Here is a 67,861-nt window from a genome sequence, read left to right on the forward strand (position 1 = left end):
TACCCCCCCCCCGCCTCTCGAGAAAAATCCTGCGTACGCCCTTGATCAATGCCGCTCACCGTGGCGGGCTCGTGGCTTTTGAAATCGATTTCATGGCACAGCTCTCCCTCTGATACTTCGACTCGAGTCTCGGTTTTCGAAACCCAGTCCCGGAATTTTCCGGAGCGATTCCGGAAAACTGGGCCGCCCAGACTGAGTACCCCTATCGCTTCTCCGCTATCGCTGCCCTGGCTAATCGTGCCGACGCAGCCAGAAAATCTCCGGAGCTCCGCGCCCCCTCGATATCTGAACCCCGTACGGGAGACGGCATAGTTCGTCCCAATGACATCTGCGGAGCTTTACTGTATCATTGCTGAAGAATCCGTCGCGATATCAAAATCAAAAGAAGGCTCGCTGTCAGTCAAGCAGTCGGCTCCGGTTTTCGGAAATTCTGCCCATAGAGAATACTGCGAGTGTTCCCGCGCACACTGAGTTGGATATAGTCAGAAACTCGCGAGACGTGCAAACTGCAGCTGTGTGAAGCGGCGGGTCGTGAATCGCTTGCGGGAATCAGACCTCACCGAAAAGACTAGAGACAGAACGGCGTGGAGGATTCAAAGCAATCACCCTCAACCGGGGTGCGGAAGCACCCCTCCGCATGAACGGAAGGTTGCCGGGGCTAAGGGTGATCTCAGCTACAGGTTACGTGCATGGGGTTGAGAACTTATATTAGGAACTCGGAGAAGAAACCGAATCCTGGGATTGGCAGCCGGTTGAACAAATATATTGAGTTCTATTTGCTCAGGTAATTTGCTTCGCATTCGAGATCTCGACGATTAGCGAAGCTCGACACTGGGTAGGATCGCGTCGGCTTTCGAGTACGGATAGGATCTCAAGCTTGGGCTCAGTCGCCGAGTCAGGAGTTCCGGCGTGAGGCAAAATCCAGTTAGACACTATCGTAGGGAGTAATGGGACGTCAAGCGACGTTCTTTGAATCTCCTACCGTGATGTTCAGCATTCAGCATACCATGGCTCATGATCATATACATTTTATGATCCATGAGTTCGAATGAAATATGATCAACCTGTTTTCTCTTCGCATGTATCCGTTGGCTACTTTGTACGTGGTAGTGCCGAGAGCCCATCGACCCGCAGAAATCCGCGTCTTTCCAAAATGAGCATTCAACGCTCTCTGATTCCTTCTCCTTCCTGCTGATTTCTGAGCTCTTCGTTGGCAAGCGTCTGGACCGCTATCGCCTTCCATTGGATCTAGGAGATTTCGAATTTATCGAGCGCTCATAGCTTCACTTTGACGCGCCACTCCCGCTCTCTCGTCCAAGATATATTTTGTTTCGGGACATAATTCGGCTTGCCACACGGGAATCTCTCGGATTATCCATATTGATTGATGATTGATCTTGCTTCTCTGTCTCTGTTTCTAATAAAAACAAAGGAGTTGGCTGTCTCAGATTCCCATCATTGAGCACGGGTTCGCGGCCGGCGTCTACGCGACGACCACTCGGCGAGGTCCCATCGGCGTCTTCGGAACGCGCCGAGGCGTGAGTCCTAGATGATCTTCCAGCCACACACATACTGGGCGCAGGCAAACGCTGGTCAGAGGCATTGCGAACTGTATCTGCCGTTGGTCGCATCCTCAGATACTGGGAAAGACAGTTCTGTATCGTAGTCGGTGTGTGGTACATCAACCCAGTCGAGAGACACCAGACGCTGCTCGAGAGCAATCAGAACTGGTGAATCACCGGAAACTGCTTTTTTTATCAATCCTTATTGCGGACCATAGGTAACATTCTCTTATCAGAGAAGCTTCCATCGATTAAAGCGTGAATCCTCGTGAAATCACATTGGGGAATTATTCTGCCCTTTGGAATTCTCCCTTATTGCCATTGCGCGAAGTTTTTTCAATGACCATCAGGGGTAACTCCAATTCCATGTAAATTACCCTCTCTCAGGTCCAGATGTCTTAAGAAGGGGTATTAGCTGACCCTGCGGTCTGATTCTTCGAACTCGTTCCTGATTCCCCCTTCATCTTCATCATTTACTCCATATTCCTGGTGATACCTATCGTCTAGCCTCCCATGTTGATAAAAAATGTTGGAATCGTATCCCAGGCACTTCCATCCTGCGTCTTGCAGCATCCTCGGGACTAGGTGCTCGGGGGCATTGAGTTGTCTATCTCGCATACTTGCATATGGGGAAGGTAAAACGGAAATCGTATATTTCCTTATTCTATCGCGACCATCCCAAATACCCGTTATGCACCCGTGTATGATCGAACACCGCGCGGAACGTTATGACGAGTGCGACTAGGTCGGTTCCATAATTATTCACACTCTGAATGGGATTCGGAAAATGGCCAGGAATTCAACGGACAACACGCGCCGATATGATATGACCGGGGAAGGAAGTCGGAACCGAAAATTATCAAATTTCCCCCGAAATCATCCCTATTTGCGAAGAATGTCGACGATCTCTGAGGAAGGAAGCGGCGCTGATGGAGCACGGTTAATGAGGCTGGGTATTCGTCACGGGATTGACAGCCGTGAAAACACCGTGAAACGCCGAGACAAATCCGTGGTGTTTTCCATGGCCGACACAGGGGAACCCCGGAATCACCTAGCCCCAATGACGTAGATCGAATCTTCATGGAAGTTGGGGGATTTTTAGTTAAGAAGAAAGCATGCCAGACGAGCTTGTTAGCTTGTCGGGTTTTGAACATTGCTGAGAAGGGATCCCGACTGGAGCGCATGGAGGTCCTGAAATCCATGAGTGTCTCCGGCTCCATTCGAGTAAACCGAACTTCATGTCGCCATCGTATCACGATTGCTTGTGTACCGAAACTTGGTTCTCGTCAGCCTCCATGCTTTGTGTAGGGAAGTGGATGCGAATTTCCGGGTCTCTCATTCCAGGGATTCCCGGAGTATCCCCTCCCGAGGGCCCAAGGCTCTCTGTAGATAGAAGTCCGATACACCCGCTTATAAGAAAACCGCTTAAAATAGAAAACCGGATATAAGAGAGCGATCCCGATTCCCCGATTTTCTCTCCATAACGCTTCATGTTGAAAAACTCGTTTATAAGAATTTAGGATATTGGAGAAACCGGATATAAGAGACCATTTTCCATTCTCCAAGAGGTCTCTTATAAGCGGCTTCGACTGTAACTCTCGGGTTTCTCATCTCGAAGGCTCTCGGAGTCTCAAAGCCGCGCCGCGCTGACCGCGCCGCCGAGCTGGCGAGCTACGGTCAGTGCGGAGCTGACTTCAGCGCCATATGCCAAAATGGCCGCCTCTCTTGTTCGATCATCGCAGCTGCAGCCAGTCTATCCATGTACACAACAACCCTTCGTAGCAGACAGTGCAGTAGCAGAAGTCCCGCGATAGATCGTCGCTGAATAAGCGGCGCGTGCTAGCAGAACTTGAGAATGTTTCTTGCGTCTGCCGGGTGTAGTTGAGCATCGTTCATTCCTTGAATGATCGCAAACCCGGAATCTCCTCACGGCTCGAGACCGATTTTTTGTTGTGTTGTATTTTGATTTGGTGCTACTGTCGTCGGGGGACATTCATCTGGAAAAATGTAGGTTTCTCGTGCATGGTTTTCTCACGGACGCGTCGCTTCCCAGGCCTCTGGACGCACGGCGGAACCCCGGGATTATTAATCATCACTTCGTGCTTGACTCGCAGGCTCTGCCGATGCTTTATTTACGTTTATTTCCTCTTCGCTTTATCATCCTCGGGTGTGTTTTAGCGCAACTCCTGAGAGACCAGTTGATTTTCCCCGTCACGACACCGGCACAGTCGGAGTAACAATTCCATAATTTCGGTAGCATTTATGTCGCCTCTTTGCTTAAAAAGGACCTGCCACAAACGGCTAGACCATACGCTGCGGAAGTTTCTGAGCACCGTGGTGCGCCCCCAGACATTTTGGAGCGGACTTCTGATCCTGTATATACAAAGTGGAATCGGATTGAGTGTGTGCTAGATCTTCTCAGACTGGTGTCAGACACTTGCTGGCTCTACGAATATCCGTCTCCTACTCAGTGAAGGTTTTTTTAGCGGGACCTCGGTCGGGACCCGGCGACTCGAACGTTTCTTCCAGCGTGCTGTCCATTCCAGAGTGTGATGAAGCCGCCGAGCATTAATATAACCAACATTACAGTTTCGGTGACCGCGTGCATCTCCTCCAAACTTCGTCAACATGGGATCCGTGGATGAGAAGAATAACGAGGCTCGTGCCGAAGGTACGTCTTGAACATTCCATCATGGAAAAATGAGCTACAGAGGAGAATCGAGGACCCCCAAAATTCCCTTTCCGCTAGACCAGGCTCTTCGCATGATATTGTCTCCCGATGGGATGATCGGCAGCATCCGCTCGAGACCAGCGCAATTCTTCATTCTTATTACTTATTTTTCTAGGTGGTGCAGGCGACGAGAGAGAGAAGAAAGTCCGTGGTTTCGATCGAGGTCTCGAGCCAGAGAAAATTTTGGGGGCGACCGACGCTGGGGGAGAATTGATGTTTTTGATCAAGTGGAAGAACTCGAGTGATGCCGACGTAGTACCCGCCAAAATTGCCAATGTCAGATGTCCTCAGGTAAATGCTTCACCAAGGCAGATTAGTATTATCGATAGCTTCGGTCGGCTCCAATCGCTCCGGAGCTCGCCCACGGTCCTCCGATTCTGGTTGATCCGAGACAAAGATCTGATACAATCTCGATAGAGCAGCTAATTCTTGCCCTACTAAAGAAGCCCCCTCTCGAGTAGAAATTTACCAGCTGGAATCGTAACTGATGCGCGACTTTTTCAGATTGTTATCAAGTACTACGAAGAGCGTCTAGTGTGGGACTCATCAACCTGCGGAAAGGACAAGAAATAACTTACTTCGTTTGAACGGACGCTTTTTGTACACAAACAGTGTCATCCGGAATGCACTGAATCGATTGCAGTAATGAAGCACGACCATCGAGTAGCATAGCATTGCAAACATGTGTTTAAATATCCGCAGATCATTTCCCCGACATTGAACGAGAGTTCTGAGCTTTTCTCAAGTGACGAAATCCGACTTTCCATAAGATCTTATTCACCTCTGTTGGCATTCAGATAGGGATTTCTTCCCCCCTCTCGCCCGGAATACACCCTGAAGAAGGCGCTCAAAGGCCGATGTATCAGCGTCCAGTGCATTGAATAAAGACTCAGTTCTCAGATGTTGATAAAGCTCGCGCGATCTCTGGATGCAAACAAGAATGAGTCAACCAGAAAAGAACTATCTGTGTAGTGTAGAGTCAACATCATATTCGAGAACACAGTCAGGGACACAATACACCCCTTGGAACTCTGGAATGACATTGAGTGTTCTGATGTGAAGTTCCCTGCGTCGACCTCTGCGGAGCGATCTTCCCGTCAGTACCAGTCGGGATCCTCTGTATTGCTCTGGAAGGGTCCAAACGATTATACTTCACCAGGTATTCTGTGATAGAATGTCGGGCTCCATTAATTCATTAATCCTCCCACTGAACCCTCATTCGGTATCCTCCTTATAGGCGCGTGAGCTTCGGTCGCCGCGTGACGCAAACAGAACGCACAGGGAGAGAATTTCGGTAGGAGAACAATATTTTTTCGCGCAGAGCGCTTCCTGGAGCCCCCCCCCCTTTGGGTTCCCTGCCTCACACAGCTGCCGATCGGACTCCGATACCCAGTGACTGCAACACGGGCCCGAGAAGTCTTCCAGTCAGAGGGTGGTTAGGATGAAAACCGTTTCTGCGGCCGAATCTTTGAATCACAGTCACAACTTTTCGTAATTGGTGCACTGTGGGCTTGGATAAAGGAGTGCTCCGGACATGACCACAAATATGGCTCGCGGAAGCTTGGTCTCGCTCATAATCGTCATCCGCGGTCTCCCCCTGATCGATTTCGGTCCACATTTGAAGATGTCGTTCCCACTCATGTCATGACTCAATATGACCCATCTCGGAAGGAAGTATCTTTCTCTCCACAGAATTCGCGATGGGGCCATGTAAGATGAAATCATAGAGTTCCTGGTGTGCCTCAGATGAATAGGACGAATGGGTCAATAGGCCGAACTTATGGCAATGTCTTCGAAGATTGGAACTCCTCCGGGCCTCTTAGGCTTCGCGTCAAAGGAAGGAATCCCATGCGATGGTTTTCACTTCCTCTTCGAACTTTCTCGATCCTGCTGCCGGAGACGGATACGGACATAGACCCCACTCGGGATCTAGGGGATCGATGGCGAACTCTACCGAAAGATCTTCGGAGACCGGAAGACCTTCGGAAGTCCCCGGAATTCCACAGATACTTGACGAAAGATCATCGAACTTGACATCGATGTATGATGTATCCGATGTGTCGATGTTTTCTCTTCGTTGTTCGTTCGTGGTTCGTAGGAGGCTTCACAAAGTCGACGAGACCGGTAATTCGTTCGTCACCAACGAGCGAATCACTCTACTCATGAGCTCAATCGAGAATCATGCGAGAAGTGGACAGAATATCGAATCCGAGCTTCTTCACGGTGTAGAATCCCTCTGTCCCGAGCGCATCATCGTCGCTTTGTTCCGAAAACGATTCCAAGAGTCTCGACGACCACAACAGTTTTGCCGATTTGCGGAACGGGACGAGACACGCACTCAAGGAACCCAGAGCAAACAGTCGACTAAGGCACCGATCGATCACCAAATCGCTTCGTCCATCTAGGTTTTGTTTCTGGGAAGTACCCTGACCCGTGGTTCGCGGGGGGATTTCGCTTCGATCGAGGGACTCGATTATCATATTTTCTCGAGTCTTCCGTGAGCCGTGAGGATAGGGGTCTCTTTCGAGGAAAGGTATGAATTCCGAAATTAAGGAGGAAGGAGGGGGATCTGTATCCGATATCACGCTCCAGCCGTTCGTGTTCAATTGAGCACAACTGTTTTCTTAAGTCGTTGATCCATCTTCACGAGTGACTGAACGATCAAATGACGGCAGAGCTTGAACGCCGGAATCGGAAGCCGTCGGAATGAGCTGGAGTGAAGCTCGATCACAATCATGATTCACGATCAAGCCCGCAGCGAAGGATTCCGAGTCTTGCGTAGTTCCTACACGGCTGGCCTCGTGGAGCTCGAGCATGATCCCTTCATCCCGTTCTCCGTATGGTAGTGTGGAAACCTGCCGGGAGCGGAGCAGAAGATGCGAGTTTTCAGAAGATCTCCCACCTAAGGTGGATCGTCTCCGTCGTCTATGAATCGTCCGGATTACTCTTGGAAACTCTCGAGGGGCTCGTCTGGGAGATCTTGAAGCTCTCCCCATATATTGTCAGATTTACTCTCAGCATCTCTCGCAATATCGGAAACCGGGTCCGGATGAACGAACTCCTTCTCGAGATGAGCTGCCCCATCGTTGAACCTCCGATTCTTCCCGAGAGCTCCGGCTGGGATCAGCCTCCCTCAAATCACGACATCTAAGACTCGAACGAGCCGGGTCACTGCAGTGAAAACTCTCTCTGGTGCAATCGACACTAATTCAATTACATCCGAGCAATGAGCTCCATGACCACCGTCCGATTGGTCCAGCGGACTTTTAGGAACAGAAGCCAAGGCAGAGCCGCGCGGAGTTCTCGACAGCTTGTCAGACAACCGCAGCCTCCGCAGGCAACTGGTTGAGGATTATTCGCGTACGACCGCTTCTAATGAAGCTACGTTCGCACCGATGAATAGAAATTCGCCACAATTGATCCCTTCTGTGGAATGATCGGCGACCGGGAAGCATACATTCACAGATGACGATCTAAACTACGGACGTGAGCTCATCGCAGAGACTACGAGCAGTTGTGGGGCGAGAATATTAATGAGCTGTCATAGCATCGGAGCGGCTCAGATGACAGCGTTGTTGCTAACCACTGTGGCTCGCTGTCGGGATCGCGTTAAGCCGCCGGCAGGCAGGCGATGCCGAAAATACTGTATCGAATTTCTGTTGCGGTCGTCAGCTCTCTCGCGTTTGTCTCCGGAGCAAGAAGAGCGCCAAGGCTGCCACCGGCATTTATCGTGGAGCCGTCGCTGAACTTTGCGAGAAATGCCTTCAAACTCATTCCGTCGCGAGGGAATCGTGTGATTGTGGCGTCTTTATCTGTTTTTAGATTTATTGTCAAGGCGACGAAACCTTTTTGATACTTTTCGTCCATGGTTTCAGCACCTTAGACAGAGTTTTGCGTTTTCTCTTTGTTATCTTCTGAGAGATGAGCTGTTCTCTCACTACCGACGGCTCAAATCTAGAAAATCGCGATTGGCTCCTTCCCGTTTTCGCGGATCCCTGAATCTCAGGGTGCCTTCGCCCGCTGCGATCCAGTGGAGCAATAGGAAAACGATCAGGCCCAGTATCTTCGGCGAATTTCAGCCCAACTATCCGTTTCGTCATTCCATTAATCGGTTTCAGTGCGGGCGCAGCCGATCGGATTGCACGGGTCCGTCGCAATTCCTTCAGGAGGAGACATCGAGGAAATTTCAGAGCCAGAGAAAAGCCACAACTGAGTCGACATTTCTGGAGATCTGGAGACGGAGAAGGATTTTTCGCCGATTCCAGTCCGCAGTCGGTCAGGAGAATGTGGCGAGCTCGGCTACCCCCACTCAGTCTGCGACCAGCCAGGGACACTCAGCATTCAGCAGGACTAATGAAACAGAGAAGAAAAAACAATCCGACCCCGACAAGTGGACAAACATATACGGAGTCAGGGAGGCAAAGTCACTGAAGACAATTCGTGTAGGAACTAGGGCGGACTGCGTGTCACGTCCAACCACTCCTCAGTTTTCTATCGAAGCCCCCTAGGGTTCGCCAGAGCGCCACGCCTAAATTGTGCGCGATGGTCAACAAGTGTTCTAGGTTCTTTGTCAGCTCTCACCGAAGATCGAATAAGGTGGAAAAAAAATCTCACGCTGACTTTCTCCTCTCGTCATCGAGAGAACTTCCGAAGGGGAACACCATCATCTACAGTGTCTGACTGAAGCTTATCGCCTTCAATCAAATTCTTTGTGTCGCTTCGGGAAGCGGCAGCTGGTGCAGCTCCGGCAACGGCTGTCGTCGTAGACGTCGATAGATCCACATGGAACTCGTTCCAAGACGTCGACCCGCTGCCGCCGCATCTTTGGATCCTTTGGGATTCTCTCAGATTTGTTGACATCTGACGCGCGGTTTCTTCGCAGATTTCAAGTGTAGGTAGGAGCCGGATGGACTTCGGGTGAACGAACGCGCGAAACCGGCATGAATTTGCTTCTATTTCATAAGAGCGCTTCGCCCAGCAAATGAATCTGCCTCAATGCTGCTCTCGGCCGCGAGTGTCCCCGCGGTCGGTGGGAACAGCGGCAGTCTGCTTAGAATTATGGAAATCCTAGACTTCCAGATATGACTCCCGAAAATGTTCGCTCCGGAATACGTGAACGTTCCAGAATGGAAATCTTGACCTCTGACGGGGTATCCATCTCGAGCGGAAAATCTCCCGAGCCCAAGTTGCGGGACCGTAAATTCTGCAGATTATGCACGACCAGTAGGGATGAACCCGGTGTGTTGATTTTCCACGAGAGTCCATCTCGAGACTCGCCCTTCCAAGTCAAGCATCGATTTCGGGTTTCCCTCCCGAAAAGAGATCCTTCACGAATCGACAACTTCCGGACATCGACTCCGAGGTTTCGCTTCATCGATTTCCGAATTGGGTGAGGAACGATCAGAAGAACAATCAGCATCTAGATAAGTCTCACACAGAAGAGAAACGGAAATTCTCACGTATATAAAACGCGGCGTTCTCAACTTTCATCTATGTATACGGTAAGCTCACATCGAGCCGCCTCCGGACGGGGCGAATCAACCGGAAACCATCGCATGAGAAGAATGCTCGACAATCGTCGGATTCGGGAGAAGAAAAACGCGCATCGCTGAGCAGTGCGCCTTCAGCTTCCCGTGGGGGAGGCGAAGGAAGCTGAACAGCAATGCGCTACGGAGCCTGAATCTACAGCGACAGCTTCCGATGCCAGATCAGTGTGAACGGGCTCTGCAAGTGGCTCCGACGTCGTCGCAGCGGGTGGCTCCCTCCCAACGAGCAGCCGTGGTTTGGAAGGGTAGTTTCTTCTTTCCAGACAGTTTTGTTCACCGTAAGGTATAAATACAACCGGCTAAGCGATGGCTGACGGAAACTGATTGCAATGAGGTGTTTTGTGGTAGTTGCAGCCGTGGCGGTCGTCGCCGGTAAGTACATAGCCGGATTGGAGCCTTTTCTTTTCCTCGTCTCCCCGTAGCTCCTCCCGTCGTACACAGCCCGCCTATACCATCCACTCTCGTTTGTGTTGATGCCTTTCCCTATCGCAGCTGTTCGATTTCCCTCTTGGTGCCGAAGCTGGCTTCTATATTTTCATTTAACGTCCGACCGTTCGCTCGCACCGATCGTCGGATCGATCGGTGAAGCCAACTTCCTCCCAGTCATCGACTTCCGTCGTCTTGGAAAGCACAACGTGGAAGTTATCCCTTGATAATTACTACGATCGTTATAATCAGAGGCAAGACGGCACAAGCGTTTCCCGGCTCACGCTTCCGTTTCGAATAGCGGTTCACGGATAGGATACGGTTTCTGCCATTTTCGGCGTCGTAGGTGTCGGAAGACTCGGTCGTGGTCTTCCCCTTCGTTCAGCGTTCTAAGCCGCTCCGTCGGCTCGGCTACCATGTGACTCAATGTCCCCGGGTACCATTTGTCAATGGTCGGTTTCGGGAAGGCGCGCTCTCTCATTCGGACTCCGGGTTGACACCCGCTTATCTGGAAAATAATTTCACTGTGTTCTCCGGGACCGTCAAATTATCTGAAGTTTTCGTCAGGTTATGCCTAGGATCCCCGCCAGGGATGACCGAGACGAACATCCTGGCGAAGAACCCGATCATCTCCATCGTGTAATTTGAGATTTTGGGAGGAGCCTCCATCGGTGGAGTCGAGATCTTTTCGTGCATTCCATCGCGCGACTTTCTCGAAAACGAAGTCCTTGAGACTCGACATAGATTACGATATGGCAATGATCGCTCCTTGCCCTCGAGGCATGCATCCTCACGTTATCCCGATAAGGAGTCACGCTCGGATTTTAGTCGATACCATCGACATAAGCTCTGCGCTCCATCAACGGAAGAGCCGCCCTGGAGAAATGAGACACGAAACTTCATCAGTCATCAGCATGATACTGAAAGTGTCCAGCCTATTAGCCAACAATTGACATTGATCGTCAGCTAGATCGATGTCGCACGGCATGCTGGCAACAATCTTATCTTTCACTGACGTCGCAGCGGGAGGACTATGTCATAATATTGTAAATGATATTGTATTAAGGAGGCGTACGCCACGACCGCCCGTGCTGTCGCAGCGATCGTTGAGCCCTCGTTCCTCTCGTCCCCATGCCTGTCGATGATATTCAACCATGTCAAGGTCCTGAGAGTTTTTCTCTGCGTAATTAAAATATTTACCTCGAGGCGCGAACGGTCTGCCTGTGCGAGTGACCTTCGCTAATACCTCAAATATCATCGATGGACTGTTTATCGCAAGCGTTCAACGTCAGGAGGATTTCTCGCGGACATATCGGCGCTGCGATCAACTACCGATCGTGCTCCGGGTCAATTACTCGTGATTGAGCCGTGGGAATATTAGGGAACTCGATTTCGCTGCATTGAATGAACACGAAAACCATCGCGACGGTGATTTACTGGGAATCCGAGTCTTCCATTTGAGGAGCCGTTTCCCCACGAGGGGAATGTTGATAGACACTGTCTGCGAATCATCGGCGAGGCTGATAGATCGGTGCGGCCCGCCGGCCCCTTCCGCGAAGGTTTGCCTCTCCTACTTCACCCCGGGCTCTGCGGGAGTGCACAGTGCCGGTGCTCGTTTGGCAAACACGTGCCTGCAACATTCTACGTACGTAAATTTGCATGAAACAGGAGTCTCTCATTGATCACGTCAGCTGCCGCCGGATGACTGCCCTATACCTCCTGGAGCCAAATAGGGAACCGCGCAGCATGTAAAAACCCAGTCTCGATCTAGGTGTGTCCGAGCAGAGGGCTCGGAGAGCTCTTACATATCTGAACAAGCCGATGCTTTCATGTTGAGTCGCTTTTGACTGGCGATGAATAGGTCGAATGTCGAAACCTCGATTTCCAAAGCCTCGCTGTAAAACTCAAATCACTTTTAGACAATCAAAAATTTCAAAACACAGCGTCGGGGCCTTCGAAACAAGACCCTCCCAGCTTCCTGTGTCCCTTCTTTTTGTTGACGTCGTCCAAGTTTATTTTCCATTCTATGACAATAGATTTGAAGAAAGTCGTCGCGTCGACGGTAGCCGCCCGTTCAAAACTACACACGGAGCGCTCTAGAGCGGATTCATTCAGCACGTCGCTAGCGGATCTTTTTTCCCTGTCAAGTAGTCCTGGAATACTTTCCATGATGATAACTCGATTGAGAAATTGTCGAGTGTTACCAGCCGGGAATCTCCGAGAATCCGCTCCAGAATATCCCCGTCGCCGAGAGGCTGAAGCAAGAGAAAAGCCACAGCGGTACAAAGTTCTTGCTGAAAGGCATTGTTACGTCGCTGGGCCTCCTTGACAGATTTCTGGACGTTCTCCGATCACCGGGTCGGAACCGGGGCCCCAAGTTTTGAGGGCCTCCGATGTTGACCCCAGTCCGGGCCCCATGAAGTGGGTCACCGACACTTTCGCTGGGCTCTGGGCAGAGGCCTCCATGGGGCCTCAAGTGAAAGGGACCGTCGGCATCAGTTTAAGGGAGGGTGAACGGGTCCCCTGCCGACAACAAGCGCGATCCGCTTTAGAATGCATTGCAAAACTTCCCACCGGAAGCAACTGTCAGCCGCTAATATCAAAACCTTCCGATGCACCGGGCTGAATTCGAACATCTGTCCGAAGATTCGGACAGTCCCCCGTCAAGTCTCCCTATGAGCCGCTATGCATGTTTCGCCGGCCGTTACGCTAACTCGATATAGATCTCGGACCGCAGCCCAGACCGTAGCGTATGGGGTCCTCGGTTGGCATGGTGTGCCCGCTCCAGCTCAAGTTATCTGCTTCGTTGTAGCGTTTTCAAGTTAGGTAGTTACCTTGGATACACTTCGAGCGTGTGTCGGTTGTCAGCAAGCCGGCAAGCTCGGGTTTTCGCTCGCTCATTCTTCGAGGATAATTGAATTATCGTCGTCCGAGGAGCGGATATTGCTGCACAAAAGCATTGCGATAGCTTCAAAGGGTTTTTCTGCCCTATCTTCGAGATTGAGAGCTCCTCGATAACTTCCACGTCGGATCTTCTTCGGAAAGAGATGGATTGCTTCTCGCCAAGCTCTCCGCAAGCTCCTTATCGAAATCTCTGTTTCTAATTGATTTATTTTCCTCGTTCTGTTGCAGTGACGGCTCAGAGGGCGGCCGACAATAAGAACTGTAAGAAACCCGACGGTCTCTTCCCACACGACCAGTACTGCGATTACTACTTCGACTGTCAAAATGGAGAAGCTATTCTGCAGGCCTGCCCGAATGGTCTTGCATTCGCCGGAAAGAAGAAGGTTCGTACGGCGTTTCATACTCGAAAGCTCGTAAAACGCCTCGACGAGGCCCTATCGAAAATACAAATAAAATATATATTATGTTTCCTCCCTCCGCTCGACGTTAACAATCGTAAAACCATAGGGTCTGCTGGAAAATTGTGATTACCCTCACAAAGTGGGATGCCCTGACGAAGATAATCGGGTGATGGGCCAGAGTCCCGAAAGTTCCGACAACTGTCATTGGAAGTACGGAATTTTCGCTCACGCCACGTCTTGCACACGTTACTGGCAGTGCTGGAACGGCACCGCCACCAACCAACAGTGCCCATTCTCTCTTCTCTATAACGACGCCGCTCACGCTTGTGACTGGCCTGACAACGTTCCCGACTGCCAGAAGCATCGTGAGTATAGATTTGAAGTGTCTACGAATAAAAATTATCTACCTTGTTAGAAAAAAGAGGAAAATCCCAGAATAACGATCTCGCCTCGAATCGATATGAGTCCCGAAGCGTCGGCGAGTGCCGGATCAAGATAGTCAAACTGCAAAAAAAGTTTGCAAGGAAAATTCCGAAAAAAAAAACTCCCCGGTCGCGTGGATGACCCGCGAAAAATCCTGACGACCAGGATTCTCTCCATTTGTCCCAGAGCGCAACTATTCTCTCCGCTACTTTCAAGCTCCCATAAATGTCAGTGAGGGTAGACATTGACGGCCGATTCTCGTTGCTTTCCAGCCATCTGCAAGGACGTCGCGAACGGCCCAATCCCTATCGAGAAATCTTGCGCCCGTTATTGGCTTTGTGTCGGAGGATATCCTCGTCTCCAGCGTTGTTCCGCCGGTCTCGCTTTCAATGCTGAAACCCTTAAGTGCGAATTGGCCACAACAGTGGCTGGCTGCGAACCTCCTCCAGAGGCGCCCGAAGAGGATGAGGGAAAACCTCGTCCACCTCCCAGATCCGAGCCGGCTCAGCCTCGTCCCCAGCGTGGGCCTACCCGTCCTCAGCCGCAACCCCAGCCTCGACCCTCATCGCGTCCCCTTCAAGTAGCTTCCGTACAGCCCATCACGAGGCCACAAGCCCTCCCCCAGCCTCAGGCTCCTGTACAACAGGCGATTCCCGCTTTCCGACCCGTTGCCCAGACTGAGGCTCCTGAATACGAGTACGAAGATGAGGAAATCACTGAGACACCCACCACTCAGAGACCGCGTAGACGAAACCCTCAGTTCGGCTGAGCATGAGAAGTAGAGGAAGAGTCGGTGAGAAGAAGAAAAATAGGGGTTGAGCGAGAGCTCCGTGGAGAAAAACACACTCAGAAGGTCTTGCGGAACTTCGCCGTCCGCTCATGCCGGAGAGCTCTGAATTCAAAACTGTACATAGGAATGTTCGCCCTCGTTCTAAACGAAGCGAATTGCGAATCTCAAAGATATGCGCGAATCGCGATCGGGTATCAGATTTATATTATATAAAAACAAAATACAATAAATGGATTGAATTCTCGATTTTCCATACAAAATCGCATTTTCCCGAGAGGAATATTCCAACGCTCTGATGTCGTCGACAGGTATGCAGTCGGTCGCTCAATAGGGAGCGGACCCAGTGCGATCCTGAGCTGAACATAGTAGTTCGCTCCGAACGGATGAACACGCAGCCTGAAACATGGCGCAGAGCACTCGGGGCGGAGAGGGAATCGGGGATGAACTCCGTCGAGGGAACACGAGACTGGAATTTTCCGAGAAGGAAGTTTATTATCGGCTCAGATGATCCTGAACATGATAGAAATTTGATCAGTCGTCGTAGCGAAATCAGTCTAAAATCACTGAGATTTTAACTATAGAATATACTTGAGATCAGATTCCGGCTGAACGTCGGGGAGTTCCGCAGTGAACGCACGCAGCGAGCGACGCAGACCTCAACAAAAATCATGGCTGACAATCGTGAACTCGTACTTAGCATTTTCCTCACGCACGTATCAATTAGCATCGCACCGTGGAGCCTCAAGAGCAGATTATTATCCTCTTTCTCCGCAGCTCCGGATCAAAAGACCTTGGAGGGAAGCACTTCGGCCTTATACTCGAACTCTCGGCGCGGTCGCTCTCGCTCTCACTGAAACAACCTGTCAGCCAACCAACCAACACACGGATTGGGCGCGAAGACCCCTCTTAGCAAGGATTCGTCCTCTCGACAGTAGATTATAACAATATTTCTCATCATTATTACATTTAGACATAATACTTGATCCTTATTGGTATTATTGTCGTCAACATTTCCGCTTGTCGCCTCGAAACTTATCCGAGACAGACAGGTAAGCCCACAGGAACCATGCTCGTCGAGGTTCCTGGACTCTCTAACAATGGGCGATGCTACGTTAAAGATCACAGCCATGGCTTACGCCTCCATCGAGAACAAATCCCAGAGACCCAGAGAGGAGTAGGAGAATCGACAGTGCAGTCTTTAATCTCTCGCACGTCTTCCGATGTTGTCGAGTGGGGGATTCGACTGACGAGGAGAGCTCTCCTTTCTTAGGGAAATCTCGCGAACAAAGGGAAAAAATGACTCAAGGATATTCCACGCCAGTGATTAACATTCCCCGCCGATGCAGCTGCTGTGTAAGTCTTTGTTTCGCTGTGCAGTGTTTTTACCATGGAACGTAGCAGAAGAGCCGTCGCTGTGGCAAGTGTGTCCCCGCAACAGAGCGGCGCTCATATGTATGAGTCCAGCGAGCAGAACGCTATTCACCAGGCTTGATAAAAAACGACAGGCAGACAATGGAACTAGGAAAAATCCTTCTATACGTGATCGGATCCTCTGGACCTAATACCGGTCGATTACGTCCGAGAGATCCCCAAGCCGGGTTGTATCTACGTGATGCTGGGCTTATATTTCTGATGATGGACCGGGTTCCGCGATCCTTGTAGGCTTGTATTGAGCAAGTCACTCGGAGAATGAATACAGGGGGACATGCCGTAGCTTCATTACCGGAGTTCCCGGAATGAGGGTGACTTGAGGGCTCATTCGAGCATGCTCATCGTAAAGATACGGAGGATCGCTCAATGGATGGACGGATTGGATAGCCAGCATCGACGATACGGTGGGAGATTGTGGTTGAGTTGCATTTTCGCTTGAGTCGGTCCGTGGAAAAATCCCGGGGCAAACCTTGCAGCACCTATTGCTCGAGACCTTGGCGGAGTTGAACGGGAGCCCATCGATGCAATCATAGTAATGGCCCCGATTGCTGAGATACGAAAGGGGTACTTCGACTGACAGAGACCTTTTGCTCGAAGACTCGCGAACGATTCATTTCCTCAAAGAAGGTCTTCCCCAACAGCTCACAGGAGCTGCCCAGCCGAAGGAGAATGTGCTTGCGATGGGACTTTTCGATCTATGTACGTTGGGGTCTTCCATGGCTCACTGTCGTCGATTGAGACTCGCTCCGGAGCCCCAAACCTTAGGATGATTGCCCGAATTCCCATGGAGTATCGCGGAACGACCGAGGGAGAATGGCGGAATGCTGCAACGTTGGCCGAGCCCGCGCCAATCTATCGATGTCGAGCTCGCTCGATCGTTTTCGCGTCCGTGAGATCGGCTCTCGCATACTCCGTAGATTACTCTATTATCTTCGCTCAGCCAATTCACGCCTGGATGGTCTCGCGTGTTCTCAAGCAGCTCGTCTAGGTGGGCTCCCGATCAGTCGAAAGCATACATACTCATAGAAGCGCGATTGTCGGTCGAACTGCCGGCGAGATGTGTATTTGCAATAACGGCGATGGCCAGAGAAGCAGGAGAAAACACGAAATGAGAAAGAGTGACAGACACACTCTCGAACACAGCCAACGAAGCCTTGTCCTACTCGAGAGAAAGCATGTCAAGAACTGCGCGGTCAATAGATCAATACGATTCAGTGTGGGCGGCCAGATATTGGACCCCATCGACTGGAATTTCGCAGCGGACGCGCTGGGATTGACGTTACTACATCCGAATCGAAAGCGTGGGGCAGACGAGTGAAATTTGTTCGAAATCGACGTCGCGAGATTGGGAAGTTACGATTTCGTCAGAAGGGAGAACTTTTCTTTTTTTCCCTCTGCGCTCTCCTAATAAAAGCCATTCCCCCCTTTCCTTGTCTTTTGTCCCCCATCCTCCCGTCGACTTCTCGTGCTATCGTCGTTGCCGTTTCTCCCCTCTCTCGGTACGTATTCTCCGTGCTTTTCAGACACTCTCACTGGAACATCTTCTTCATGGCGGCTGCGACTTTGGCATCAAGTGAACCCATACGATTCTTCAGATCCTGTAGAGCTGACAATATTTGTGTGTTGCCGGGCTCGAGCTCCAGGGCGAGCTTCAAATCCTCGAGAGATCGCTCGTACTCCTGGAATATTCGTAGAAGGTAGATGAGTATGGAGGCCGGGGAGACTGACATTGCTCCACAGTCCTCGCTCTTAGCTAGTACGTTCCGGAGGACTTTGGAAGCAGGCGACTTCAGGATTTATTCTCCCAGAAGGGCGGGTCGGTAGCATTGTCAAAAACGCAACCCGACACCGAGCAATAGCAACGGACGGAGTCGAGAAGTCCGCCTCGAGTCTGAAGCTAGAGCCTTTCGGAGACTTATCCCCTGCGAACTTTTGACTCGCGTCGGAGACTTTCGGGCATGCGCTAAATAGACCGTTTTTTTTCCATACGTGGAAGGCGGACTGCTCATGCCAGCGCTCTGTATTTTTTCCCCTGCCGAGCTCAGCAGAGCTGGCGCAGCGCCAAGCCGCCAACAATGACGGAACAACGATAAGCAAGTTGAATTCTCCTCGGGGAAAGGATTCGTGACGCCAGACGTTGCCAGACTTCCCTCCTCTGGTCTTTCATTCGAATGCTATCGCGCCCCTGTCTCGGATTCTCTGTCGAGATCCGGAATTCCTCCAATCGGATTCGTTTCGAATCGTCCGTGATGGAGGAGAAATGAGGCGCGCGCGCACTCTCACGATCCCAAGAAAGACCCCGCTCTACCAGTGAACAGGAGGTCGGCTGTATAAAGGATCCTCAGAGGGAAGCGCCGTCGTCGGCAGAACACAAAAGGAGTTCATGAATATTTCATCTGAATCGACTACTTGCATTCGTGAAGCGGCCCGACGGCCGGACAGACCGGTCGACAGACAAACGAGCAAGCGAGCAGGCAAGCATGCGAGCGAACAAATGGGCATGTATCGAGTGAGCATCCTGTCATGTCGAACAAGAACGGTCGCTACTCACCTGTAGATGCATCAGACCAGTCCCGCGTCGAAAAAGAGCTTTAGCATTCTTCGAATCGATTTCCAGGGCTTTCGTAGCGTTCACAACGGCGAAATCGAAACTCTCCGCTTTAAGTTGACAGGCACACAGGTTCAAATAGACAAGCATCCGAAGCCGATTAATATTCATGTCCTGAAACGGTAAATTGCCAAGTTGCTGACTGATCTGCTTCGAGAAGGATTCAATCAACGACGTGTCCCCAAAACTTCTCACTCGATCGTTGCCCTACGACGCAATCGACGCATTTCGAATTCGGGAGGTCGCACGAAACTCCGGCGACATCTACCGACCGGCAACGATTGTTGGGAAACATCCTCGAACGGGAGAGCTTCGGGAAGTTCATCGACGATTCTATTTCCACGATGCTCGAACTCACCTCATCGTCGTGTTCGCTTGAAGGAACGTCGTGTGCGAGAGATATGATGTACTTAAGAGCCAATGAAAATCTTCTGAAGGCCCAATCCACCCTTCCATCTTTGAACAGAGTCACTCCATTGTCCTTGTGCCAATTCGCCAGTCGCCATTTTTCAGTCGTACTCATCTCGAAAACCTTCGGGGAGAGCGGGAAGAGTTTAGTTCCTGGACAGTGGACCTCGATGCATCCCGAGAGGAACTTTCAAACCGAGCGGATGAGTTCACAAATTAATCGGCTCACTGAGCAAGCGCGGAAGTCCAGCGCCCCAGAGGCCTGTTGTGGACAGTTTCGAACGGAATAATCATCAGGCGACGTAAACAAATCGAACATGAACTGACCTTGAGGCCACTGTTGAAAGCGACCAGTTTGAATGTTGTAGTCTTGTTTCCAATGCGGATTTCGTCAACCTCTCCGGGCCTCATCTTCATGATGGCTTGTTCCAGGGCAAGCCTTTCGTCTGTGCTGGCGTCTCCGAGGGTGAGAACCGTCTGTTGAGGGTAAGAACCCGATGACGAAGAATACATTAGAAGTTTTCCCGGAATAATTGCATTCCAAGATCTGCGGCGACCCCCCGTCTGTTGTCAATGACGATCGCGGCTCTCAGTATCAACGATAGCGGCCCATTCCCCACCAACACATAGCCGCTAGAGGAAACATTGGAATTGCGTTCAGTGAGCCTCGAGTGCGCGACCGTATGAAAGTGTTGATGAGTTTGCGTTGGCGTCTGTTCTATCCGAGTTCAAGTGTTTGTTCGCGTGGGCTCTAGTTGGTGTGTTCAGACGCTTGTCTGTATGTACGTAGTACGTAGGCAACGAAGGATAAGGTACGCATAAAAACAAACAGGTACCCTGCAAAAACTTGTCCTCCTACGCACGAGTACTGAGTAAAGCTCGACCACCGCACGGGTACAGCACAGAAGCGGCGGTCGTTTTGTAATATATTCATGGTCTTCAAACGCATCCGGTGAGTCCCCGAGGTCGTTGCAGCGGCTGTTGTGAGTACGTATAGCTCATTAGCTCACGTATAGCGGGGCCAGTTGGTAACGTAGTAGCCAACAAACAGCTTTCGAGTCCAGGCTCCCCGCGGACCCTTCTTTCTTCCGCTGAATTTATTCCCGGACTTTCCGATCAATACCCGCCGCCTGCTATTCTGTTCGCTCGGACTTCGGTGATTCCCAAGACGGTTCCCTCGGTGAGGGTGATACGGTGACGGAGTGTGTCCGCGCTATCCAACGTATCGATTCAGCGGCGTCTCTTTCCGATGTCATGCGTATCATCCAACGCATCGATTCCTCTACGACGGGTCGTCCTGCCAGTACGCCATTAACTTGTCGCGTTGGGATCGAGATCAATGTACGAGTCTTGCTAACATTCAATGGACGCATATCCGCTCGAGATGAATGGTTTTCTTCTCTCTTTTTCTGGCTATCCAAGAGAGCCCGCACAATATATATCTGTGCTCGTTGACGTATCATCTTTAAGGAGCGTTCATGGTGCGGAGTCGCCAGCACAGACACGATCCTTCGGGTCGTTGCACGTAAAGCGCGTGAGTTGACCGGATCTGGCGAACTCTGACTTCACGGCCTAATGCGCTAAAAAGTCATTTCCGCTCATTTCGATCGATGTTCGAGTCGCAAGGGAGCAGGAAGTCCCCAAATGAGGCCTCGCACAACATCAGAACGAGTGTGCCCTCACTGCATACTGATGGTATTGCTGACGAGGTGGTCGAGGCTTAGTTCCCTCCGCTCCTGGAATTTTACGAGCGCAGGAGTGCTCCGTACAATATTTTCTCTGTAGGGCTTGCTCCCGAGAGCCACCTACTCGGAGCGGATCCACTAGTAATGGAAAGCCATGACTCAGCAATCCGAACAGCCAGATACATCATTGATCAGGCAATCGATGGTTTGCTTCGATTTTTACGCGAGGATCGACTTCGATAGAGCGGCCGTTGTTTCCTTGCTTCGGACACTAATACGGTGTGATTGCTTTATCAAGTTTAGATGGACGTACAAAAATCCATTCTAGGATCAAGTTTGTACCCTCAGGAACGTCTGGCGGTGTCATTCCTCGTCAATTATTCAACGGCGGAGCCGACCCGAGGAGCGCGACCGAAGTTCCTAGGATTTTTTCCGCATGGCGCGCTCATCGGAGAAATCCGTCTCTTCATCTCATTCGAGATATAATAAGCCCCACTGATTGATGGAAAGAAATCTGACCACCCCAATGCTCCTCTAGAATCTTTGTTGCTCATCGACGAATTTCGCAAGAGATAGATAGCCGCCCCCGCTGCTGAGATTTCCATCAATACCAGGACCTCGCTACAAAATTCCTTTATCACTAATGGAGTTTATGAGAGCTCTCATTAGAGACCCATCTCGATTTTTTTCGCTTTGAGTTCCGTTCGCTCGTAAGCCTGAGATCGGTGCGGCCGTGAGATCGAAGTTGGCGGCGAGCGGTCTTGATCGATCGACACCGGTAAGCTCTGTCAATTTGACAAACTGACTCGTCGTCACGAACGAGGTCATCTATAAAACTATTATTCGAGAACTTTTCTGCCAGGACCACGGGCAGAGAGCGCGGACGGTGACCTCTGGTGAGAGCAGCGGTACGACCCGCGTTGAGGCCACGGGGGGTAAGCGTCGCCCCTCCTCCCGACCGCGAATTCCGAATATATATTTCCTAAACTTTTTTCACTGACCTCTTTCTCGGGGAACATGGAATCAGGATCCTCCATGACTTCAATGAGGCATTCGGCGCCATCCGTCGGCAGGTCGTATTCGTCGCCTTCCTGAAGAACTTTCCGAACGGCTTCCATCGGGGGTTTTGCCAACGACAGAGCGTTGTTTCTCCGTTTGTGACCTAGGTCAAAAATCGATCCTGAGCAATCGGAACAATCAGACACGATTCATTGAATTCCGGGGCCTAACTTCGGAAACGGAGCGTAAACACGACCCTTCGCTCTCACGACCAGTCACTGAATCATCCAATGTTGAGACTGGTTTGATTTCCACGACACCGGAATGCCGGAACAGCTGGGTTTTCTGAGTCCGGAATTCAGGCGCCACTCATCTGACAGAAAAGAAGGAACTCCGGGTTCTTTTGCGCGATTTTTTGAGGAAAGCCCTTCTATGGCGACGGATCTTGAACCTCGCAAACAATCACCTGTTTGTTAGTCGGGACGGCACCGCAATAATGCGACTCCAAACTTTCTATTCAGCTGGCACACATGTAGTCCAGCGGAGCGACCGAGGCTCTCGAGCTCCAACTCCGCTCTGAAAGTTCATCGGGTCTCCCCCAGCTGTTCGGCTCGAGATCCCAGCGGAGCGCCAAAATTGGGCTGTGTCGGTGCAGGCGCTGACGATGCGCGGAGAGGATCTCCGACAGCGGTATTCCTCGAGGTGAACTTCACCCAGACCGAATTCCATCGAAGGGTCGCCTCGCTTCGTGGGGAGGTGCTAAAGCCATTGTTCTTCAGCCTCGCTCGGACCTGGTGCGCAGTCATCTGATCATTGAAGCTGGCTGTCCTGTCAATTTCCATTCGTCGATTACCTAATTCCTGCGCGGCGGCTTGATCGGGGAAAAACGGAGCGTTCCTCTGCTGGAAAGCTGAAATCGGGGAAATGGATGCGTCCCGATCTGAAATTCCGTGAGCTTGAGGGTGGGAATATCTCGATGCACCGTTTCCGCTAACGTCGAAACTGCGTCAAGGTTCGCCGTTCGCTTGGTGACACACCCAAGGGAGCTTTTGAATGGGAGGATCGGAGCCATGGATATAAGAACCTGCATATGAATTGAAAAGGAATGAACAAAATAATTCAGGCACGTCATGCTAGGTTCTCTCGTGTCTAAGTTTCTCGTGATGATGAATCATGTCGGAAGATGATGCCCAACCGACATAATTGAAAACATAGTCGAGAGCGACTCTACAAGAGGCACCACTCCTCCTCACGCTACGACGATGTATCCGACTGACGGGTTCCGCGAAGCTTTTCACACATGTACATATTTGATTATCTTTTCGGATCTCGTTAGAGATGCAGCTTCCTGAAAGAGAAACAGCTGTTGTGCCGAAACTGAAAAGCGAGCCTCGAAGAAATCGGTCTCAGGCTTCACGCACAAGAACTCGCAGGCAAGGAAACTGAACTGATCCCACCAGCGGAACCGGAAGAGCGCTATCGAACCGGCATGCCGCGGAAAAATTTCTTTGTGATTTCCTTTTCAACTCCGCATCATTCCGTGATTCTGACGAATCTTCTCGACGAAACTACTCTTTGTACCCTTCCTTTGCTGTGAACAACTGATTCCCCTCCGACGCAATTTCCCACGGGAATCTTAGAGTGAAAAATGGGTCTAGCTGTATGACGTCTCGCGTCTCGCGGGACGGGAGATCATCTGAGGATACTAATGGCTCTTTGAGAAAGGGGAGCATGGATTCCTCCGGGCAGCAGGCCCACTTGTGGATTTCGTTTGACCTTCGGTTTCTGAAGCATCCGGATGAATTTGCTCTCGATGCGTGACTTTATTACGCTTCCACAATCCCCGGGATTCCACGAGGTCAGATCAAACATATTGGGGTACAGCTCCGAGTCAGATATTAGCAACACGTCACGCGTATATATATATATACATTTGAATCAGCTCCCTGATGTTCCAAGAGATCGGGGAGTAAACGCTCCGGGCAATAGCTCCAATATACCGAACTTCCTCGGTTTGCCGCGTCCGTCCACCGGACAGTCTGTGTAAACCTCAATATCCGTTCCGAACTCGACGATGAATTGTCGACACGCGCCGCATGGAGTTATTTCGGGCAAATTCCTGAAACGTGAGACTTTTCGACCGAATCGGTATTTGAACGGCTACTGGCAGGATATTCTCCGGAAGAATGTTTATGGGAACCTCAGGGATGCTCCCTCCGGAAACAACAAGGCCGTGTCTTGAATTCCCGGAGCGTGTCCATTAGCAGCTCCGGGAGCTCCTCGAAACTCGAAACTCACGACACGACGACTATCGTCTTGAAACTTCTGAAGCCCCTGGATGCTGCGTGTGTGAGGAGACCGCGTTCAGCACAGACACCCAGCCCGTAACTTGCGCATTCCACGTTCGCACCGGATAGGATTTTCCCGCACTGCGTCAGAACCGCCGCACCGACCTTGACCTTGAAAGCAAAATCTCTCCGTTATGGAAGAGCTCCTGAGAATGTCTCATCATCACGATACGGGAGTTGATCGGGCGTGTCGTTCCGCATGTGTTGCTTCCAGGAGCTTTCCCGTGAATCAGCGATTTCGGATGAGATAAAAAGAGGTAACGATGATGCGTCCGAGGGAACGTGGAAAGTTCCTAATGATCTTCAAGGGGAGGTCCGATCAACGTGCATCCAGGGTGCAGCCCTGCGGCACGGCAACGGTCTCCTGCTCGTCCGCGTTCACGCTATTCATTACTCCTTGTCTTCATTCTCAAGGTGTACAAGGATTCTCGCAGCAGGCGCCACGTATTCCGCTCACCGAGAAGAACTCGTACTGATACAGGTTTCCCCCGATCGGTAGGGAATTTTTATTCATCCAGGTCGTGCGACGCGACGTGCAGAAAAATGTCTGGCCTTTCTGATCGTCGTCGAGTACGGCAAAGAGTCTCAAAATCCGGCTGATACGACGGATGATCTTTCCCAGGCTGCCAAATCAAACTCACTTTCGAATAAGGACTATAGGAATTTTCCTTCGCTTCGTGAGCAGCCTTCAAGAGGAGTTCCAGCTCGTTTTCTGAAATCGAAGCATTCGATATATTAGCTTCATGACAGACGGTCGTTCCCCATGCCGATGGCTGCATCCATAAGAAATAGATCAAGCACCACTATAGGGCAGGGATCCTCGACCCGTCCGTTCTTTTCCGACACATGGCACATCAGAAGAGCGGAAGCAAGTGGAAAGCAATGATTGGGTTTTGAACCAAAACAAGCTCTCTCCGTGCTAGAGTCGAACCAGATGTTTTTATCGACCGACCTGTCGCCATCTTTGATCTTTGTGGCTCGAAGCCGAATGAGGACACCCTTCACACAAAGAGGTTGTCTCGTGCTGAAGATATCCTGGGAGCAGAAGAGGGTTTGCACCGCCTGTGTCCGTTTTAGTGCGAGGAAGAGTTGAGTGACACAGTACTCTGTTTTAGGTTCCCCTCCCTTACTCGTTTCCGCGCGTAAGAGAGAGGCTCCGGTTTTCCTCTCTCAAAACCCTAGTAAACAGTCTCGAATTCCTAAGCCTGTTACTCGGTCAAGCATAAAGATATCTCATTAGCACGAATGGGGAGAAACGAGAGCTTAGAGATAGGGTTTGATGCGCAGAGCCCTAATCAGGAGGCTCGACGCTTGCACTAGACTAGATCATCAGGGATCATATCGAAGGATTTTTATCTATCCCTAGGACGCGGTCTATTCTCGACCTTAGGACGAGGTTTCGATGTCATTCTCGAGTCGGCCATTCCCGGTGACCACGATTTCCGCTGTGCTAAGAGCTCTGGATGACATGCCATTACGCGCAAGAGGAAAGAGTCAATTTCAGTGGAGATAACAGTCGATTCTTATTGATCGATTCCAGCGTGGAAATCAGCGGGAAAATGGCAATTCAGAACCTTTCCAAAGGGGCGACATAGCATCGCTCTTAATTCGACTTCCAATACGGTCCCCGAACGAGAGGACTGAATATCTTTCATCACAAAAATTGTTCCAAAGCTCATGGATCTCAGCGATTCTCGTCCTGTGTTGATCGCAAAGATGAGCAGCCGCAGCACTTCAGTCGCCCGTAGGCTCCGCGGCACGCCCTTCAATCCCGTTACGAGCTCCGCTTCATCGACCGATAGTTCTCCTTGAAGTCCCTGTAGCCATAGGCTCCGTCTTCGAAGAGGGCGTCGTTCAGGTCGAGAAGCTCCTTGACTCGCGGAGAACAATCGAGAGGCTCCGGTCCGCCAAGAATATCCGGGAGGAACTTCCTGTCCACTTGCTGGTATAATCCTTCGAGATTCTCGCCATGGAGGTGCACTCTGCTAGCGATTTTGCTTGTCAGGAATTGGCTGGAAGGGAGAAATAGAGCGTCAATTTCCACCTTGAACATGTTGCATGGACAAGTCGACGCAATTTCTCCGTTCATTGCGAAGCGGGAGCCTCCAAAACTCCGAACGAAGACTTTCAATGATTCTCTCCACAAGACTCTCACCTAACAACGGCCCAGATGATGGAGAAAATGTTCGGCTGGTTCACAACGTGAATCGCCTTGATCCGACACGGGAAGCAGTCTTGGATCATGGTCACGATGCGCTTGAGATCCTTGGGCGTGAAATTCTTGATATGCGTCAAGGACAGCCCGGCCATATCTATGATGACCACAGTTCCTGGAATTTCAAGTCACTTTTCAAATAAATTCCTCGGAGGCACCAAGGATCTCATGGGAACATCGATCATTTTAACTCCAGTCACATGAGTGCACAAGTTGGAGAATTTTGTGTCCGTACCTTTGATGAGTGTTTGCACATCACGAATTGAGAGTTCCATCATAAGGAGGCTGGACATGAAGAAGTCTTTTTTGCTCAGCTGACTTGGATCCCAGGCCCCGGCTCGCACGATGAACAACGTACGACCCTGGGCGTCTTTGTGTGGGAGAACAGTGCAAAGATTGAAGCCGAAGGATCGTAATTGATCTCTGGGCGTATATCTGTTCTCGAAAATGTCGGGCGCTTCCTCTCGCATCTTGTAGTAGCGCGTGATCATCCTACAAGCTCTGTGCGGGTTGAACTTGGCGGGCCGGAGAAATCTAGAAGGGCGAGGCATAAGAGGATCGCTTGAATGAGCTCGATGATTGCTCCAATTTATTTGGCTCTCTGCTATCCGACGCGAGTTCACCCTCATCCTACAGACTCGGCCACTGAACGCGCTGATTCATGGGGTGCTGATTCTGGATAAACAGTGAACATACCGCATCAGAAAGGCATCATCGACCCTTGATTTGAGTCTCTTGTCTTCGCTTAGGAGCTGCAACACGGTTTCGATGCATCGGGATCGATTTTCGGGAGTCTCGTTGAGCTCGCACTCAGCGATCGGCTTGAGCTCTGGAGGAACAATGGGTTCTTCATCGATCACGTTCGCATCCATGATGTCTCGGAGTTCCAACCAATCTAGAAAAATGAATTTGTTTTAGTAAAGCATCACTTGGGGAAAGACCGCGCGTTCATGCGAACGTGGCTTGTCCAACGTGGAAACTCAGCTACACCCTTTCAAGAATCATGTTCGCGAGTCGGATCCTCGACCCAAGAAATCAAGCCGAAAGGGAACACTAATGCGTCAGTGGCAAGACTTGCGGGGGCCAGGTCTCGCAAGGTGGCAACCCTTTGCAGACTCTGAACTTCAGCGCACCCGGACGGCTGTCGCAGTTGAAGCAAGTGGATCCCCCCTTGCCCTCAGATCTGTTCCCGGCAGAACCATGGAAGCTTGAATCTCGCAAATTCAGAGCACTGTCCGAAGCTCCATTCTCGAGGATCCAACAGCATGAGCTTATCTCATCGCGCAGAGGGAATTGCAAACTCCCACGTGAACCAGGGCAGATTCCTTGCTAATTAAGTCATCTGCGCGGTCAAAGTTCTCAGACTCCAAGCTATCGAGTTGGTCAGCAAGAGGATCGAGAACATTCAACGGCCCGCCGAGGGCCATCCATGCGGCATTCTGGCCGGCAACCAGATCTTGGAATGATTGGAAACATTTCAAGCAGGGACTCTTGGCAAGTAAGATGGGCAAACTCGTCCACGTTCGTGGGTCGGGCGTCTGTCCGATACAATCCACTTACGGCACTGATAGAAAAATCATAATCCTCAACTTACTCTGTGATGAAATCCGGGGAGCCATGTTCAAGCATTTGGGGTTTACTGCAAAAGCCACCCGTAATGAAAGCGATTCGATTGTGGGACTCCGGTACCCGGGCACCATGCATTGAGACGACTTGAGAAACACCGGGTTCGAGGAGGTTGGGTGAGGGCATCGTGGGATGCGCTGCTCAACTCTGTCACTACAACAACAAATTACGGTAGCTGATGCCCCGAGCCCCGGACCCAGTCGGAGATCTCCTCCAAGTTAGGAAACATCCAGAGTTCAGCTGAAACAGTCCTTTCGGGTTATCGAACACCGCCCTGAAGCTCATGAGAGGGATCACGATCGAGAGTACCGAGAAATTCGTCGAGAATCTGGTCGGGACATGATCTTTCTTCTGATCCCTCCCAGATGAAGTTCAAATATGATCGCTACGTACGAACCCCTGATGTCGATGAATAGAAATGGTTCAACATTATCGGAAGCGAACGTTCGCTCCCGATCCGAAGATCCACCCGGAAAGCTTGAATTCATTGATGAACGAGCCCGAATGTCTGAGGAAAACCCGAATGGGAAGGGGTCTAATTGGAAGCATTGGACATCAGATTATCGAATGGAGCGAGACATTTCATTTATTCCGCTTCCTTGGATGGAGATCTTCGAAGATTTCTAACCCCAATGACGCAACTTATCCTCCATGGGACAAGGCTGAGGGATGAAGAGAACCAAACGCGCTTCAGCTCGTTCGGTCCCTCGATCAGGCTTCTCCGATTCGGCTCGAGAACGAAACTCTGACTCCAGAGCACCCCACTCTGTTCTCAGGGTGTCACGCCGAAAACTCGTCTCTGATGACTGAAAATATTGTAGAGCTCCGAGCAAACAAACAAAGCTCCCATCCCGGACGGCGTCGACGGATCCACTCCGCCGTCGAGGTCGATTCGGTCATATGTAGAGCGCCGCCTCCAACCACGAAACGCCTGGACCGGCTCCACGGACGCCGTCCTTCGAAGTTTCTCCGAATGCCGTCGACGACCCGCCGGAATGTCTCATCAATCTGATGTTTCGGTATCAGAGCGGTTCAGCCATCTGCACTACGCTGAAGTGTCTCATCAATCTGATGTTTCGCTATCAGAGCGATTCAGCCATCTGCACTGCGCTGAAGTGTCTCCCGGCATCCCACAATACGAACATGAGCCGCAACTAATTCATCAAAATCAGCGCCCGCCCACCCCGACTCTCCCGCAGTGGGAGAAGGGAGTCATTGTGATTTCGTTTCCGCGAACGGGCTCTGGTCTCTCGCTTGGTTTGGACTGACGATCGAACGTAGAATTGAATGCTTCCCGTTCTGGGGAAACATACTGAGCTCCCCGAGATTCAGCTCTCAGCCGTCGCGCGCCGCTCGCTGGCAGAGAGCGGTGGAACATATTGTGGCGAAATTTCCCGACTTCCGCTCGTTGTTTCCTCTAGCAGGGAGAGAGGGCACCATACGGCTCGGCTCCAACCTCTGAAGTTCCCCGCTTTGATCTAACACAGATTCATATTTAGATTGAAGAGTAGTTTCGCGGCTTCGCTATACATAGGTCGGCAGCGAACCGATTCTCAAGTGACACGGGGATGATTCTCAGCACCGAACTTCAAAGCCCCCGACGGAAAACTCATTCCTAAATTCCGTCCGGAAGATGAAGCCCGCGGGATTCGTTCAGTAGCGATGGGAGGCTAGGAGCTAAAATGGTACGCTGTGGCTTGATTTGACTCCATCGGGCAGCGACCCCGTTGAGCTCGGCATTTATGAGAGCGGACATTTTTGAGCAGGGCTCTCCGTCAATACGTAAGAGCTCGGTCGAGCTCCTCGAAGGACCCAATCACGGGGCTGCATTTCACTCGATCGCGTTTTACGGGATCACTGTACTATTTGCTTTCCGATCCTGGTAGATGATGTCTCGATTGATTACGTCTCTTTATGATCGATCAATTACATTGACGCGTGGAATTCGAGCTAATACAAGAATCAGGGTGACAAGGAAACGGGGGAATATAGAATACATACACCCAAGTAGCGTAATCTCTGAGCCTGGGGATCGAGCCGCAGAGGTATCATTCACCGTGATACTCCCTGCTCGTTCCAGAAGATATTTGAATTCGACGGGGGAGATTCGAAAGGGGGGAAACGAATACAGCTTGGCTTGACGTCAATGGGAGAGTCGTGAGGTCGATGCTCTGATTGAGACCTGCTTGTCTACCTTCCGAATATCAGGGATGATGTCGGGGAGTTACCGCTTCCTGACGACGATCCGTCAATTCTCACTCATCCTCAAGAGAGGGGAGCGAGCCAGATATCGATAACTCAGTCGTCATCCGCTCCGACTAAGTGGGGCTCCACGTCGCACTCTAGATGTGAGCAATCATCACATCATCAGTCAATCCCGCTCCTGGGAAAAATCCAAGGGAAGGTATCACCATAGATCGGAGCTGATGCGAGAGAATGATCCTGTCCCGTTTCAGGTTGCGATTCAGAACAAGGATCATCAATCATCGTCGGGCTTAGATTAATATTTATTGTCGGCTCGATTTTTCGAATTCACGAGCTGTTTGCGGTAGTCGTTTCTGCACTGACCCCTGGAGTTCTCGAACCGCGGTCTTTCCTGGCTCTGGGTCGCATCTCCAACATGCACTTCTCGAACGCAGCGAATTGCGTCGTGTCGCTGATCAAGGCTTTGACTTTCGCCTTGAGCTCCTGCATCGTGGCGTTGACTTGCTCCGGGGTCGGACGCTCGCGAGGACGACCAGTCGGTCTCGCGAACACGACTTTCAGTTGATCGATCGTCTCTTTGGACACACCGGCATCGTCGGCACACCTGATATGAGGCGGCGTTCTGCGATGGGACTCAGCAGCCACGACGAGCACGAGAACTACCGTAAGAAGACACTTCATCCTTCTCCGATACGAGCACGGGAGGATAGAGTTCCTGGAAATGATATACGAGCAATTTTCCCCGACGTGGTGGGCGAGCACCGCGCAGCTTGACAATGACGTGATTGAGATCAATGGCGTCGCTCCACCGGCAGAGAGCAATGCTTTTCGGAACGGACCATTCGAACAATCGCGCCCTAGTCAGGATCGGATTGTCTGTGGAACCATTCGCGACGAACAGATTCTCCGCGGATGGAAAAGCTGGTCGACATGTATACGTCCAAAACGCTATTCGGAGTCTCAGCTGCTTCATTCTGAGAGAATCTCTTCACTGAATTAGAGCACAAAAAAGACCGCGCTTCTGGCCAGAAGGACCTACACATCACGAGAAGCCGTGGTCGACGACGGATCATTCACGGGAAAAGCGTGAGCTCCCAAGTGCGGGACTCTGCTCCTGGCTCTCTCCGACCCGCTCTCGTTTCGCACAGAGGGGAATTCTCATTCATCCGGCTGCGTGGTAGGATGAATATTCCCGGGATAATTTCGAGATGATCTCGTCGGCGAGAAAGAAAGACCTTGACTCGAAACGATCAATGAGATCCTTGATGATTAAACACCAAAAGACTCTCGTCGGAATCTGATCCTCTCGATATTGAGACTCGCTCAAACGATTTCCGGAGGGGGCAATCGCCATGAGTGACTGACACTGAGAATCAATGACGGGGGCTTCTCCAGCAGCCGACCAAGTATCAGTGCCTTGGGCAGAGGGTGGCCCGGTCAGGATTCCCGTATCCTGACCGAGGTCTCCCTTCAGTAATTCTGACGTTCACAATAGGTGACGAGCCGGAACAAATACGTGTTCTCCCTATCCAAATAGAATCTCGCAACGGAGAGCTCCCACTGTTCGTCCATCAGATTGAGGTAGTCTCAAACAATGTGACGCTGATTCGACGTTTTTGGTATATTCTGCGTTAGATCTGAAACGAACCGCCATCCTCGACAATCACGAGAGTTAATAATTCCTTCCGATAGCTCCTTCCATGTCGAAGCCCCGGTGGGCCGGCTGGGACCCTCGCACAACTGTGAACTCTCAGAAGCTCAGGCTCATAATGTTGGCTCGTGACGCTCATACAAAATATAGGATACATATCATCATCATCGAGGTGTAACTTTACTATTATCTCATGGTAGGGGACAGAATGGGTGTGATCGTCACATATGAAAGAGTCCGTCGCGGAGGGCCTGTTGGATCATATGTGCGTTGCCCCTCTTGACTTCCAGAGACATCCGTAGTCGAAGGAACCCTACCGACCGATTTTCGCCAATCTCTTTAGAGAGCAGCATAGCCTCGTCAGCCCAAACGCCGTAGGTCTCTATTACGAGAGGTTCTACGACATATTCGCAAGGCAAGCGTAGTGGTTGAATTTTTCCCGTTCGCCTTTGGCTCCAACACCCCCACTGTTCTCGCCAGACTAGAGTAGCTGGCAGCGTTCGTATTCCTAATGATGACGTCCCAAATCAGCAGTTTTCCTCTAGGCCAGGGGGTTAGTATCAAGCCATCGGGGCGGATCTCGTCAGAGGAATTCAGGTGTGGAGGCTCGACGCGTTATGCGATGCCCATCTGGCGAGCGGCTCTTGAAAGAACGTCATTGACGGCGTTGTGGCGAGCCAGTCTGAACGTGGAAACCGAAGAGCAGCTTAGATGGTGGTAACCCTCGGAGTCTGCGGTGGATCCGCACGCGCAGAGATTTTCCGGAAAGAGAGGGATCTCAAGCCGGGGGCCACAAGCGGTTCAGAAGGATGAGTTCCGGAGCACGGTGCCAAGGTTTCCATCAGGGCGGACGAGTAGCCAAGCTCCACTGTGGGGACCCGCGGCGTGAGCGAATCGAATGCTCTCGGAAAGGTCACGGTCGAAAGCGGAGGAGAGGAGGGACGTGGCCTCCGCTACAAAAATTAAATATAATATAAAATTAAATATAATTAAATGCATATCATGGTCCCCGAGCCAGCGCAGAAAGGAGTTTTCGCTGGAGTTTTACCTTGAATTACGACTCGATGTGCTTCTCTTACAACCGAGTGTTTATCTGATTATTACTGAAGATCGTCGAGCAGATCAGAGAGCCGTGTCATAGGTTTCATCGCACAGTATTGACTTTATTCATCGATTCATTCAATGTACAATAACGCAATTTGTGTCCATACCAACGTGGTTCGTTCGTTGTCTGTTACTCTATCCTCCTCCGTCCGACCCGAAGTGTAAAAATGTCTTGTCAAGGTCCGATTTCGCATTTGTACTAAATTACACATTCATTCACTACCGGTGTTGGCGAAAGATCAATTTACAGGTCGGGTGAAGTCATACGCCCCGGCTCCTCGAGTGGATGAGTCAATTTTTCTTCCGGGAACAGCTCCGGGACGTATGCATCGACACGGAGACCACCATGTTTATCGTAAAATTCCTCCGGAAAAACCGCCAAAACTCCCGGCAGACTTTTTACAGCGGAGTGGGTCGGAGCGCTTAGAATTAGTTGTCGGAGATCATCCGATAGCTTTATGTACGTATAATATCAAACCTCGTGTGAATGAAACGAGCACTCCGGACTCAAACACGTCCTTATGCGTCCTTTCTCGACGAGTTCGGGTACAAGATGGAACTCTTCAAGCACTCAGACACGCTCACATGAAGAGATAGACGATTCGGTGCATCCATACATCATGCCAAGTGTATTCGGAGAGGTCGAAACGCGGTATCTTGCGAAGCGGTCGGAGGGATTCGTCCGCAGGACCCTCGGGGCGAATCCTGGGAGCTCACCACCGTAATCGGTCTATACCCTCTGAGCTTGCAAGTCTAACCTGTACGATCACGATTCCGGTAACTTAAGAAGATCGATACATCGTCGTCGATTCATGCGTCTATTCCGCTACACCGAAGCAGAGGCACTATCTGGTTCCGAGGGTACCGAGGACTCACCAGTGTTCGTGTCAAAAACTCGAGTTCCACCAGACATTTCTGATTGTTTCCTTGAGACCCCCCTCCAGACTTTCCCCTTCCACACAGGCCTCCCTGATACCCCCGGTCCTTTTTGACGCTCCGAACAAGAATTCAACTGCGTTGCTTCCAGCTTAACATAAAGTCCCTCTCAATAAAACACGAGTTCAAGAATAGAAGGCGACCTGCTCTCGATCTAAAATAGATGCGAGCTAGGACTTCTGGTGTAGTCGATGAATTTGCCTAGGCCCAAGCTTGGCGGATAGTGGCCGCGAAGAACTACAGATGGACTTGGGATTTTTTCCATAGAGTCACGCGGGTGACCCTACGCGCTGCGGCCAGAGTCTGATTCTTCCGCGCGAGCCCAGCCTTCTCCGACCTGTGAGCCCAACGAATATTCTCCAGCAATGGCTTCAGAGAGCGCGAGTTCGTCCCGGACACGGGTTTCGCCGCAGAGTCCTAATGTACTCTTTGAGATCCACATGGACCGCTCAAAAACCAAGAGGCATTTACACAAAACACATTCGGACGCGATTTCCCTACTCTCTTCGGAGCGGGTGGTTGAATATGAAGATTCGCTCTATGATTCGGAGGGATCAACCCCTTTGAAATCCGATTCTACACGTCTGCTTCGAATTTCCCTGCCAGCACTTGAGATCGAAGATGTTCGACGGCTGTTCCTTCGAAAACTCTTTTGATTCCTCGTGGGAGACCCCGGCACGACGTCAAGTCGAGTTTTCTGAGCCGAAGACATTTCTCGAATACCATCTGGAACGGAATGAATCTCGACGTTAGCCGAGCGCGTTAAGACCGGGAACGGAGTCCTCTGATTACCGCGGAGCCGCACGGGCGATTCGGGCGCGGGTCATCACGTGTTCCGCGCTCCATCAATACTCAGAGCCCGGTGATCCCGGATGTTACGGCGTTACCTTTAGCGTCTCGAAGGATACTGCGGACCCTCGAAGGCCCAGCTCGTAGACCACCGGAGGGGTGTCGGCGTGCGTTGCTAGTGCTTGCAGGGCTGAATCTATCGCGGCTTCATGAGCAACCCAGCTGACGTCGACCACCTTCAAACTGTGCGCCCACTGGGAAAGAAACCGACGACCGTATGTAGATGCGCTACCACATATGCCCCTTCAGATGGCGCTCCACGCTCAACAACGATCAGACATGAATAGGTTCCGGCACTGGCGAATTCGAGAGAACTGTACAGTCAATTACCTTTTTGAAGACGAGTTCGACGTCCGGATTGGTCATGGCTGCACAGTTGGACAAATATAACTGGGTCAAGTCCCATGTTGGAATCTTGACCAGAGCCGAAACGCTCAAGCCTCTACAATTCCTGACATCGATGAGTGTCAGCTTCTCGGATTTCTTCAGTATGCGGTCGAGAGTGACATCGGTAATGTCGTCGCAGGCTGCGACAGAGAGTTCCTCCAACTTCGGGAAACCAGGAGATCTCGCCAATTCCGATGGATGGCCGGTCGTTAATCTTATCGGCGTGTTTGCCAGTCGGAGAACTCTCAGATCAGGACACGACTCCTGCATCCGCTCCAGAGGGAGCGGGATGGGTTGAGTTGTTGATTTCACGTTGGATAGGTCGAGCACCTGGAGCTTCGGCAACATTCCCTACGGACGGACGAACAGATGTTCAAGTTATGGTTGCGCTCCCGGATCTCGGAGCGGTGGGAAATTCGAGAGCTGAACGATACTCACCGGGAGGGTACTCAAGATCGTGCCGAGCGCCACCACCGTATTCTCCGCGAGGGACAAATGCGTGAGCCTAGTCCCGTGTGCTTGCATCAAGGACTTGATGAGACTGGGCGTGCAAGACCCAGTCGACGAAGCTGACTTGCTGGTACCGGAGAGATCGACACCACGAAGGTTGGCGCAATTATCAATTATGTACTTCACGGTCTCCGAAGTTATTTTGGGATTATGAGCCAGGCTGATCATCTCCAGCCTTGGACAGTACTTGATTATAGCGACAATCGTAGAGTGTTTTATCGGGCCGAAGTTCGACAAGTTTAGCTCGATTATGTGTGATAGCTGCCCGGACCTCAGCCAATTACATAGTTGACTCTCGCTCGTTCTCAATTTCGTCATGTCGAGTTTCTTCCACAAGGATACGTCTTGTGCTACGGCCTTCCATACAGGACAGACTGACTGCATACTGGAAACCAGAAGACTCGAATTAGATCCATCGATCCTGCCTGTCCCGGGAGCATGTGTGAGGATCGATCGCAAAACGGAAATATCTGATGGAGTGTGGAGTATCCACAACATTGAAGTGCTTCTTGTGAGTGGTACACGCTCTGCCTCCCAGAATTCCAACAACTCAAGAATTTTCGGACGCAGTGTCATACTGTTCTTGATACTTCACAGGGATAAACGATCGAAGCTCTGTGTCTCATGATTTCATCCACTCTCTGGGAGTTGGATAGCTCGAAAAGTTCCCACTTACGTCACGAGGAACGGCAGCACGCCAACTTCGTCGACCGCGTGTTGGAATATTTTCAGGAGTATTTCTCTCGGTAACCTGCTATCCCAGAGACCCGGCGAAGGCACATTTTCTGGGCGATCGCAAGGCGGAGGCACATTTTCCGGGCGATCGCAAGGCGGAGGCACATTTTTCTTCTTCAGAACTAGCTTGAGTGAGTCCCCGTCCACATTCTCTGCGATCATGATACTCCGCTCGTGGCTCCTACGTTTCTTTGCTTTTCCTTCGCCGTTCTTCTTCGTGTGTTTCCGCTTCTTCGAGGCGAACTATAATGATCGTACGTACTGATTACGAGAATCAGAGAATAAATTCCGGGCAAGGGGTGAAATTTCAGCTTGTCCAGTTTAGCGGAGAACCCGTTGACATGTGTGTACCGACCTGGTGAGGTGAACCGCGAGCCTTCTTCTCGGGGTCTTTCTTCCTCTTCTTCTTATGATGGTTCGCATCGTCTGTTCTGAAGGACGTTTCAGGTTTCCCGGTAGAAGATGTCGCAGTCGTGGTATCGGGACTCCTTGCCAAGACCGGACTACAAGCTGTGGTTGGATTGCCGTTGTCCCACGGTACGGGTAGACCCTGAAGAGATCGGAGAATTGAGCATCCGGACATCCGAGCCCGAGTCGTCTGCTTGGGATCCAATTCGGGAGAAAGGATTCGAGCCGGGAGTTTTCGGGTTTAATTGAATTGATTGGAAATCGTATTTAGACGCTCCGTCTTGTTCCCGAACCATTCTCGTGCAATCTCTCAAGCATCATGTCTCGAGCGTCCTCCGTCACGATGGAAATATGCGTGGACGTCCCGCACCATCACTCGACAACCGAGTCCACCAGACAGCTCGGAAAAGCGGCGTGAGTGGAATCACTTCTCGATCTCAATTCAGCCGGTATAATTCCACACGCGCGGATTATTGTCGCTGTCCCCAGCAGAGCCGAAGATAAATATTCTGGACTTGAACACTTGCGAGTGTAAGGAGTGGGACCCGATGACGATCCAGATCGTTGACACCTGTGACCTGCATTTCCTCCAGAGAAACTATTCCGCGGAGGGTCAAATGTCTCCACGGATCACAATCACGCCCACACTCGTCCTAATGAAGAGAATGATCGACTCCCCGAGAGGAGGGCAGCACCCGACGACTTGACGTTCAAGCCTCTCGACCCTCGAGGATTCTCTCCATCCGTCTCGTAAGGATTGAATATTTTATTTCGAGAGTTTCACGCTCGCGGAGCTCCACTGCTACAGAGAAACCTGCGTCGAAAAACCGGATCGCCCCCTGGTTTAAGACCCTCATCAGTCGATTCTTCCAGACATTGCTTCACTCTTCTGCGATAGCTCGCTGGCCGATTAGCCTCCAAGGTTGTTCTTCCCCCCCCCCCTCAAGAAGAGCTTTCCATGGCTGAGAGCTGCGCGAAACTTTCGATGAGCGGATTTGAAGGGAGCTGCCGACAGCGGAACCTACCTTTTCGGGGGTGTCGTTGTCCTCAGCGTCCATACGGTCTCCTCCGTCGAAATCCGGATCGTCTGAATCGGAATCAGAGGGGAAATCTCGATGATTCGTCGAAAACGAGAACAGAATGGGCATCTTGAGAGAGCATCACCGTTCGGAGCAATCGAACGACACTCGGTCCTCTGAGGATGCCGAGCTCCCTGAAAATTGAATGCTTCACTGTGGATTGGATGTTTTGAATCATACTGGAGCAGATTGCGGAGTCTCTGAGCATGCCACGAGAGAAGATCATGTTTTCCTTCACCAGGGACTAGTACAGGGGTGTCGAACTCGAGGCCCTTGGGCCACATGTGGCCCGCGAGGTCTATTCTTGTGGACCGCCACCATTTCTTCACATACTCGGGGCCGACCTTGTTAGAATGAGTGCTTGGGAGTTGAATGTGATCGGTGGAATTAATCCCTCCGTAAGACCGAACAAACGAGTTTTCCCCCGATCCCCGGAGGCTGGAAAAGCATTCTTCCATGGACGATAGGCATATATTCTCCTTTTATACGAAAGTAAATTTTTAATAGGGCCCGAGAGCACCTGCGGCGTCGAATGTGGCCCGCCAAATATTTAAGTCTGACACCCCTGGACTAGGACCTTCTCGATCGATTCGCACTGGCGAAATTCCTCAGGAGAGACCGATGGGCGGACTACCTCTCCGCAACGATCGCCACACAAGCCGAGGTGGAGTTAGAACCTATTTGTACAGCTACTTTTACGGACTCGTTTGCACCTGCACGGACGGTCGAAGATCGAGCGTTCCAAACCAACAGGTCCACGGAGCAAGCGAATCTGTTACATTTTCACTTCCGGTTCGCGTCGAAAGCCCGCTCTATTTCCTCGGACCTCGGAGGTGGTTCTTATTTGAGAAAATGTGCTCAGGAAGTCTGCTCTCTTCCGTGGATCGATTTTCGAGGCTCGAGTCAGCTCCACTGCCCGCGGAACTCGTAGCCCTCACGGAACGGGAGTCATGTGGCATTCCGTCGTAGATTTCTCCCGTCGACCAGCAACATAGATCAGGAGGCGCTTGAACTCTCCCAAGACACACAATATTCAGACCGATGCTTACAAACGCACAGCATCTGTCTAGACCCGCCACAAAGTTGCAAGAGCGCTCCGTCGCAAAATGTGTCAGGAGGCGACCCCACTGAGCCCGCCAAGTTCCGTAAACAAGAGCGAAACAGCGAATCGAAGAAAAAATCCGCCCCAATCGATCGAGAGTCGAATGAATCCCATAGAGTTCGGGGGACTCGATTCGTGTCAATCCATAAACCAAATAATCTGCGGACCTCTAGGATTGAGGGCTTGGCAGAGAGTCCGAATAAGTCAGCTACTCTGTTTCATCCCCTTCTCGTCGTTCCCGAAGATCCAAACAACAGCTCCAGACTTACTCGCACAGGAAAATCTCATTCACAAGTGACACAAGTCCAAAGCAAGGCTCTTTCGCACTCTGTTTCTGCCACGGTTGCCGCCAGTGCAACACGGTCCACAGTTGTTCGTTCACCGCCAGCACTGAACTCGCTGCTCCTACTCGGTCCAGCAGTCAGTGGAGTCGTCGTCGCACAGTTTTTTTTGGAAGGCGGGCGGGCTTTCGTACCGATGGCTTGAGCCGTCAGTCGATAACCAAGTCACTGCTCAGCTGCTTATCCTTCGCCTGTGGGCCGCCCCCCAGTTGCCTGGATCCTGCAGATCAGAGAGAGCTCCGCGTTACAGCACTTGCGTTGTTTTGGTGCGACTGCTGTCGCTGCAGATCTGATGGTGCGCCTGTCGCCGCCGTCTACTTGTCTTCTTGCGAGAGTATGCCGTGTGTGTGAGCGAGCCAGCGGCGAGCGAGCAGCCCGTATGTAGAACTGCTGCTGCTGCGACGACGACCAGCGTTGTTAGGCCAGGATTCAGAAGCAGCGGCGGCATCAACATCAACAACGCGCCAAGCGCCAGTCGTCGACGGTCCAGCCAGGTAGCGGTCGTCGCCAGCTAAGCGAGAACTCCTGTGTGAGTGTGAGTGAGGCTCGACTCTTTCCACGTCGCGGCGGCGGCGACGGCGGCACAAGCCAGCATGATAGTGCCGCGGCCGCTGTTGGTTGTAGTAGTTGTCGGAATGGAAGCTCTCGGGGTGATGTCGGTCGCGGCACCCGCTTCGGTTCCTCCGGCACTCGCTCACTATCGCTGCTCACCGCTAGGTAGCCAGCAAACCAACAGTTAACCGACGACGACCGGGTTGACGGGCGAAAATAACCAAGTTCGAGCTAGCGGTGGCGCGTTCCCTCATCAGGACGGTGGGCGCCATGTTCGAGTCCTGAGCGTTTCGCAACGTCGATTAAGCTTACTGCATCGGTCCTGGTGGCACCGATTCGCGTGACGTCTGAAGATCTACGCGCCGGTCGCGCTGACAATTTAGTCCTCTCCACTCGTCGACTCGGGTAACGAACTCGAGCCAGGAGTCGACGCGGGGAAGGGTCGAGCTCGGGCTCGCCTCGTCGAGCAGGAGGGTAGCACGTCAAGGGAGGACTCGGCAAAAGGCCACGGGAGACGGGATGACGCGCCTCCCTATCCCTATGGGGGATCGCGTTGGCGGTCTCACTCGGAGCGGAATCCTGAGCGAGCCTCATTCATGTTTCTTGGGAGCTGTTTTCATGAATAGTTGTTGTAATGTGTCACCGCTATCATATATTTAGGCAGAAATCATCGGAAATTAAATTTTCAGAGGGAGGAACGATTTTCATCGCTCAGGAAATCTTTGGAAATCGCGGAGCTCTCCGAACGGGCACGAGAGTGCTGAGCTCGTGACAGGGAATTTTCACGCATCCATGGTCCCGACCCCGGCTCTATCTCCGAGAAGTTGGTGACCTCGCGGACTTCCTGCGTTCGACGCAGGGAATACTGATTTGAGCCCGTCTTTTGATCCTTGACGTAGGAATGGAACACCTACTCTAGAATGTTGAGCTCCGCTTCCCCCTATCTACATTGATCAGATCCCTCTCCGAGCGATCCTGAAACCATGACCTCCCTCAGCGACATGGAATCGGATCACCTATCCTTAGTCTCGACTCGAGTTCAGAAGAAGGCTGTGAACTACGGCAAGATACGCATCGAGGTCGAGAAAAGCGTGGAGATAGCGAATTGGTCCCTTATCCGATAAGGTCCTCAGGAATTCCTGATCGAACAGTTAAAATCCTCAGGTATTTTTTTATAAGAAATTTATTTAATGCAATTGAATTTGGGATATATAGGCGCATAATAGTTTGGTGTTGTGGTTGTTGCTGTTGGTTGTTTCATGTCGGCTTGGATTGATTATTTGTCAGTCCGCAGCACAGCTTCGTTTTCCGCTTGAGATGTCACTCTGCGATATTGCACGGCATCACTGAACGTGCTGAAGATGTTGTGGGTCGATGCTGCCGTGGGTCTATGATCATCGTACATTCCTCTCTTTCTCTTCTTCAATTCTTAACGATTTCTCAACGAGAGACCAGGATCTTGTCGACGGCGCTCATTTCATAGAGAGCATTCAATCGATCATCGAATTTCGCATTCCGATCCAGATTTCTGGAGCTATTCCGTCGTTCGGAATCCCGAGGTTCCTGGATAGCCTGCCCCGAACGAGCCACCGCCAAAAATACCCGCATCCCTGTGATGGGGTTCTGCCGCTTTAGACCAGTCTGGTTGTCATCAGGAGTCAATCAGGACTCTGAACCCTTCGTTGACGTCCTGGCGACGACAAAATCTTCGCGGTGCCCAGTCAGAAGTTTTTTTTCGGAGTCGGAAAGCCAGCATCTCATTTCGGAAAAAAACGCGCGAGAATCTTCACGCGCCGCACCTAATATCCGCCTCACTTTATAAATTCCACAGTGTCAGGTCTATATTGTTTTGCTTGGTATTACTCTTCGCAATAACTTTGTACAAGAAATATCATATCATCTGAAAACGATGCGATCCCCACATCTTCCTCTCAATAGCGTTTTTCTTCTTGCTGCACATTCTCTCGCTTGCTCGCTCGCTTTCTCTCGGTGTATCATCTATCCATTTACTCTGTATTTTTCCTGCCTTTCAAGTTCACTTCCTGGATCTGTTCATTCGCCTAAAACTCAAGAGGGCTCTCCGAACGGCAAACCAATCAAAAACTAAACAGTCCGCTACTTCTGCGGCTTCTGCGCCTAACTTGATATCGACATACATTCTTTGTATAAGTTTCCAGTTACATCTCTTTCGGTTTGGGTAATGATCTCCCGACGACGCTTCCCTCGACTTGAATCGACTAAAGTCGTGGATCCTTCCCCTCCGCTCCGGCAACCTTCGATCTACAGGCTATAGTATGTTCACAATGTTGCCGTATGTTCACATGCATGCGCCAACCAAGCCATCTCGCTCGTCTACATGCACGCACATCTACACACAGAGCACAAAGGGCTCGCATCGGCGACTCTCATCTTTCCGGGAGTCTCGTTCGACGCGTTCTCCTCCACAGCAAATCACTCGTTTCTAGCATTCAATCACCGCTCTGATTTTCACTCGACGAAGTCAGAGAATAATTATCCTCGCAACTCATGCCTAGGCCAAGTGTCGCATCTGAAAGCTAACTTCCAGATCGGTTGTCCTAATTCCTGCGGATAACCCCCACGATGGGAATTACAATGATAATAATAGCATACAATGTAGTGTGTACTCTACATCGCCCACCCTTTGTACATCCGCGCCGGAACCGCGTTTCCTCCAATTCGCAGAACACCACTAGAGGATTCCGACTTATGAAGAAGAAAGAAACACCAGAATCAAGATTTACAACTCTCGTTTCTTGACAAGTTCATATATTCCTAGATTCCACCCACCGAACAGAAACACTTGCGTCTCAATCCAGATCAAAAGCAATGCATCATCGCCACGAGCTACCCTTCGAATCTCGGAACGCAAGCATCAAACGCGCTCAGCTGATCGCGTTTCTCCCTCGAACAAATGGACTGAATTAATTGTTTTCGATTTCCATCATTTATATCCTTCACAATATAACTGTCCATAAATAAGCGGCATTCCCGAAAAAAAAGTAGATAGATGGAAGGCATCATCGACGAACAGCGCGAGAAATTCTTCTATCAGTCTGATGGATGATAATCAGTGGGTGCTCCACGTGAATGAAGTCATCGATCTGAAGTAATCAAGACCGGACGATTCGAGAATAAATCCTCCTCGCACCAAGATCACGAGCTGTTGTCTCGTGTTGTCGTCTCTCCTGACGTAGGACTATCGAAATGAGTCGGGGTGAATCGATAGATGGATTGACATTCGAGTACGGAATAAACGAGCCAATGGATTAGGAGGGGATCGCGAGGGATGTGTTCAGCTATGGGGTGATCTCGAAAGAAATTACTTTCCTTCCGTTCTTCTAATAAGATTGTGGTTGTTGTTACTCGGCACGCCTATGATACAGTATATCTCTCTTCATATTCATTTCGTCTCCTCTCGCCGTCGCCACCTTCGTTACCACGAATATATGCTCGACCACTTCATCGAAGGGCTCTAACGGACGACAGTCAGGTCGACAGCTAAAATAAGCATTTTCTCTTTCACAGTTGGCGTGGACGCCCGATCGCACCACGCGCGATCGCCACCATCTCGATCGTATTCCTAATCATCATCATCATCATCGATTCCAACAGAAAGTAGATTCAAAATTGGATTAGTGGACTCAAAAATGCTCATGTTCTCATCGTCAGCGGACTCATCACACCATGCAATTGATTGGTTGCTTCGCGCTCTTGCCCAATAGGCCTCGAATCGATCATTCCCCCGAAGCTATCGTCTCAATTCGTCGCTTCACACATACACATTGCAATCGTACGGACACAGGCAACTCGACCGATGAACCGACGTTCGCTCGGTCGTTCATTCACACACTCGCATTCAGGTGTTTAGGGAGCGCAGATGGTTTTAATGGTTCAAACGTATATTTCCGTACCTCGCTACTAAATGAATGAAGAGGGAAGAAGGTTTACAGGAAGAAAACAAAGGAAGAATGTGGGTTGATACAGCGCCATCGAAGAAGTTTGTTGTTTTGTGTCGTCCCCCGAAATTTGCTTCTCCTAGTCCTAAAAAAGCAAAAAACCCCGTCTACGTCTAACGATCTGAGCCGCAACGAGCCAACAATTGAGGCCGATGCGTGCATGTCGATCCTTCTATCTAAACACCTGTCGGTCGGTGTATGGAAACCCCATCCCTATTCATTTACAGATACGGATCGATGCAGGTTCGAGAATCAATCGATTGCTAGAACCCTCGAACAACTCAATTCCGCTCGTTTTTTCATCCATCGATGGTTGCTAGAGGAGTTCGCTCAAAGAATCAAAAAGGCCATCAATGAAACATTGTCGTAATAGTAATTTGTCACAAAATCAACAAAACACCGAGAGCGTCTGCCTAGCATTCGCGGATAGAGTTGACGCTAAGTCGACGCTCCACACTTAAGAATTTTGTTTTTCTCCCTCGTCTCAATTTTCCGCGGTGTCCGATGTTGAATCGCTGTAGATTTTCGGCTTTGATGATGTAATGTGGCAATCGCTTCGCATGATGAGAAAAGAGGAATCGTTGTCCAGGATGTGTTTCAGGATCGCCTGCCAGCTTCCCACCTGCACGCCGTCCACCAAGATGATTCTGCGTCTTGTCTCCTACTCGTCGTATTGCACACTCACACACACTGACAGCTGGGGTGGAAGGTGGTGGTAGCGGCAGGTGGCGGATGCGCGTTCGATCACTCGTTCAGATCTTCTGTAATTTGGCCGCCTGAATGAGAGGATTGCTCCTTTCCAACTGCTGTCTGCCCTCGGTTTTGTAATCATGTCCACAGTTGTGCGCCTCTGCATAACGGTGCGTTGCGCAGAAGTTTCCACCGCACCTAAGGAAACGAGAAATTTCGTTATTATCGAACAGGACCTCGATCGACCGATGCTTCGTGGGTCGCGACTAATGTGGTCGCAGACACCAAATGCGGACACGTGGCCGACGAATGGAACACTGGGTAGAATAGAATAGTGGTATCAGGGTGCTAGAGAGCTCACCTGCAGGTGTACGACGACGCTAGGCCGGTCTTCTTGTTGCACACAAGGCACCGAGGATGCTTCTTCTTAGGCGGCGTTGCGGTACTCGTCTCTTTCGCCTCTTGGACTGTGACTTCCGGCTCAGGAACTTCGTCCTCGACTCTGTGCTCGACTTTCACCTCATCCTGGGAACAGAACGCTCGATAAGTTCCCGACAGGCGACGCGAATCGATTCAAATCATGACGTTGCTCCAGGAAACGGTCTCGGATTCCGACCTTGGACATTTTTTCTCCCAAAAATTGACGAATTTTGACCTAACTCGAATTTTGACTGAACGGACCTCACGGGTCCTAAGAATTTTGACTGACAGGCTTCGTTATTATTTCATTTTATGAGGAAAACCCGCGATCCCGAATCCGGACGCCCTCGACCCGGAATGACGAGATTGATCTCGATTTGGGTTCGGAGATGGTCTTCACCAACGCATTTACTGACCTTATTTGCAGGAGCAGCGGCTGCCGCGGTGGCGGCCGTATCGTCGACGGTCTGAGACTGAAGTGGAGTTGACGGCGTGGCTTGGCTGCTAAGTAACTGTCCTCTCGCACCATTCAGCTGGCCTGAAGTCGAGGAAGCACCGGCAGATCCTGGAGCACTGGTGGTGCTTGTTGGACTCTGGTTGACAGACTGGGGCCGCTCCACCACCGTGGGCGAGTTGTCCGCAGGGGGAGGTGCCGCCGCTGCCGAAGAGCATCGACCACTCCCAGACGACACGTCTGCAACGTATGAAGACGTGAGTTTTAGATTCTCGTGCGGAGGACGGACCGGGACCACGAGGGAGACGAGCGGTCCGGTCGCTCACGGTCTCCCGGAGCTTTGAGAACAGCTGATCTAGCGAGGCACTAACCTTCCTTGGACGCGTTCTCTGTTGTATCTGCGGTGCACCTGAACAATCCCTTGTATGGACTGACGAAGATCGCGTCTCCGCCCGAAGACGACGATCCCCCCGATCCTGAGGTACCGGCAGTTGGATAGAAGACCACGTTTCGTTCGACTCCCGAGGCGTAGCTAGATGAAGACTCGAACGCCCCGCCACCGTCGGCCGTGGCCGTCGTTGCAGTGTAGAATTGGGTTAAAGTCTGCGATGAATTGAGCTCGTTTAGTGAGATGTGGGGATGCGAAGTGATGAGGCGAGGGACCACGACTTTATGCTGGTGTTCAGCAGCTTCGCCACCTGCACCACCTGCCGCGACCAAGGCCATCGGGGCGGCTGCCAGAGGAGGCATGGCGCTGGAACGAGAAAAAAACGACTGTCAAACGCGTGGCTTCGATTCTCACGCGGGGGTAATGCGGGTCGAGGACGCGGAACGACGGCGCGGCGTCTCCGGGGGAAAACTGGGAGAGTCCCCGGGGAGGGGAACAATCGTCCTGCGGCACTCACTCGGAGAGGATGCTCTTCTGTAGATTGGAGGCACAACATCCGCCTTGTCGGGGAATCAAGGCGGGAATCTGTCCTAAAGCTGAGCGTTTCTTTTTGAACTGCTTCTGTAGAGCGACCATCTTGCTCTTGGTCGCTTTGTTCTCTTCAACCCTGCGTCCTCCTGAGCCCGCTTGCTGTTGGGACGAGTGCGGTAGCTGCTGTTCTTCCATGAGTTCAGCACTGTGAGCACTACGTCGGATGGAATGCCTCCGTTCAGCACTGCTTTGAGCTCCGTCGCGTTTATCGGACGCTACCGGTATTACGTGGAAAGCACCGTTGTGAGGCACCAGCACAACTGAGATCTGAAAGGCGCAAAACAAGATCTTGGTTAGTCACCGAGAATTACCCGACGACAAATCGAAGATTTTACGGGAGGGGAGTTATCTAGACCGGTTCCCCCTATCTCGGGAAATATCTTGGGAATCGCCGACAGGGGCAATTTAATTCGTATGAGAGGGCCCACGGAGGCCGAAAATGCGCTCCCACTGGGAGAAATCCCGACTGATTTGGACGAGAACGAACCGCGGACGAGGCGGATCGGACACGGCGACGACACACGTTCTCCAAACTCCGATCCTGCCCCTGAAGTTCTCGAAGAACGTTGCTAATCCCGGAACGTCGGAGACTGGAGGCGGCGGGACGCAACACCAGCTCCACAGCTACCGACAGAATGCAACTGCTACGTTCTCGGTGGGTCTTCGCCGCCACTGGACCCAGTCCAAATGTTCAACAAGCTGCTGTGTTGGCTCACCGACTGACTGCTGTCGCTGCTACAACTACTGTTTCGCTACTGACGAAACACACAGAAGCAGACGACATCGACGACGACTTCGAAACGCGTGCAGGCGAGAGACTCGCATGCAATCAGGCGACTGACGAGCAAGCGGGCCGCATCGACGTTGCACATCGCACATATCTCACATACATCGCGGACTTCTTCTTTCGTTCAGCGCTGTTCCCGGCGGAGCGAGCCGCCAAAAAACGGGCTCCGAATCCTCGGATGTAATCATTGCGAGGAGGAATTGGTTGGCAGCGTCCGCTTCTGAGGTTTCGTTCCAGCTGCGCGGAAGTGTAAATGTATGAAAATGAAGTCGGAACGACGCCACCGATGGTGCGTCCGACTAGCTCCGGAGCGGCTTCATGCCCTTCAAACAGTAGATTTCTCATCATTCCGTCAGCGAGGACGACAAACAAAGAGGGGAACACCCGTTTTCTGGCAAACTTGAGCGTTCCAGGCGAAATGAGCCTGTGGAGCCGCGAACTCCCCTCGCTCGTCTTTTTGTTAGGATTCCTTCCCGAGAACATCCCTGGATTTCTGCGGGGATCGTAGTGATTTCCGCAACGAGTACGATGAGTGACTCGACGTGGATTTCGTCGTTGCCGATGAGTCGCCCGAGCCGATCGCCCAACTTGCGTACGAAAGATACAAACGAACAAAGCGTCCAACACAAATTTTCTGTGTTATCGTCCCTCGAGCGGCGAGCAGATCGCCTGTTTGCCTGACAAGCGTCCGTCCCGCCACCCGCCCGCCCGCTCGCTTGCTCGCTGGCCTGCTTGCCCGTGCGTTCGCCCGCCCGCCTGCGCGGGTGCCGCGTGACGTCTATGCTAATCGGTGACGGCCTCGAAATCGCTAATTCGAAGTATTGGAATCAAGCTGAGAACTCTCGCCGCTCGCTACAACGTACGCAGTGCACAGAAAGTCTCAGACAACGCAGACGTTCGTCCCGGGAGCACGAGTGGCGCAGCAGCGTTTCGCTGAGTTTTGGAGAAATGTCCCACGAGCGAAGCCGATAAGCGAGCTCAGAAAAAGTCGCCGACTGAGTGGATTGCTGTTCCGAATAAGACGGACCCCGCAAGTCGCATACACTACGATTCAGAAACAGCAACGGCCACCGCCCCAACGGCGAAAGCCGCGAGTCCAGGTGGCCTACGGTCCCCGAACACAGACGACTCTCTGCCCGATTGAACAGGAACGAGAGAGAAGACAAGCGAGCGACAAACTTACATCATGCGCCGCCAACATCTTGGCCATTTCTTGAATGGTGTTCTTGTCGTCGAGGTAGAGGGTCCGGCGGGTGTTAATAGGTCCTCCTTTCATGCCGATGCTGAGCTTGATGGTGCAGGAATCGATGATGTTGTATTCATCCAGAGTGTGGAAATCCTTTAATTCCTCCTCCAAAAACATCAGGTTTTGCTCGGCGACGGGAATGCCTGGAAAGAGGGAGAGAGGTTATCTCTTTGAAGAAGAAAAAAAAGCTACATAGGTGCTCTCGTCTCGGTGGGAACGACCTTAACGGTCCTCGTTCTTCTTCCTTCTCGCTTGACCTCAGCGACCTTCTCTCTTCTATCCTCGCCGGAGCGAGCATGACCATTACATGGAACAGCTTTCCACACGGAACGCTGTCGTCCCCTCGGGTTCGCTCGACCGACCGACCGACCAGCCGACAACATGACGGAGATAAACGGATGAAATGTGAACGGTCACCACGAAAACCGGTTATTCCCAACCCCCCTGAAAGGGCTGAGAGACAAAAACGACTTTCGACTTCGTCCGATTCGACGGCGATCGCGAATGAAACCATTCCGCAAATCAAAGTGAATACTCGAGTGATAGTGCGTCTTTAAAGAAACATTTTTTTTCTCTCTAGCATTCGTCGAATGGCGTTTTTACTCAACCACGATAAACATCGAGCGCTGACGACGAGCGCTTCACCGCCTAGTTGACGGTCTGTCGCGGCGGAGACCTTCCGGTGGTGGCTGGCTCGCTGTCTTCTCTCATACTACGTGCCTTCGTCGCCGCGAAGTCAGGGGTGCCTCACAACCAGCCAACGAACCGGCGCCCACCACTTCACCCATTCAACTTTGAAAAGCTATACTTCTTCGTTTTTTCTTTCCCTTGTCCGTGCCTCGGCGCCCCCCGATTGGCGATCTGTCCGTGCCGTGTTCGTATGATCGGAGTATTTGTGCCCGACCCGTGCCGGCGTGGACGTTCCTGTCGCTCGCAGTCAGTCGTAGAATTGAAGCGCAAGAGACGCTAGGACGATCGATTCCACGGTGCGGGGAAGAAAAAAGGATATTTCACCTCGAGCAGCGATTTCTTCCGCGCATCTGCCGCTATTCTCTAGGGAAACTCTCCCTCAAATCATTAGCGTCGGCGATCGGGCATTCTTCTCCAGGAGCCTTGAACGTAATCCTCCTTGATTCGTTTTCAGAAAAACACAAATATCGCTCTTTCTCAGGCTCTTCGCGCGATCTTTTCTGTCGATGGCCTTTCGCTAAATTTATGTGTTCACTCTTCGATCGATCTCGTCAGCGAGTGGGTAATTCCGTTTGGCTCTGTCACAAAACTCCCGCGAGGTACAACACCGTCATCGATACGTTCCCGAGCGAGAGCCGATGGCCCAGCGGCGGTGGGATCGCAGCCGGAAGAAGCGGCACGCCAGCGAACGGAAAACCTCCATGGCGAAGGAAGAGGCGTCCATCGATGCTTTTCCCCAAGAATCTTCTTCCACGAGGATCGCGGTCGGGCATGTCGAAGATGCGGCTCTCACTCGGAGCAAAAAAGTTTTTCCTCGTTTCGGCTCCTTGTCCCGGAATCGAAGGAGGGCGAGGGAATCGACACCGACAGCAACAAGCGGACTAGATCGAAGAGCCCAATGCGTCCCATCCGTGCGTCAGCTGATCGTCCTCCGACTCCACGGATTATTCTCGTCGCTCTGCCTGAATTCGGCGCTTGCATTCTAGTGGCGGGAGGGCGGGCGGGTAGTCAGTCAGTCAGTCGAGCGAGCGCGAAACCGCCAGTTCTCACTGTCGCTCTTCTGCAAGGTCGGACTGCGGCAGCAGCAGCCACTGCTGCTGCAGAAGCCGCGCAGCGACCGATTCAAGTGAGACCTCGACTCTGAGCAAGGCCATCCGAAGGAGGAATTACATAAGCAGCTGCCGAATACACACGAGCGTGCGAGAGAAAGGGACGTGTCACCACAACCACCAGCTATTGACGACGACAGTGAAGGTGGTAGCTTCCTCGTCGTGTCGCCAGAGACTGCGAAAACGCTTTCCGGGACCGTATGTGAAAGGAATAAAGGAAAAACGCGACAGTGGCATTCTCCACAAGGGCGCTCGCTGGTCGCGTGAGGCTTTCTTCGAGCGTCTATTGCGCGTAGGTCCTTCTCCGCGGCTGTCTTGTTCGTCGCCCTCGCTCCCACCATGGGTCTACCTACTCCCGTCTCGCAGAAAATCGTGAATCAGTCTGCGGGAAGAACCTTCGCCGGAGCTGTTGTGGTCGAAAGCGAAGACCCACTACGGGGCCACCGGTCGCCATGTCGAGGTCCAGCTCGGGTTTCCTAGCACTCGAGCCCAGACCTGAAAGGAGCGGTCACCTATCTCTCGGAGCATACTTCCGTGCGACGACAGAGCCGAAGCTCGCCATGGACGTCCCCGCCCTTGATACGCATGACACCAAGTCCCTTCGAGTCCTCCCTTCCCCCGCATCGAGCCCCTTTGTCACGCTTCGTGGACCTGGAACTTTCGGAGGACCCTCGTCGATCGGCAATGAGGAGCGCGACGGTGAAAATTCCCGACTTCAAGCCCCGACGAACGGAAGACAAAAGAGAATGTCGCCAGGAATAGGAAAGAACACTGAAAAAAGCTCCGATAGTGACCCCGCGTTTCACCCCTGACAGTGAACTACTAGCCGCTGACTGGTTGGAGCAGTCCTTCCGACTTCCTGCTTTGCAACGATCGGAGCGAGCGCTTCGCCGCCAACGTTCGGCCGGCTGGTCGGTCGCTCTTCCGAACGGACGAGCCAGCCAGCCGGCGGACGAACGGCCAAAGCGAACAACGCCGCTCGGTACGCCAGACCTTGGCCCAAATGTTGCGGCTTGCTCTGCCGCGACGAGGCAGGCGTCGAACCCTCGCCCCACCATCAGCGATGCCAGATCAGTCAGACAGTCGGACTGAAAACCTACGGCAAGCGAACGGCAGGAAGGCAGGCAGGCGGGCGGTCGGTCGAAAGAGGGCGCGAGGGAGCCGACATGACTTCTCGTGTTTCTTGTTTTCGTTTCTCCTTCCAAAGTCTCGACTTTTCGAATTCCGGAATCATGGAATGACTTCGACAGAATTCACGTATTTTCCGCGCTCCTCCGAGTGACTCCTCGGGAATCAAGGATTCGGTGTTCAGTCGACATCGCGCATCCGGCCGTAGGACGGGAGTCGATTTGAGGCAAATGACGTCCTCGGTCAGGATTGAAAGTCTCTGCGAAAAAAACAACGGTCCAAAACTTGGAACCTGTTCGCCGTCTGAGCGAGCGCTTTGAGCAGACCGACGTTCCACAGCGACCGAATTCAGGGTTGCGCGTGCCGAGGCGCGCTAGGAGCACCGCGCTATTCGGTGAGATCTTGCCACGGAGCCGAACTTGCCTCGAAGGACCCAGCCTTGCTCTGTGTGTCTGTATATATATATGCGGCTTTCAACCTGAGGGTCAAGTGACAGACATAAAAGTCATTGCTGTCAATAAGCAGTAAGCCTTCTGCGAAGCTGCACCGGTGGAAGGGAACAGCAGCCTTCGTCGAAGTGGTCGTCAGGCGAAATGAACTAAGTGACCAGCGAGTCGCCCATGGAGATAGCGAGCGAACTACTGGTAGGCGAGCAGGCTCGCAGGCATACGAACAAACTAGTCTGCGACAATCAGAGACGTCAAGTACTAATCGACCACCATTTTGGCGGCGACCAGATGTGGTTCCAACAGCCCTAATAGAATCATTCCAGAATGTCAAGCAGTCGGACGTCCGCGATCGACGCCACATGTACCGTGAATTTGTGTTCCACGGCCGAACACGAACGCTTTCCCAGACTAGGGGCGTCCGTTCACTCGATCCAGCATAATATCGAACGAGGGAAAATGCTCCGGGAGCGGATTCCCTCCCTTCGCTCATCACGGGGAAAATCAGGCTGAATTCGTGAAATAGGAGTTCCGTCGAGGCTCGTGAGCGCTCACCTGCTTCTCCCGCATGTAATATTTATCTCACCGACGGGGTATTCACACAATACAGGCGTAATTTACTTCTATTGCGATTCATCTTTTTTTTTCTTCATTTCGGCAGTCTTCAGACGGCCGACGAGACCATTCGAAAGAGCAAACGGCACGTAAAGGGCACGGATAGCGAGTCGGCCGGGAGCTGACGCCGACCATGGACTACCCATGGAAGCCCCCAGCAAGAAGGCAAGGATTGCGCCGATAGCCTTCGTTCCAGAGCTAAAAATGGCCCCTGCTTTTGTTTCTTCCGCTGTCTTTCGAGCAGCGCGAAGATCGTCAGCGAGTCTCGAGCCAGCGACTATCGCAGCTCTGGAAGAAACCGCGTCGAACGGACTATCGTCGTGTCGTTGTTTTTTTTTGTGACCGGCCAGGAGTCATGATTGCCCCCCACGCGAGTCTTTCCCCCGAGATACGCGATACGCCACTCTCGAATTCGATCGAACAATGATTTTCGCGGGCTGAGAAGCGTATTGTGCGGGGATTTCCCTTTCCTTCCAATCAAAGGAGAAGAAATTGACACGGATTCGCGTCTCCGCGGCCGAACTAAGCGGGACGCAGAAGTCCGAGCCCCGAACGATAATCTCACTACGGTGAAGAGCCAGTGGGCTGCGTTAAACTTTTTTCGGGCATCGCGGTGTTTAGAATGCGCTTCTATGGCTCGAGCTTTTCACGAGTCTCATCCGAGGAGTTCACAGGCGCTCACGCAATCGAGTTCGCTGTAATCACCACCTATCATCGAGTTCACGATGCATTTCACCCTTAACGAAATAGGGCACCGTTTGGAATCAAGTCTCACCGCATCATACTCTATCCCATAGGTGCATTCGGAGGGGGACGGTGGGGGTAACCTCCGATCCCTGTCAAATCCTGAGTTTTTAACATCCCGAATGAACCCGAAGTAGGGAGCCATCCCTGGAGACTTGGGTATTGGGGGACACTCCTTCCAATCTTCGATTTCCGAGAATCCCGCCTTTCGAACCACCTGTTTTCCACCGAATTCACGGATGGCGACACAGCGTCCCGAGCCCCGTAAGTGGAAGGAAATGATCCTCTTGAGCTCCGTGCTACCGACGGGTGGTCGAGTGGTCAGCGCGTTTGTCACTACTCGTGCAGACGTGCATAGCCGCAACGACGCCGCTCGCGCGGGAGGCGGTGTGGGTTCGATCCCTGCTGCCGGAAAAATATGCAGGTACTCGGCCTTGATCCTCCTGAGTACATTTGCTCTATGGATCCGTCCTCGGAAGCAATGTGAATAACAGTACCCGGGACGTTAAACCTTGGCTGTGTGGATCAGCCCGAAAAAGTTTGAGCTCCGTGCTGTCCCCCACCGTCTCCCTTTGTCGTCCGATTCTCACCGATTGCGGAGCTATTTTTCCCAGTATTTTTCCCCGAGTTTTCTCAACGTCTGTCTCAAGTACCGTTTCGCTCATTGTCGCTGCTTAGTGTCAGAATTGGCTTCCCCGCACTTGTTGCCGCGTCGCTTTTCATTTCTGCGGATCTGCCACGGTTTGTCAGATCTTCTGCTCTCGGGCCGCCTACGCAATGCTCCAGAAACCCACTTCGACGAGAGGCTCATACAAAGCTCAGTCGTAGACACGACATAGAGCTGGCTGGTCGAGCAGCTCGCCGCCCTTCAGCCATCCGGTCGACTTTCCCAAGTAGCTACTAGCTACCAATCGAGACTCGATCGGCTCCTTGTCTCACTTCCTCCCTGATTTTCCCCAACGCACTTACGCTCGAGAGGGAAGACGAGGAACGATAGGGGCCACGGGACATGCATTCAGGAGCATCCCGAGCCGCGATATTACGCCGTCAGATTTCGATAGAATCGCCGACGCCGCCGATAAATCGCCACTCAACTGCATCACAGCTGGCGAACACAAAATAAGACATGAATCTGGGTGAAAAGGCTCGGAGCCCCTAAAACGGCGACCTTCTAGTCTTCGTCCATAGCCGTGCCGTCGTGTGCCGCTGTGAGCTTTGTGCCTAAGGGTAGCCCTGTAGCGTCCTTCGGTGTTTCGATGTGGGTCAGTCATGGCAGGCACCGGACGGCGGGTCGGCCGGCCGAATGACGGTGGTGGTCTAGCCGGCTAGCGGGTTGTCAGGCGGTCGAGCAGGCTAGCCAGCTAGCTAGCGAGAGACTGCAGCAGCCACCGGCGAAGCCGCGGTGAGCACCGTTCACATGCCGCCACTCAGCCTGTTACCAAGCGGTGAGCAGACTAGAGAACGGTGGTGACCGCGGCGGAGACGGCGGCTAAACGACCAGCTAGCGTAGCCAGACCAGTTTGCCGCTCGTGAGACCCGACTGACTGAGCGTTCGCTGGAGCACCGGCGGCAGCAGCAGCAGCGATGACGGTAGCATAACGTCAAGTAGATCTGTGTCGACGATGACGAGCGCTACGGAGTGGGCCGGGCGAATTTCATCTAATCATCGCCGTTTCACACATCCACTGATTTGCCGTTGTATCCATGCTATCCACCTGGGTATTTATTTGTCAATTCATCGGTCACTGAGAAAGGGTCGAGTCATTCATCATCAGCAGTCATCAGGTATCCAATCGGATCGACCATTAGATGTCGGAAACCATATCCATCGACTTTTCTTTTGTTCCGAGTTCTCGTGATCGAACGCTTTGAGCTCCGGACCCTCTCACCTCCTCCTGCACGTGGAGCGGAGATCTTGAGTGAGATAACGCTCGCGAGGCAGCTTAGGTGTTCGCTTCAACGTTTCGGTAGACCTCGGACGGACGGTTTATCACGGAGAAGAATATCGGGGCGTTCGAGCATTCTCGGAGATCGCTCCGAGAGCTGACAGTTGTGATAAGGCGCAGTTTGGAAAAAGGAAAATCTGTCCCGAACCTCTCGCTCTCCCAGCCTATCTGATGCCCCGCGTGGATCTGTCAGCCGACCGACACGACGCGCTTTCTTATCGCGAGAGCTTTTCAGATAGTACGCGAAAGGCAGAGCGCAGCGTTTCGAGTCCATTCTACGAGTGAGCAGACGGACGAAAGCATCGCTCATAGATGCGGAGGGCCAGAGGCCCACGACCGACCGAGTCGGTCTGTGTGTCGGGCATCCTGGCGTCCTCCTTTTTGAATTCGTTCGCCAGCTAAGCACACACGGGCGCCGCCTCGCTCCGGTCCGTGGGCCGCGTAAAGGCTCGAAATCAACTTTCGGTAAAGGTGCGACAACAGCCCGACGGGACACACCTCATCCATATCGGAACATCGCGCCGGGTCCGCATTTTCCCTTCGATTCGAAATCGAGCTGGCCCTCGCCCTCACTCCTCAGAACCATCTACCTCGGCGCGGATTCCAAGTACGGGCGGGGATCTCGAGAGCGGACGGAGGCTCTGTCGATTTAGACCCTGAACCTCGAGGAGACATTGAAATGAGTTCTTTCGTACAAGTCATCGACGTCGTCGATCGTTTTCACTTCCGTGTTTCAATTCGCCCGCGATAAAATTATCCTCCCTCTGAGTGAGACAGGATCGCTACATATGTAGATTTCGGAGACAGGATCGCTTGCTGGCTGATCCCTCGACGATTATGCAACAAAGTGTGACTGCGCGCTAACTTTCTGAAAGTACAGAAATCCATCGGCGCCAAGCCCGAGTTTGCCCGGACAACAGGAAACATTCATCGCTGAATATTCATAGCAACAACGCCACGATAGCAGCAGCAGCACAACAACAACAATAATCTAACAACGCCGCTGACCCTTGACCCTGTCGAGCGCGTCTACTCCTATTTTCCATTTTTTTTCCTATTCGAGGAGGAAGATCTCGTTTCGGCATTTATGGAGCTGACTGCGTTTTGTCGGTGTGAGCGAGCAAGCGGACGGTCGGTCGGTCGGCCGTTCCTTCGTTTTGTCGCTCTTGTTTCGGTCGCTTGCTCGGTCGAGCTGTCGGGTCGCTCGACTCTTGATGGTGCCGCCGCCGCTTGCAAAGATGATTCGCGGCGAGACTGCTGCCGACCAGTGAGAATGAGAGAACTGGTCATAATAGAATGGAAACAACCCTCACATTGAACTCGGCCAATGGCGCGGACCACTGGGCCGCTTAGCTGGTGAGCGCTGTGAGTCACGGTGACGTCAAGCTGTTTTTGTTTCGTCGAACCGCGAATCAGCACGCCACTCATCATCATCATGATGATTGTTGCAATCGATACCACACGGATTCCGCGAGGACGCGGCTGCCGTCGAGGGTGTTTCCTGAACACGTCCACCGTGGAGGTGACTGAACGCGCCGCTCCCGGAACTCAGTCAGTCGACCCTCCCGGCCGGGCCAGCCCCTCGCCCACGATTTGCGACCTCATTGAGAGTCGACCTCACGTCCTTTCCAACTCCACTTCCTCTACCGACTCTCTGGGACATTCTATCCGAGAGGAAAAAAACCTCACCGGGTCTCCCTTCGCTCGGTGGATAGCCGCGGCCAAAGTCCGGCTCGCATGCATGCAAGGGAACAAACAAGCTTCCAGACGCCGTTTAGTAGATTCGAGAACGAAGGAATATTCCCCTCCGATAAGGATCCAGCAAGAGCGGTGGGGCAGCCGGAGGAGGAGAGAGCCCGATAGCGACGTCTGTTCGGACGCTGAGCTTCGTGATATCTGACCGATCGGAGATGAGGAGAGAGATGCATCCTCAGAGGCAGCTTTGGCATCGAGAGCGACCAGAGGTTCCGCGCTAGAACGCCTGACCATGGCCGGGCGAGAGTCGCGTTTGCTCGGCAAGGTTAGCAAACTTCGAGTCAGTCAAAAGCTCCGGCGGCGGCGGCGGCGGCGCAGTCTCATCTGCGATCGAGCAGATGACATTTTCTCGACAGCACGAGGAAGGCATGATAGCGCGTTGTTTCCAGGGCTGATTCTCCATCGGTTCTTTTTCTGGCTTTCGTTCGCGAGTAATATTCCTCTTTCGATTGTTAATTACCCTTGGGCACCGCGGACTTTCCGCTAAGATATTCTCCCGGTGAACTTGTTCGAGGGAGGTTAACAGCGCAAATCTTTCTGTTGACGTCACGATGCGATGAGCTGTTGGTAATTCCAGATGGCGCTTTGGTAAACCACGCACATTCTCCCGAAGCGAGTGCGCAGCGACGACGACGTCGATCACAGACACACGAGAAAAAACAACAACTCTGGAAACACGTCAGAAGTCTTCGGCTAGGTAAGGTGCTCGAAGGGGTGCGAAAACCACCCTCCGTCCCGGCACTCCAACCGTGACAAGCCGTACAGTAATCAGTACGCCGTCACCGGAGAACCATCCAGAACAACAGCGAGCTTATGCAACGTTTCGCAGATGACTGGACGTAGCTGTAGTCATGAAGTCGATGATGAGTCACAATCTAATGGATCCGCGTGTATCTCCCCAGAGCTGACTGTGTCCGGGCCGAAACTACGAACGGACGCGCCATCCGACCGTCTGCTAGTCCGCCGTAACTCGTAACCAAGTCCGAATGTTTGACGAAACGGGGCGCGAGTATCTACGACTCGAGAGTGGCGACGACGGCGGCGGCGGCCGACGTAAATCCGACGGGGCTGCTGGACTCCGCGGCAGAGACGTCGACAACCACCACCACGGCCACTATCGAAAGAGATGACGAATATTCAACTTACCCTGTTTTTTGAAAATCCTGTTTTTCAATTTGAGGACAGTCTCGCGTTTGGACACGACGAGCTGAATCACCTCGCCCGAGATGGTTTCAACCCGGAGTCGGATTTCATCGTCAGAGCCGGCACTGGCCGATGAGGCAGTGCCAGACATCTTGGCTCTCTTCGCCGGGAGACGCACGGCGATACCTGGTCGACAACCTCACCACCTGCAAGAAGGACAGTCGATTTTAGCTGCAGCCGAACTTCATCTGGATCTATCGGAGCTCGGGTTGGTTCGCGGGAGTTCGCGGACTCGTTCGCCGTATTTTCCGCGCTACCCTCACAGACACTGACTCGTCTGCGACTCGCTCACCCACTGGCTGGGACAACAAACATCTACACAGAACCATTGGACAAGCAGGTACACGGACTAAAAAGGCTATGTTGTCGTTGTCACTCGCAGCTGGCGACAGCTGCACAACTCGAGTCAATCGGGTCATACCACGTCAGCGTGAACTATGCACTTTGGTGTCTCGTCCACAGATCGTTTCCAGAGAACTCACAAGTGAACCTTAAAGAGGCTTCTACGACTGACGCTGTTGCATCTACTACGCTCGGTTGGCAAGCTCGGCAGGCCGAGCAGCAGCAGCGACCAGTCGACAAAGAGGGCGAGCAGACCAAGCGGCCGATTGACTGACACTACCAACCACAGCCACCATTGGCCGCACACTCTAGCCGTTCTAGCGACTGTGGCAGTAGCGACGGCGGCCTCAGCGTCGACGGCGGCAGCGACGACGTCGACCGCGGCGCCCGAGGAGACTCACAGCCGCAGCAGCGAGATAGATAGGGACGGTCATTCCGGGATGGAGCTCTGTCGAGAGCTTACCTCCGGCTCGTGTTGTTCTCATCGTATAAGCTCTTGAAACTAGAGAAGCCATACATCGCTGCGAAACGAACGTCGGATCATTTAATTGGTGATTGTCTATGTATATCGACGGGGTATGCTGGACGGGGCGTCAGGGCTTCTACGGTCCCGTTTTCTCGACCCATAACCCATAAGGGATGTTATTTGTCTCCGTCTAACGGGTTTTATTCCCAAGCGATGGAAACCATGATGCAGTTTCGACTCGATGAGGTCTAAGGCAGGAAAATCTCCAGAGAGCAAATTCAAAGAATTTCCGGGAGTCGGGAACACCCATCGGCGAAATCGGAATCTTAGTAGGAAACTCCTGCCGTCGATCATTGTGAGAGGATCTCTTTCGAACTGAATGATGACTGATTCCACGAGCAGTTCGATGTGTTGAGAACACATGCTTCCCGCTCCATCGGCGATTATTCGGAAAATTATTTGCAGATCAGACAAGGAAACCCAGACGCTGCTCTTCTGATCGAGCGGAACTCCGTCAGTGGCACCGGGCCTCGGCTAGTTCTGACAATTTTCCGTGTCCGACTGACGAGTGAGCTCGGCGGAGACCTTCTGAGAAGAATTCCACTAGGATACACGGGAGCACAACCGGCGCGATTTATTATCGCGCAAAGAGTCCGGGTGAGCTCTTTCGATTGTCATCGACGTCGTGGAAGTGCTGCTTCGAGTGGTCGAAAGATGAAACCAGCCATTCCTGCCGTCGTGTCGCCATCGACGTATTTCGAAAGTTCTTGTTTATCACGCTCATATGCAAATGAGTACGCCGTAATTACGGCCGATATCGGAGGATATGGCAAGCCAGGATTGGAGGCGATCTTCTTCTATGGTTAGGGCTCAGAGCTCCGGAAAAGGCTCAACGCGTCGGCAAGAACGCCCGTACTGAGAGATTGACCTTTCACAGTTCGGGCGAATCGTCGTTTCTCGCTCGCCCGCTTGCTCATTCGCTTCTTTGCTAACTCGTCTGCTCTACACATTATTCACTCTGTCTGTTCGTCCAACGAGCTCATATCGCGGGTCTTCATTCGAGTTTGCCATCCTGGGTACGGCGCTTCTTCGCCATCGACGTTGCGTGAACGCTTCTGGCGGGTCAGTCGCGGACTCAAGGAGTGCTCCCATATCCTGCTCGCTCGTCGACGGATGACGTCTTGCGGGCTAGGCTGCGCAGCTCGCCATCCGTGATCACGGTCTAGCGGTAGTCTCCGAACTCCGGCAACGAGATCTTCACCCGATTCTCCGGAAGCGAGGAGAGCCGCCGACCGGCAGCCAACTCTCAAAAACAGCCTCGAATTTCACCGTGCGTTGGTAGGCAAAGCAGATAACGCAGCACTCTTGAATCGCAATGACGTGGCGTCGTTGCGACGCACCAACGAAAACTTCGTAATCCGAAAATTTCCTTAGCGATAGATAAAGGCGAAAAAAGAAATCGCATGGGCTCACGCGTTCCACTCGCGTTATACGACCGCAATCCTGACTCTCGTGAAATCGCTCGCTCGCTAAGATCAAGCGATGAGATTGCCTCCAAACAGATGCAATATTTTGACCAGTCAGCGCGACATCCATGGTGAGTTTTCTCTCCCCGCTCCGTCGGTTTTATTCGATTAGACGAATCATCGAACCCGTTCATATACCGAGAAACTTCCTAGTTCTTCCCCAAGACTATACAGGAATCCACGAGCTGCTACGTCTCGGTTGCAGGAAAAACCTTTAGTCAGCTAACCTTCAGCGGGTCCGCTGTGGCCTCTACCTTCGCTGCCGCGCGATGTGACGCATCAAACGTGACGTGGTTGTGGTGACTTGAGTCTCGAATGTCCCCCTCCAGTTGGATTTCAGCTCGGGAACTAAGGAGTCGCGTGTGACGTTTCCGAGAGGAGTTATCCTAATGACGGGAATTTCAAGTTTACCCGATGGTGGCGACGGCGCGAATGAAATTGGAATTTATGAATGTCGCTCGGGCCAAAAACGCTATGCCACACGAAAGAGCGAGCCGTGTATCCACTGGTCTGGAACGACCTTAAAACAGATTCGAATCCTGGCGCCACTAGCAGGAACATGGTGAATAGTAAACGATAAAGATCGACGATATTCGAGGAACCATAGGCAGACCGTTCGAAAAGCAGGAACGACACATATGGTGGCGCTGTAAACAAGGCGTGGCTCGACCGTAGTCAGAGCTCAACCGAGAGCCATTGAAGGATTGTGGCAGCTAGTTTCGCGCGCGCCGGCAGGATCTGCTTGCCCTCCGCGGAGGCAATCGACAGGCAGCGACAAGAACTTCCTCTTCCCTCTTTCAAGCGGACCAGCACGTGGCGCCATCGATTCCGCGCGAATCGCTGCGATCGAGCACGAAGATTCCGAGCGGGGTAGGGAGGGCACAATCGATGCGAGCATGATCAACCCGTCGCCTTACACGTGAAAACGAGATAACGTCGCTCGGATGACGGCGTGGAATTTTTCCCGACTGACGCTCTTTCTCATTGTTCCGATATACGTAATAGGAAAAAATATGTTCCTAGCCGCTAAGCGGACGATGGCTCCCCGGGCTGACCGGTCGGTGAGCGACTTTTGTCAGGCTGACTGGCTGACTGAGTGAGCGAGTGAACGAGTCGAGAGCAATGACTACACTGACGATTGCAGCCAATGTCCTTGTTTTCGATATTTAGCTAAAAGACGGCGAGGTTAACACGAGGTCAACGAGGTGGCATTCGCCGATTGTGAATCGTTCTGCGAGCTATCCGGCCGACGTAGTCTACACAACGCCTACGAGGGTCGGGGATGATGAATTTCAGCTCTCGCGAAGCGCACTCGGCTCGGTCCCCGAAGAAACTTCGAAGCGGATGTCGCAGCTGCATCACGCTCTTTCAGGCCACAATTGTATCATTGCGGGCATTCTTACGAATTCATCAATTGATTACAGACTCTATCAGACCTAATCGCGGCGTGATCCTCATCGCGTTGGATTTGCTACGCTTAACGCTCTATTGGCAGAAAGAGCGCAGTTTCGAAACGGAAATCATTCGGGAACTTTGGAACACGCGAATCACTCACTCAAAAAGCGTCGACCCTGTCCCCCCCGCCCCTCTTTTCCCCCTCGCTTTCCGCCTTTGGACCCTGGATGTCAGTCGATTCCACAAAATGATTGAAAAAGCCGGGTGTCGCGACAGCAGTTGCTGCGGTTCTTTATCTTTTTTCGAGAGCGTCAATTCTTCAATCACAGAGTCTGCAGAGAATACGGTAGCCTGCGATTCGACTCGGTCTGTTGGATTCGACTTTATAATTCCCAGAGACGGTGGCGGTCATTATTCATATTCAAGGTGTCCTACCTAGTATCGCCTCAGGCAACCTCGTACCCAGAGATGCTCGATCAATCGGCCTTCAGAAGGATCTCCGTTTTCTGGTCGAAGAGTCACGGGATCCTGAAGCATCTTTGCTGCTGACGCCGCGCTCATTGTTGTTGGTGGAAGCCGGACGTTCACCTCGACGACGAGCAAAGGAGGCAGCCTGTGAGCAACGGCGATGTCGACGGCGACAGCAGCAGGTTTACCCTCCCAAACTACTCCCGACGGACGAACCGTCGAGGCGGTCGTTGCTTGCTCGACGGTCGCTCGCTCTGACCGGCCATATATCCGATGCTAGCTTTCCAAAGTCGATTTCTTCGATTATTCGACGGCTTGCCGACGACCTCCCTCCCAGGTGTAACATTATTCACTGGGTGAACGAACCCAAAGCGGACGAGGAAGAGAGCTCGGACTCTTTCGAGGAACATTGTCCACGACGTAAACTCGGGAGGTCTGACGCTCCTCCGTAAGAACATTCGTTCCGAACGCTCGATGAGGAAATCGACGGAGCACGGTCCTCATTCCCCGGATACCACTGAATACGAATCCACTACGCACTTTTCCCCCACCCGGAAACGGATATCAGATCGAGCCGCTCGATACGAGTTTTATCGAATTCATTCGTAATTCAGTACGATCCTGTTTGTCGAAACTCTGTCAGAAATTCTGGGCTGCTGATAGCCCTGCATCGTTCTGGTCTTTGGGTGTCCGCAGCCATGCAATTAGGTAATCCCAAAATCCTGTCATCGTCGCTCCGGAGTGAGCTAAGCGTCGCTCCATCGACGCGTAATTCCTGCTGACGTGTCGATATTCCGGAAATCTGTCGGAGAGCCGCGTATTTTGCCAAGACCCAGCGTTCGCGTTTCTCACGGTCTCCGTCTGAGCGGCTACTCCGAATATCTCGGCGAGTCGCTCACCCATTTGAAATTTCGAGACTGCGGGGGCTCAGCGGAGAAAGGATCGAGATGACTAAGCAAGCCGAGATGGAACCTAAGCTCTTTATTTCAGAAAGCAACTCCAATATCAAGGCATGGCGTGATTGGGAGAGCACCATAGGAGATTCGAAGTCGACCCCTCGTCCGAGGCGGGAGACGCTGTCCGAAAATTGAGAGCTACGCGTGGACAGCGATATCGATGTCGTCTGCGACGGTCTCTGCTCTGAGGTGGAGCGAGGGACCGTCGAGTTCTCGAGTGGGCTATCCGCTTACGGGGAACCTCGCTCGAGAGGTCCCGCTCGAGGACCTCGTCATAGAATACGCCGCGTTGTTGTTGAAATCTCCTCCCGAAACTATTCCACCGCTGCGTCTGCTACAGCAAACGTGATAACGATGTTTTCGTCCCACAGCAGTGCGAGAGTAGGGAAGTGGTGGACGCTCGTTCGACGAGAAGAATTGCAAACGAAATCTGTTGTCATGCCAATCTGGTTCTACAGGGAGGTAGATGATCTCATGATCTGAGTAAGACCTCGCGAGATCACTCCGAGGCTCGAGAACCATCTAATGAGGCCCCGCAGCCACGTAGTCGAACGATAGACAGACGAACCGAACGACTGACTGAGCTAGCTGGCGAACCAATGAACGTCACTCTCAAAACGTTGTTCTGCTTTGACTCCTTGGGTTGGCGGCCGGGTTAGCAGCACGATGACTGACTTGTTGGTCGACGACGACGACGGCGGCGGCAGCAGCAGCTTGGCAAGCCGCTGGAACCGCGCCGCGCTAGTGGAAGCGAACGAGCGAGCGAGCAAGTCAAGGGACCCGTCGAGGAACGAACGAACGTTGAGCGAGCAAGGAGGAGACATCCTTCGACTCAAGGTAACTACGCACATCAGCTGATACCGGCTCTAGCTAGCAACTGAGCGAGCGAATGCGCTAGCAAGCGAGCCGACCGTCGGGAGCCGTCGAGCCGGCAAACGGACGGGCAAGCGTCCGTCTGACTGACCAGCCAACTGCGATAGTCAAGCAGTCAGTCGACCGTCAGTCAGTCAGATCCGCCGCGAGAGAATCACTGCGGCACTGGCAGCAGACAGTACGGCAGAATCGAAATTCTCGGCGCTTCGGGCAATCGGGATGATTCATCGTGATTCGGCTTGCACCGAGGGATCATTGGGAGGAGGGAGTCGATGAGAAGGTGCAACATTTGCCCGAAAACGTCCGTCGCTCCTGCCCGCGTCGTTCATCGGGTGCCCTTGTCGGCATAGAGCGCTCGAAGGGACGTCTGCCAGAAGATCGGGCCAGCTTAGCTCTTCATACTGACTGAAACAGTCTCCGCCGAAGTCTTCGTTCGTTTATGTATCTCCGCGATCGCATGATCCCATTCGAGAAGGATGCATCGCTCTCCGAAATCCCAGGCGGAGAGATCCTTCTCCGAACGCAGCAGAACAGTCTGGCGGCCAAGCCAGCAGCTCCAATGCCGTTACCGTCAGCATCACCTCGGCGATGACGGTGGTGCTGGCAGCGCGACGGCGTAGACGACGTCAATGACAACCGCTGTGGCGCAGGCTCTCCTGCTTTCTTGCTGGTCGGTTGGTTCGCTTGCTCGGCCAGCTAGCTTGTGGTACAAAAGAGAAGCCCGGAAGAAGATTGGGAGGGTCACTGGTCTACGACGGGGCCCTATGTGCGCCGAGCAGCCTGCCTGCCCGTCCGTTTGCTCGCTTGCTTGCTTGTCCGTCAGCTCGTCCGTCCGTCCGTCCGTCCATACGTCCGCCTGCCTCTCCGCCTACCACGGTAGCCTCTACCGTAACGAAGAGTATGATCTCCGAGGTAGTAGTAGTAGTAGTACGAGCTACGTATCCTCCTTCCACATGATATCGAATAGACCAATGTCGAGTTCCTCAAATTTGTCCCCGCGTATTGGATGCGTGGATCCCAGGCGATCGAGGCCTGTCCGCTCGCTCTACACTCTCCCCTGACTGAGTAATCGTCGGTGGCGTCTGGTGACTTTGATCATTCGCTGCAATTCGTCCGGTCACCCACCAACCTACCCATTTGGCTCGTAGGCAGCCGGGCCGGCAACCGAAGGATAGCTCACTGCTGTTGCTGCCCTTGCTTTTCGCTTGCTGCTGGTGGCCCCTCTAATCGATGAACGGGCTCGCCGAAGCTAGGCCGAAGTCGAGACCAGATACGAGCGTTCGCATCACCCGGTCTAGACCGAGTTTTCATGTCCGAGCGAATCTCGGGAGCTGCGGGGGACGGAAACCGAAACTTCATGGCAACAGGCAGCTCTGGCTATCAACAGAGCTGCTTATCGACAAGATCCCTGAGCGAGGCAAACAGGTCCGAAGGAACGCGGGGTCTCCGATCGGAGAGTTGTTGATCACCGAGATTCCGCTCCCTCGTAAACGCAATTTCTGATGACGTAAGCTCTACGTCTCTGGATGTTCTATCCTGTGTGGGATTTCCTCCAACATTTCGATGATCGGAGCCACCGAGTCATATGACTCAGCTCCCTTTAATGAGATTATTTTCCGCATCCACCTGTATACGCAATCCATCTATTTGGGAATCTAGTTTCCAACTATCTACGACGACCATCCATTCGAGCAACGAGTCGGCCGAAACGAGGGGGCGTGGAGGTCGAATGCTACAGCACGAGAGCGTACCTTAAAACTCAGCTACGTAATCGGTCGGTGTTTCCTCTCAGCTTAAAGCTGAGCGGGAATCAAGTAAGCTGAGCTTGTCTTCGGCCGGAACAAATCATCCAATCGGCGATGAGACGAACTGGCGAAATATTGTCCAAGGAATGCGTACACACACACGAACACTCACACACGTTCGACGACTGCTGGCTGCTCCGTCGAACAACGACCACCACTGCTGGCTCAATGGATAGGCGATGCTTGCTTGTTTCGCTAGCTCGGCCGGCTGGCTGGAACGGCGTTTGAACGTACGGAGTACGGTCGGACGCTCGCACGAAACACGAATGATGTGAACGCACAAATCCACGGGGGAATCAACCCTTGAGGCGATGACGACGACGAGCACCACCAACTGAATTACGGAAATCCGATCGCTGTCCTTCTGGGAAACACCACGAATTCCAAATGAGCTTCTTCTCGATGCACTGCACTCACTCAGAGAAAAACAGAAACACTTCTCCACTCGATTATTGGGACCATCCGAGCCACGAACGACACCAGCAGCAACCTTCTCGTTGCCTGCTTTCCTGCTGCTGCTGCTGCTTGCTATCACGTTTACCTGCTGGCTCTACTCCGCAGACTGTACGAGCGACGACGATTCAGCCGAGCGACTGGAGAGTGATCGGCGATTTTTAGAATCCGATTGACTAACTGCCCGATGGATTGCCTGCCCCGTTGGCTGGCTGCCTTCCTGCCTGCCTGCCTGCAGTGGAGAATCACCAGCACTAACAACGAACCAACTGATCGCCTTGGCTGCTGCTGCTACAGGGTTGGCTACGCCTCAAAGCGACGACTGCTGCCTGGCACTAACTGGCGGCCTGGCTCGATCGCTCGCTCGCACGCTGGCTGCCTGGCTGGATCTTCTTCTTCGGATAGCCGAGTGACTGGCGGCGGGGAGGCGAGGCCGTCACAGATGGAAAGGGTCGCGCAGAGAGGAACGCGAAAAGAAAGAAGGATTCGATAGATCATCGTTTCAAATTAACCCCTCTCGAAACTCGCTCCCCCCTGATCGATTCCACGGATTGAGCCGAGTTCGGTTTTTCGGAAATACTTCGGACAGTCCTTTCGCCCTCGAGCAAAATGCGAGATCATCGCTTCCGAAAACCGCTGCCGCTCGAGTTTTTGCGAACCCTAGAATCTGGCGCGGAAGTTCGAAATTCGCGTCTTTGAGAATCGGTGCGCGATCGATCGTGAGTCCGTATCCCTCCAACCTCCGCCCCCGGTTGGAGTATCGGATAGGTCCAGTACCGTTCGGGTCTCTTCCTGGCCGTGCACACGAGGATCTGCAAGTAGGCTTCCGATCTCAGGTATTAGCGGTCCTGCTTGTTTTTTAAATATGGCTGTGGTACGATTGTGTGGTGGGTTTCCTCCGATGGGAGGGCAACACTGCTACGATGTGTCATCTGACCGCCGGGCAAGATGGCGGAAGGCCCATTTAGCTGATCAGCGGAGCGACCACAGCGCCCCCCAGCGCAGGCGAGGCGAGAACGCAAACTCGTGTCAACTCCTAAGTCGGTTCGAGAAGGGCTCCCACCCACCGATTCTTATCCGCCCACCGATTTTTTTCCGATCAAATAAATTTCGAGGTGTGGTTCATGGATGCGTCCAGTCGGCTCGGAAGTGTCGATACCGCCTCTACCGCTTCTTCGTAAGGGGACCTTGAGCAAGATGGCGGACGGTCTGCTTGATCATCATCATCAATTCAGGGTGAACATTGGCAGCGCCATCGGCGCGCGTAACCCACCTCACCGCAGCTCGAGTCCTAATCCTCCACTCCTCGGATTCCTCCGATTCCCGAGCGTCTGAAGAGCAGCTAAGCGGAAGTCAGGCTCGAGACTCACCTCGTGGACTTCTCACGGAGTTCGAATGGGTCAAGACCGCGCTGTAAAAGTCTTAC

The 67,861-nt window shown here is 52.4% G+C and overlaps 7 protein-coding genes across 8 annotated transcripts; 2 read left to right on the top strand and 5 right to left on the bottom strand.

Moving 5' to 3' along the window:
- Nucleotides 1-3,388: 3,388 nt before the first annotated feature.
- On the top strand, nucleotides 3,389-5,198 carry LOC100899286 (chromobox protein homolog 1). Of its 2 annotated transcripts, XM_003745243.1 has the most exons (4): nucleotides 3,389-3,569; nucleotides 4,152-4,233; nucleotides 4,409-4,584; nucleotides 4,798-5,198. In XM_003745243.1, the coding sequence occupies exons 2-4, from the start codon at nucleotides 4,191-4,193 to the stop codon at nucleotides 4,864-4,866; spliced, it is 288 nt and encodes a 95-aa protein (XP_003745291.1). In that variant the 5' UTR covers nucleotides 3,389-3,569; nucleotides 4,152-4,190; the 3' UTR covers nucleotides 4,867-5,198. The 2 variants fall into 2 exon arrangements, with proteins under 2 accessions (XP_003745291.1, XP_028967866.1); XM_029112033.1 differs by lacking the exon at nucleotides 3,389-3,569 and having other exon boundaries at nucleotides 4,191-4,233; nucleotides 4,418-4,584.
- Nucleotides 5,199-10,160: 4,962 nt separating this feature from the next.
- On the top strand, nucleotides 10,161-14,778 carry LOC100899146 (protein obstructor-E). The gene is made up of 4 exons (XM_003745242.2): nucleotides 10,161-10,211; nucleotides 13,398-13,552; nucleotides 13,677-13,935; nucleotides 14,266-14,778. Exons 1-4 carry the CDS (start codon nucleotides 10,169-10,171, stop codon nucleotides 14,760-14,762), a joined length of 954 nt encoding a protein of 317 aa, XP_003745290.1. The 5' UTR covers nucleotides 10,161-10,168; the 3' UTR covers nucleotides 14,763-14,778.
- A 2,965-nt stretch (nucleotides 14,779-17,743) lies between these two features.
- Nucleotides 17,744-22,033, bottom strand: LOC100907035 (peptidyl-prolyl cis-trans isomerase FKBP62-like). The gene is made up of 5 exons (XM_003745297.1): nucleotides 21,917-22,033; nucleotides 19,558-19,707; nucleotides 19,181-19,354; nucleotides 18,766-18,936; nucleotides 17,744-17,893 (listed from the first exon to the last, which is right to left on the bottom strand). Exons 1-5 carry the CDS (start codon nucleotides 22,031-22,033, stop codon nucleotides 17,744-17,746), a joined length of 762 nt encoding a protein of 253 aa, XP_003745345.1.
- A 1,690-nt stretch (nucleotides 22,034-23,723) lies between these two features.
- On the bottom strand, nucleotides 23,724-25,359 carry LOC100899429 (probable cytidine deaminase). Its single transcript, XM_003745244.2, has 4 exons — nucleotides 25,215-25,359; nucleotides 24,904-24,974; nucleotides 24,213-24,373; nucleotides 23,724-24,033 (listed from the first exon to the last, which is right to left on the bottom strand). Exons 1-4 carry the CDS (start codon nucleotides 25,222-25,224, stop codon nucleotides 23,853-23,855), a joined length of 423 nt encoding a protein of 140 aa, XP_003745292.1. The 5' UTR covers nucleotides 25,225-25,359; the 3' UTR covers nucleotides 23,724-23,852.
- Nucleotides 25,360-25,769: 410 nt separating this feature from the next.
- LOC100899568 (alpha-tocopherol transfer protein) lies at nucleotides 25,770-28,184 on the bottom strand. Its single transcript, XM_003745245.2, has 5 exons — nucleotides 28,072-28,184; nucleotides 27,174-27,372; nucleotides 26,713-27,011; nucleotides 26,418-26,592; nucleotides 25,770-26,274 (listed from the first exon to the last, which is right to left on the bottom strand). The coding sequence occupies exons 1-5, from the start codon at nucleotides 28,175-28,177 to the stop codon at nucleotides 26,037-26,039; spliced, it is 1,017 nt and encodes a 338-aa protein (XP_003745293.1). The 5' UTR covers nucleotides 28,178-28,184; the 3' UTR covers nucleotides 25,770-26,036.
- Nucleotides 28,185-34,168: 5,984 nt separating this feature from the next.
- Nucleotides 34,169-38,036, bottom strand: Fbl6 (F-box and leucine-rich repeat protein 6). The gene is made up of 7 exons (XM_003745298.3): nucleotides 37,914-38,036; nucleotides 36,836-37,030; nucleotides 36,422-36,723; nucleotides 35,674-36,130; nucleotides 35,179-35,586; nucleotides 34,887-35,042; nucleotides 34,169-34,725 (listed from the first exon to the last, which is right to left on the bottom strand). The coding sequence occupies exons 1-7, from the start codon at nucleotides 38,034-38,036 to the stop codon at nucleotides 34,576-34,578; spliced, it is 1,791 nt and encodes a 596-aa protein (XP_003745346.2). The 3' UTR covers nucleotides 34,169-34,575.
- A 6,259-nt stretch (nucleotides 38,037-44,295) lies between these two features.
- Nucleotides 44,296-58,270, bottom strand: LOC100907322 (AN1-type zinc finger protein 4). Its single transcript, XM_003745299.2, has 7 exons — nucleotides 58,095-58,270; nucleotides 48,453-48,658; nucleotides 46,409-46,749; nucleotides 45,875-46,257; nucleotides 45,466-45,743; nucleotides 44,991-45,154; nucleotides 44,296-44,827 (listed from the first exon to the last, which is right to left on the bottom strand). The coding sequence occupies exons 1-7, from the start codon at nucleotides 58,240-58,242 to the stop codon at nucleotides 44,692-44,694; spliced, it is 1,656 nt and encodes a 551-aa protein (XP_003745347.1). The 5' UTR covers nucleotides 58,243-58,270; the 3' UTR covers nucleotides 44,296-44,691.
- Nucleotides 58,271-67,861: the final 9,591 nt, after the last annotated feature.

Source organism: Galendromus occidentalis, unplaced genomic scaffold (assembly GCF_000255335.2).
Source record: "Galendromus occidentalis unplaced genomic scaffold, Mocc_1.1 scf7180000077480, whole genome shotgun sequence".
In the NCBI taxonomy this organism is placed as follows: domain Eukaryota; kingdom Metazoa; phylum Arthropoda; class Arachnida; order Mesostigmata; family Phytoseiidae; genus Galendromus; species Galendromus occidentalis.

What these genes read in the sequence shown, in the direction of transcription:
- LOC100899286 (XM_003745243.1), top strand. Translation starts at nt 4,191, where the DNA reads ATGGGATCCGTGGATGAGAAGAATAACGAGGCTCGTGCCGAAG. An exon ending in TAACGAGGCTCGTGCCGAAG is followed by an intron (nt 4,234 to 4,408) that starts GTACGTCTTGAA and finishes TTATTTTTCTAG; the next exon opens with GTGGTGCAGGCGACGAGAGA. An exon ending in CCAATGTCAGATGTCCTCAG is followed by an intron (nt 4,585 to 4,797) that starts GTAAATGCTTCA and finishes CGACTTTTTCAG; the next exon opens with ATTGTTATCAAGTACTACGA.
- LOC100899146 (XM_003745242.2), top strand. Translation starts at nt 10,169, where the DNA reads ATGAGGTGTTTTGTGGTAGTTGCAGCCGTGGCGGTCGTCGCCG. An exon ending in AGCCGTGGCGGTCGTCGCCG is followed by an intron (nt 10,212 to 13,397) that starts GTAAGTACATAG and finishes GTTCTGTTGCAG; the next exon opens with TGACGGCTCAGAGGGCGGCC. An exon ending in CATTCGCCGGAAAGAAGAAG is followed by an intron (nt 13,553 to 13,676) that starts GTTCGTACGGCG and finishes GTAAAACCATAG; the next exon opens with GGTCTGCTGGAAAATTGTGA.
- LOC100907035 (XM_003745297.1), bottom strand. Translation starts at nt 22,033, where the DNA reads ATGGAAGCCGTTCGGAAAGTTCTTCAGGAAGGCGACGAATACGACCTG. An exon ending in CTTTCAACAGTGGCCTCAAG is followed by an intron (nt 19,355 to 19,557) that starts GTCAGTTCATGT and finishes CTCTCCCCGAAG; the next exon opens with GTTTTCGAGATGAGTACGAC. An exon ending in CAAGCGAACACGACGATGAG is followed by an intron (nt 18,937 to 19,180) that starts GTGAGTTCGAGC and finishes TTACCGTTTCAG; the next exon opens with GACATGAATATTAATCGGCT.
- LOC100899429 (XM_003745244.2), bottom strand. An exon ending in CCTATAGTCCTTATTCGAAA is followed by an intron (nt 24,374 to 24,903) that starts GTGAGTTTGATT and finishes TTTGCTTTCAAG; the next exon opens with GTCAAGGTCGGTGCGGCGGT. An exon ending in AAGACGATAGTCGTCGTGTC is followed by an intron (nt 24,034 to 24,212) that starts GTGAGTTTCGAG and finishes CTCACGTTTCAG; the next exon opens with GAATTTGCCCGAAATAACTC.
- LOC100899568 (XM_003745245.2), bottom strand. Translation starts at nt 28,177, where the DNA reads ATGGTGCCCGGGTACCGGAGTCCCACAATCGAATCGCTTTCATTACGG. An exon ending in GATGATGCCTTTCTGATGCG is followed by an intron (nt 27,012 to 27,173) that starts GTATGTTCACTG and finishes TCGCCCTTCTAG; the next exon opens with ATTTCTCCGGCCCGCCAAGT. An exon ending in TGTGCAAACACTCATCAAAG is followed by an intron (nt 26,593 to 26,712) that starts GTACGGACACAA and finishes TTGAAATTCCAG; the next exon opens with GAACTGTGGTCATCATAGAT.
- Fbl6 (XM_003745298.3), bottom strand. Translation starts at nt 38,036, where the DNA reads ATGCCCATTCTGTTCTCGTTTTCGACGAATCATCGAGATTTCCCCTCT. An exon ending in CTCGCGGTTCACCTCACCAG is followed by an intron (nt 36,724 to 36,835) that starts GTCGGTACACAC and finishes CGATCATTATAG; the next exon opens with TTCGCCTCGAAGAAGCGGAA. An exon ending in TATCCTTCGAGACGCTAAAG is followed by an intron (nt 34,726 to 34,886) that starts GTAACGCCGTAA and finishes ATTCCGTTCCAG; the next exon opens with ATGGTATTCGAGAAATGTCT.
- LOC100907322 (XM_003745299.2), bottom strand. Translation starts at nt 58,242, where the DNA reads ATGTCTGGCACTGCCTCATCGGCCAGTGCCGGCTCTGACGATGAAATC. An exon ending in CAGGATTTTCAAAAAACAGG is followed by an intron (nt 48,659 to 58,094) that starts GTAAGTTGAATA and finishes CCCTCTTTCCAG; the next exon opens with GCATTCCCGTCGCCGAGCAA. An exon ending in CCGCTGCTCCTGCAAATAAG is followed by an intron (nt 45,155 to 45,465) that starts GTCAGTAAATGC and finishes TTCTGTTCCCAG; the next exon opens with GATGAGGTGAAAGTCGAGCA.